Source organism: Peromyscus leucopus, chromosome 8b, assembly GCF_004664715.2.
Source record: "Peromyscus leucopus breed LL Stock chromosome 8b, UCI_PerLeu_2.1, whole genome shotgun sequence".
NCBI lineage: Eukaryota > Metazoa > Chordata > Mammalia > Rodentia > Cricetidae > Peromyscus > Peromyscus leucopus.
Genome location: NC_051086.1, coordinates 68,187,971 through 68,248,918, shown reverse-complemented (window position 1 = coordinate 68,248,918; position 60,948 = coordinate 68,187,971). Strand labels below are relative to the sequence as shown.

Here is a 60,948-nt window from a genome sequence, read left to right as displayed (position 1 = left end):
TCTATCCTTAAGATCAGGCAGTTGTACAAGCAGCGAATGGATTTATCATTAAAACAGTCAAGACAAAACAATTCCCATCCTTTGGGCTTTACAACGGACCTCCCCAGAGTAGGACCTGAGAACGTGGCAGCGGGCAGAGCGCGGAGGAATTGTCTTTACAGCAGCTCTGGTTCTCCGAAGACAGTCATACGGAAGGGCCTTTGGTCACTACCAGTACTTTGCCCAAGGGAGTCCCTAAGTTAATATTAACTCAAGAAGTTCCTCTGGTCAGAACGTACACATAGACTACTGTTCAATTTTGTCTCTATTTGTATCAACAAATTCGGCACGTATCCATCTTCTCGGAGATCTTGACGCAGTCCCCGGTAAGGCGGCCAGCTCCGGGTCAATCAGGGTAGCAGAGCCCGTTCTTCCAATCTTCCGTGGTCGTGGAAGTCCGGCTGTGTCAAATCCTGGAACCCGCGGCCAGATGTTCTCTTCCCACTGTCCGTTCTCATTGACCTCGACGGCCTCAGCTCCTCACCACTGACCTAAGTCCTCTCTGGGCCCGGCCCCACGCTGTCCGCCCACCCTCCGCCCTCGGGAGAACAGATCCTAGTTCGGCACGGACCGAGAGACCCAGGCTACCCCTGCTCAGCCTCCCTACTGGCTCTGTTTCACGCTCGTTTTGGTAAATCCGGGGCACCGCGCGTTTGCACGGGGAGTTCCCCCCCCCCACTCCGCCGCCACCACCACCACCACACGCAGATTTCGAAACTCGGGACCCGAGAGAGGGGGGGCAGCCGCGGTCTCGCGAGAAGAGGCAGGCCCCGCCCGGAGTTCGCGGCCCCTCCCAGCCCCACCCTCCCCACGTCCCCCGCCCTCCCTCCCACACTCCCCGTGGCGCGAGCGGCTGACTGAGCCTGGAGAGGAAACGGCATTCGCAGCCGCGCTCCCGCCCAGGCCGGCCCTGACGCGGGCCTCGTCAGCCGGTAACGGGGAGCAGAGGTGGGGGTCAGGGAGGCGTCCACGAAGTCCGTGAAGGTCGGAACCAAGAGCCCTCCTCCGACCCGGGTGAGGACCGGGTCCCCGCTCGCCCCCACCCCCGAACTCTGCAGAGCAGAGGCGGGATCGACCCCTCCCAGGGGCGGGGTGGCGCCGGGCAACTGCAGCCCGGGGTCCCGCCTGGGCGGGGCGCTCCGAGCGGGGAGAAGGGGGTCAGTGGCGGGGGGTGTGGGCATGGGTCGTGGAGCCCAGGCGGGGATGAGCTCCCGGAGCCCCGACTCCCGAGCTGGGCGGGGCCGTCCCGGGGCCAGCAGGTCCTTTTCCGCCTCTCCTTTGGACCCTGACTGGAGGCCGGCGGGCGGGCGGGCGGGCGGGTTGGGGGGGGGGGTCCGGTGGGTGGGGGAGGGCAGGCGGCGCGAGGGGGCGGGTCCCGGTGCTGCGGGGCACTGATTGGCTGAGCGCGTGTGGAATCGGGTGATGGGAAACGCAGCGCGGCTCTCCCGTCCTCTCTTGCTCCGCGGCCCCCCCTTCTCCCCCCCCGTGGCGAATGTGCTGCGAGGTGGCGGGTGCTTACGCTCGCGGGGTTTGGCTGTTGCAGGCAGGAGCTGGGAGGAGGCGGCAGCGGCAGGAGCGGCGGCGGCAGCAGCGGCAGCGGCAGCGGCAGCTGGGAGGAGGTGGTGACGGTGGCAACGGCAGCGTCGGGGACGATGGCGCGACTGGTGGCTGTGTGCAGGGACGGGGAGGAGGAGTTCCCCTTCGAGAGGAGGCAGATCCCCCTCTACATAGACGACACCCTCACGGTGAGCGGGCCGGGCCGGGTTGGGCCCGCTGCTCCCCTGGCAGCTGTTTCCCCTCCTTCCCCTCCCCCAGGCCGAGCGCTGCGCACTGGAGAAAGAGTGTGTTGCAACTCCTAGGCGAGGCCGCCTTCTCTCCCACAGGCCCCACGAACTCGCCTTTGCAGTGAACCCCTCGGTACCCTTGGCGGGCCCCGAGCCCAGAGCCCCGGACGCATTTTGAGGTCCCCTCCTCAGGTCCTTCCTCCCTTGCCGAGCCCCGGGCCTTCACCCCTGCCTTTGAGACGCTGCTTTGCCTAAGCACGCGCCTAGGAGAGGAAGGGTTGGAGGAGCTGGGGCGTTCACGTTTAGGGCCTACCCCCTACAGAAGCAGGCCACTTACCCTCCGGGAGGCCTAATTGTCTGGAAATGTCGCAGCTGCATTGCTACCTGTGTGTTTCCTATTTTAACACTCTAGCTGTCACTACACGCACGTAATTCCTGAGGGCAGGGTGACATTCTCTTGCACAGTGAGGATTCCACTAAAATACGTCTCGTATTGCCTAGTGTGTTATAATTCTGGAAATGATTGTGTTAAACCATGACTCTTCAAAATGGGCCTTCTTGGCGTTATTTAGTTTACAAGTATCCTTTTTTCAAAGACCAAATTATTGAATGTGTAAAGGTAGGATGACAAGCCGACTGCTCATTGTCAGTGTAAAGACACAAACGTGGGGAGATCGTTGTTTTAAGACTTGGTGTTGGTATACCATTGCCGACCCTCTACCCTGTGTTGCAGTACTATTTCCTTTAAAAGGAAATGGCAGAAATTTGAGTTGATTCTGAGCAGGAAATGAGTGCAGTTGCTTGCCACGGTTTAAAGAATGAAATGGACCCTTTCTGCACGAGTTTTGAAATCTGCATTTTGATGCTGACGCTCTTGGATCATCCACTCCCCCGGTTGTGATCTGATGCGCCCGTGGCTTCATCCTCTAAACCTTTGGCTTTTCTTGCCATTCAAGGGCAGAGCCCTTCTCTTCCTGAAAATTTTTTTGCAGGTATCAAGAAGGTTTTAACATTTTATATAAAATGCAAGTCATTGTAGAGCGGTCAGTCTGTGCCTTTCTTTTGGCCAGTCTCAGTTAAGAGCTGCAGTACTTTTAAAGGATTAGCTGAGCTATTGACTGCTTCACTTCGCTAGAACTTTGCAAGGGAAAGCGTGGTTTTTTTTTTTTTTTTTTTTTACAAGACATGGTAGAATGATTTGACTTGACATAAAGTAGAATTTATGTTGATTTAGAAATACTTGTATGTACTGGTTGTGGTTTCTTATTTTCTTGCATTATAATTATAATGGACTTGTATTTAAAATAGTTTAAAAAAAACACCAAACTAGAACACTGACCAATTAAATGATTTCTTTCTTAATGTGACAACGTTTGATCGTAGTTCATTTGTTATCCCCTTCTGTCCCCTTTCACCTACAACCCCCTTCAGTGTTCAGCCTTCTAAAACACTGATTGCCACCTTCTGTGTGGGCGCGCACTTTCCCCCCAATCCTCAGGATTGGATGGTACTGTTGAATATATAGTATGAAAACAGGGAACACCATTGTAAATACTGTGTTCTAGAAATTTTAAGGCAACTTACTTTCACATAACCACCTTCAGTTTGAATGCAGCACATTAATCAATACATACTTTATGAAGCACTTTCAAGTGACTAGTATGTGTTACATTCTTACCAATGATGTGAATTCCCAAGTTATTTCATAGATAAGCTTGCATTGCGGTTTAGTGTCACACTGCTTTTGCCGTGTACTGGGGATCTGAATTTTGCTTTTCTTGTATTATATAGACTTGTTACAAGACACAATTTAAGTTTATTTAAATATCTCAAAATAGTAGGTATAAATTTTCCTTGCTTAGGAATGGATTTTTGTCATTAAGAAATGAATTTTGTTAGTTTGTCTTGGAAAGTTGTACACCATCATTGAATGCTGTTAATGAATGAATGTTAGTGAAAATTCACTTAAAGCTATGCCATAGTTAGAGACTCGGGCTTCTTTCCAAGATCATTCTTATCAATCCCAGTTAAAGGGAGAATGCAGAACAAAACACCTGTTGGGAGGGAAGTGGGAAGAGGAAGCAGGGGTGTGTGTTCTGTATCGGTCCATTGATAGTGGATGACAGTGTGTGCCTGGAGCTAACTAGATTTGATCTTTGTTCCTAGGGACCCAAAGGGGAACCTTGTGATCTTTGAGTAAATGGTTTTGGAAATCTTGTTTGCAGATAGATGTTAGTCTAGTTACAATGTTTATAGTTTACAGCTTTATCATTTTAGCAGAGATAGTAAGAATTTTAGCCTTAGTTAAAATTTAAAACTGGTGATTTTTAACTTAGGTGAATAAAGTGAAATTAAGATATTTGTATGTGAAGAAGCCTTTCTTTCTTTCTTTCTCTCTCTCTTTCTTTCTCTCTTTCTTTCTCGTGTGTGTGTGTGTGTGTGTGTGTGTGTGTGTGTGTGTGTGTGTGTGTCTTTTTCCAGACAGGGTTTTTTGACAGCCCAGGTTGTCAGGCTGCTGCCCTGGAACTTGCTTTGTATACCAGGAGAACTCAGAGATCTGCCTGCCTCTGCTTTTTGAGTGCTGAGATTAAAGGCGTGAGTTGCCACAGCTCATCTTCGAAGCTTCTTTTGTTACATGTTGTATTCACATTTAAAGGGTCCCTATGGTACTTCAGTGGTTTTGAACACTTTAGTATATTACTATACAGGTATAGTTGAGATAAGTCCTAAGTAAATAAGTAAACTTATCAATTGATATACTATTTAGGAAAGTATCAGGTTGTGTAGCCATAGTATATTAGAAGTATAAAATAGCTGACAGGAAGAATACAGATTTTATTTTAGATATATTTTTGAAGAATTAGTTTCTTTCAGCAAGACTAAAAATATTTTTATTTGATGTATATGTGTGTGTGCCTGAGTGTATGGAGCCTTATGGGTAGGAGCCTGAGGAGGTCAGAAGAGGCATTGGATCCCTCAGGAACTGTGATCCTCTGCAAGAGCAGTGCATACTCTTAACCACTAAGCCATCTCTCCCTCCTCCAGGATTTAAAAAAAGAAAAGGAACAAACAATTAAAATATGTAGTCCTGCTAGGTGGTGACGGCAGCAGCGCAGGCGCACGCCTTTAATTCCAGCTCTCAGGAGGCAGAGGCAGGCAGATCTCTGTGAGTTCCAGGCCAGCCTGGTCTACAGAGCGAGTTCCAGGACAGCTAGGGATACACTGAGAAACCCTGTCTTGAAAAACAAACAAACAAATGAAAAAGTCCTTATTAAATCTTAACAAATAACCACAAAACCAATTATTCTAACTTTATGCCTCAGAGAGAAGCAGCGTTAGAGTTCTAGTTATCACTGCACACAGCCCAAGGTGAGCTACACTGGAACATTTTATACTTTGCTTTAAAAAACATGTATGCGTTTATTCATTGTGCATAGGTGTGTATGCCAAGGTACACATGTGGAAGTCAGAGGACAGTGTACAGGGTCACTTCTTCCACTGTAGGTTTGGGAATGGAAGACAGGTCGTCAGGCCTGACAGCAAGCACCTTTACCCACTAAGTCATTTTGATGGCCCTCTCATCTTTTTTAAGATGGGGTCTTAGCCAGGTGGTGGTGGCGCACACCTTTAATCCCAGCACTCAGGAGGCAGAGGAAGGTGGATCTCTCTGTGAGTTCGAGGCCAGCCTGGGCTACAGAGTTAGTTTCAGGAAAATGCAAAGCTACACAGAGAAACCCTGTCTCGAAAAACAAAAAACAAAAGAACAACAAAAAAAAGATGCCGTCTTGATGGTCTCAAATTCCTGGGCTTAAATGATCCTCCTATCTCAGCCTCTGGAATGCTAGGACTGAAGATGTGTACCACTCCTTTTGTCATTTTTAATGGTTATATAAACTGTATGATTCTCCATTATATCCTTCGTGAAGCCTGGCTTCTAATTTTTGCTATGAATAATATTGCAGGAATATGGACAATGCATTGAGCCGTTTATTTTCCCATTGAGCTTTTGGAAGTATACTTACTGAAGGATTAGAACATTTTATAAGTTTCTTGATTCGTGTTGTTGAATTACTATGTTTCTAGAAGACAACCCTTTTAATTCAAATTGATCCAAATGGACTAAACTGGGGTGACAGAATAGCTTAGTGGGTAAAGGTGGTTGCTGCCAAGTGTGATGTGAATTCCATCCTTGGGAAATAACATGGTAGAAGGGAAGAACTGACTCCTGCAAGTTGTCCTCTGACCTCTAAGCAAGTATCTCTGGCATGCATATGTCCCCCCCCCTTCCCATACAAAATAATAAGTGGACTAGAAGTTGATAGTTTTTAACCTTGGATGAGCCTAAAAGGAAAAAAATGGTAACATTGAGGGATTAGGAGTTTAGCATTTGCTACAAGTTTAATATTTAGAATTTTCTTTTAGCTCTTTAATATTTAACTTTCCTAGGGGTGATGCATGTTAAAAATAGTTTTGTGAATAATGACACAAAAGAATAAAACCAAAGTGACATTAATTTTGATAAATACAAACTTAATTGTGTTGGTTAGAGCTCATGAGAATGGTTTGCAACCAATTTTTTTTTGTGTGTGTGGTCAGGTAAAACTGGGACAGATGCTTAAGAGTGAAAGTCAGTAATGGATGCAATAAACTTTACAAAGCAGTAATTGCTGTGCAATGACTTGTTCTATTTTTGGATGGCTCTGGATAGGCATCCTCATCATGCAGCTGAACACTAATGATTCCTCTGTGAAACCACACCTCAAGTCCTTTACAGGGCTGTCTTCCTTTAGGTAACCTAGACTCTAAGATGAAGTCAAGGAAGTGGTTTGAAAGAATGGAGAAAATAGTGCTAGTGGCCTCTTTGCCTTCCCTTTTCTTACCGTTCTCTTAAAACATTAAGTGACATACAGTAGTTGACTAAAAAAATACAGTAAAAAGCTGTTATCCTAAATGTTTGAAAGGCAAGGATGAGGTAGTTATTTAGGGTCAAGTCTGTGGTTCAAACGGATGGATGGATGTTCAAGAGAAAGCAAAGCGTCCAGTTCAGGAAGGACTCTGTAATGGATTTGATTTCAACATTTATGTGAGAGTGTTGACACCTGTGTATTTGTTCTACTGTTCCTTTGTATGTGTAGCATATGTGTGTATATTTTACTGGTGTTTGAACCCAGTGTTTTCCATATGCTATGCAAATGCTCTACTACTGGAGTGAACATCCCCATCCCTTTAAAAAGGTTTTTATTTTTATGTGTGTGGTTATTTTGCCTACATGTTTGTCTGTGCACCATGTGTATGTCTGGTGCTCTTGTCAGCCGGAAGAGGGGGTCTGATCTCTTAGAACTAGAGTTACACATATTTGTGAGCCACTGTATTGGTGTTGGGAATCAAACTGGATCCTCTGCTGAGCTATCTCTCAATTGCCATCCTCCCACTCAACCGCCTTTAAATTTTGAGATGTGGTTTCAGTAGGATGGCTAGACTGTCCCTAAACCTGCATATATTTATTTGTACCTGTGTCTGTGTGTATGAGCATGTGTATCCCACCCCACTCCATATGTGTAGAGGTCAGAGGACAACTTGGGAGTTGTTTCTTCCCTAATGGGGTCCTAGGGATTGAACTTGTGTCATCAGGCTTGGCAACAAAAGTGCTTTATTTAACCTGCTGAGCCATCTTGCTCTCACTGGCCCTGGCTGAACTTTTGATCCTTTTTCTTCAGCCTCTTAAGCCACTCGATAATTGTAATTTTTCAAAGGTCGACTGATAGGTCTTAATGTTAGGTTCTCTTACTTCCACCTAATTTTATTTTCTTTTGTTGTACTCTGGAGCCTGAACCCAAGACCACTCACATTAGACAAGTGCTGTACTCCAGACTGTAAGTCTAGCTTGACATTCAAATTCCTTAGTCTTAAACCCTGTGAGGTGATTCCGAAAAACATGTGAGTTAATTGAACTGTTTTCAATGCTGGGGGCCAATCCTTGGGCCTTGTTCATGGTAGGCAAGAGCCACATCTCTAGCCTATTAACTATTTTTAGTTTTAGTTTTCAGGACCAGGATTTCTTAATGATGATGCTCATGAAGTAGGGGCATAAGGTAGGTTTTTCTGTGTAACCCAGGTTGGCCTCAAAGCCATGATTTTCCTGCTTCAGCCTCCTGTGTGCTGGGATTATAAGCATGTACCATCATGTCTAGCTTGGACCAAGGTTTCTAATACCAGGATTATTCTTTAAAATTTAAATAAGTTTGACTACAGTAAATACAATGGACAACACACATTATTAGATATTTTGTTTGTTAATTGAAGTGATTCTCAACAGATTATTTATGGCTACAGCATTAGATGAGTGACTTCAATTTTGCATCGTAGTGTTAGTAAAGTGATATCAGAGTGCTTAGAATATACCTAGTAAATATTGCAGCTGCAGTAAGTGTCATTACCACCAGGATTTGGGGAAAGTAAAGAGACAGCTGAAAAGAAAGTAGAAATAAGATACTGTGATTGATAAACCTGAAAATTGGGTAATTGAGCCTTGAAATTGTGAGATTTGGGCATTTTATATATACTTACAGAAGAAACTTTGCAAACAATAAAAACTATTGAAATGGAAATATGTGTTGAAAAGTGATAAAATTATTGTAGAATTAGAAGCAGGGAACACTGACTTCCTCTTGATAATAAGTAGTATTTGTGCATTATAATACACTTGGAAAAGAAAACCACACAGGGGCTTATGACTGTAATCTTGGAACGTGGGAGATAGAGGCAGAAGGATCAGGAATTCAAGGCCAGCTTTGGTTGCATGAGACCCTACCTTAACCAAAACAAATACATAAAAAAATACAGATTTGAGAAAAGATATGAACATGTAAGGAAAAACATTTGTTACACATACAGCAACTTTTTTTTCTGTAAGATAAGTTGTATACATGCAAAGTTATCTATGCGGTTTTGAATCTGTAAAACTGAACTCCTTTGGATGGTTAGTCTATCTAATACCCATTTCTCTTGTTTCACCTAACAGTATTCTTTTATCAAATTCAGAAGAAATAAAACAACTGCTTATTTTCTTTTGTCTATTGAGGACCCCCATGTATTGTGAAGAGAAGAAAATAATAGTCATCTCTGTTAAAGAAGCAGAGTCTCATGGTGCTAGTTGGAGGAGAGGGTTTTTTAGGCAATGTCTCAAGTAGCCTATCTCCATTGAGCTGAAGATGACCTTGAACTTCTGATCTTTCTGCCTTAGATTCTGGGATTAGAGGATTATGAACATGAGGATGTGTGCAGTGCTGGGGATTGAACCCAGGGCTTTGTACATGTTAAGCAAGCACATATCTACTTTATACCCTGAACCTGGGAAGGATCTTTTTAAGGCAATATTCAATGAAGTGGAGTTTGCTATTCTTGTTTTTGCTTCAAATGATTCTCTTTATCTGGACTCAACTTTTTTGGGTGTATAGGAATTTGAGGCCTTTGTTATCTAGAAATAGTTTGTCCTTGTATAGTATGTTTGATATCTTTTACATTGTTTCAGTTAAGACAGGCATGAAATATATATATAGTATATGAGTATTTTGCTCACATTATCTATGCACCATATGTGTGCCTGGTGCCTTCAGGTTAAAAGAGGGTGTTGGATCCCCTGAAATTGGAGTTAATAGACAGTTGTGAGCCATCATGTGAGTGCTGGAATGGAATTCAGGTCCTTTGTGAGAACAAGTTTCCTTGGTAATATATAACTTCATGGATTAAAAAAATATGTGTACATACTCACGCAGCACATGAGTATAGTACCATCATAATAGGCATTGGGTCACCTTGGAGCTGGAGTTGTAGGCTTTTGAGTTGCTTGATGTTGGTGCTGGGAATGTAAAGGTCCCCTGGAAGAACAGTTTGTGTTCCTAACCACTGAGCCATCTCTTCAGCCCTCCCTTCACTTAATGGATTTTAAAATTTGTAATGTTGCCGGGTGGTGGCGGCGGCGACGCACACCTTTAATCCCAGCACTCGGGAGGCAGAGGCAGGCGGATCTCTGTGAGTTCGAGGCCAGCCTGGTCTACAGAGTGAGTTCCAGGAAAGGCACAAAGCTACACAGGGAAACCCTGTCTCGAAAAAACCAAAAAAAAAAAAATCCAAAAAAAAAAAAAAAAAATTGTAATGTCATAGATCAGTGAAATTGCTAATTCCCATTCCTCCTAAATTCCTCTGGTAGTGGGTTTTTATAACTGAATAAATTCCTCAGTGCATCCTTTTTTATCATACGTAGCACATACCTTTACTAAATGCTCAGTACTGTGTTCTAAGTTACATAAATAGATTTTGTTTTGTGGAGTTGGGAATTAAACCTAGAGCCTTCAGTAGGTAGGTTCTGTTAGTACTAGCTAAGCTAGTGCTCTGCTGCTGAGCTGTATCTCAGCTTCAAACATGTATTAGTTTGGTATTTTTCCCACCAAATTTTTTTATTCACTTGAGAGGGTGGGGGATGGGGCAGATATGCCGCAGTGAACATGGAGAGGTTAGAAGACAATTTGTAGTTTATTCTCCTCCTTTCACCCTTTGAGTTCCAGGGCTCAAACTCAGATGATCAGGCTTGGTGGCAAGCACCTTTGCCCACTTGAGCCAGGGCACTAGCCCCAAATGTATTTTAACAGACATACTCTTATTGAGTCCGCAGTTACAGGGAACTAACTAAATTGGTTTATCTGACTAAATATTATTGGTCATTGCCACTTTAGAAATTATATCTTAATTCTTACAACTGCTGTGTTTAAGTAGATATTAGAAGTTATTACTAAATCTTATTTCACAGTTAAGGAAATAGGTTCACTAACTTGTCCAGAGTCTTGACATAGATACTAAGTGACAGCCTGGGTTCCAGCTGTGTATTTGACTTCAGTGCCTTTGTGTTCCTAATGGCTGCACTGTGTCTGGCTTTAGAAATTTGTATACTTTAGGCCAGCAAGGTAGCTAAATGGGTAAAGGTACTATCCAACAAGACTGGAAGATTGAATTTGATCCCTAAAGTTCATTTGGTAGAATTAAAGAGCTGACTCCTGCAATGTATCCTCTTACCTCCGAGTGCATGTGTGTGCATGTGTACACATATACTAAATTTAAAAATAGGAAAAATCGTATACTGATTATTAAAACCCCCTTTTGCAGGAGACAGTCTAGCTTTATAGATGTTTCTGATTGTTTATAAAGTATGCTGTAGAATGTGTCTGAAGGATCTTATGAGTGATTTCTGTTTTGTTTGCCTTTTAAGATGGTGATGGAATTTCCTGACAATGTTTTAAATCTCGATGGGCATCAAAATAACGGTGCACAACTAAAGCAATTTATTCAGGTAAAGTTTTAGAGTCACTGTTTTAGTCATGCATGTGTGTGTTTTAAACCTTGTAACATTTAGCTTTGACTTCTAATTTTTTTGTTATTTGTGATTTTGAGACCAGATCTCACTGTTTAGTGGAACTCGATGTACAATAGGCTGGGCTTGAACTCAGAAATCTGCTTGCTTCTGTCCCCCATGTACTAGGATTAAAGGCTTGTCCCAACACACAGTAGCTTCTAATTTTTTTTTTACCTAGGCTTCTCCCTAGGTATTAATAGTGCACTGAAGTTGATTTCATTTTTTACTGTTGTAGTAAATGTAGTTATCTATCTGATTTATAGATTAGTCATGTGAAAGAATTGGGTTTCATTCACATTTTATAGGTTCAAAAGTCTTTGATTTTAACAGGTCATCTTTCCTAGTTTTTACAAGATAGGGTTTGCAACATTTTATTAAAACGTGTTGGGGCCAGGGTTATCAGTTGGTGCCAGAATGTTTACCCAACATGTATAACGCCTGGGTTTGATCTCTACCCCCCCCCTCCACACACACATACTTGTTTCTTTTTTAAAAAGTTAATCCTGTAATATGAATTTTCTGATTTTTATTTTTTTGTTTAGAAATAAGATAATTTTCAAATACTCAAAAATAATATAACTAAGCCGAGCAGTGGTATTGCGCATCTTTAATCCCAGCACTTAGGAGGCAGAGGCAGGCAGATCTCTGTGAGTTGGAGGCCAGCCTGATCTACAAATGGAGTTCTAGGACAGCTAGAGCTGTTATACAGAAAAACCCTGTCCTGGGAGTGTTAATTGTAACTTAGCTGTTAACTTCCTGAAGTAGAAATTCCTTATCCGTGTTTTGCCCATTTCTCTACTGCTGGGGTTCCCATTCATTTTTCTTCCTGTTGTAACCAGCAGATTACATTCATGTACACTAGTATAGTTACACATTGAAGGCTTCTTCTGTATAGGTAAGGTAGGCCTTGTGTTTTTCCAAGGATGGAAACCAAACAATAGTAAAAAAGTAATTTTATGTCTTAAGAAGTATTCATTTTTCTTTTTCCCTTTCAGCGACATAGTATGCTTAAGCAACAAGATCTAAGTATTGCCATGGTGGTAACATCACGTGAAGTCCTGAGTGCACTTTCTCAGCTTGTCCCATGTGTTGGTTGTCGTCGCAGTGTGGAACGCCTCTTTTCTCAGCTTGTAGAGTCTGGAAATCCTGCCCTTGAACCCCTGACAGTAGGGCCCAAGGGAGTACTCTCTCTGACTCGAAGCTGCATGACTGATGCAAAGAAGCTTTATACATTATTTTATGTACATGGGTAAGTATAGTTAATTAAGAAACAACTGGTTAATAACATAGTTAATTTTAAACAGCTTGATAACAATGGAGTCTTCCCTCCTTATTTTGTCTAGTCAAAGATTGAATTCAGCAGTTTCATTGAGTAGCTTCTAGTTTCTGCTCTCGTGTGGAGAGAGGTATACAGTAAGGAAATAAATAGTTGATTGAGTATAAATTATGAAGAAAACAGTAAGATGGGCAACAGTAAGAGAGTGAGCGGATTAAATTACTATGAAGAGTGTCAGCTGGGAATGCCCTTCTAATAAACAGACGAATAAAGTAAGTGAGGGAGCCCTATGTCTGTCCTGATGAAGATACAAAAGGAACAGCAAGCATAAAGGGTCACAGGTTAGAACTTGACATATCTGAGGAACAGCAAGGAGACCATGTTGGCTGTTGCTGAAGCCAGATGAGTAAAGAGAACAGTAATAAAAGATGAGATCAGAAGAGTGATAAAAGTTCACTCGTGGTAGTGCCTTATAGGTCATGCTGAGATGGTTACTCTGAGTAGACTGGAAGCTTTGCAGAGTTTTAAGCAGATGAGCAACACAGTCTGACTTGAAATTTGGCCTACAGTGACCTTCGTATTGAGAATAAAGTGAAGAGAGTGCAAGGTAGGCATAAAAACAGAAACCGTTGTTTAATGATAAATGGGAAAAGTGACTTGGGTTACAGGTGATAAAGACACCAAGAAATGATGGCATCCTGAAATACTTTGAGAACTGAGTCAATAGGTTTCTTATATAGATTGATAAGGGGAGGGATGGCTTCAGTAATGATTCTTAGATTTGTGGTATAAAGTATAGGCAGACCAAGATACTTCTTGTCAAGACTAATGGCTTAGTGGGATCTCCAGGACCCTCATGGTTTAAGGAAAGAACCAACTTGCAAAAGTTGTCCTCTGACCTCCACATGTACTTGAACTCACATGTGTGCATGCAGACATACATGTATAAATGTAATTAAGACAAATTATTTTTTAAAGTGTAAAAAAAAGGTGATTGCCTTTTACTAAGATATGGGGCAAGATTAGGGAGCAGTTTTTCAGAGTTAAGTTAGAGATTTTAATTGGATATCATTTACTAAATATCAGTAGGAAAAGGAATTGAAAGACCAAACCCAAAGGCTCTTCTGTTTGGAGGTGGTGGTAGAGACTTTTATTTTTATTCATTTTTGAAGTTTGGCAGATTAATCCAGGACCTCATGTTTATTAGGCAAGTGCTCTCCACCTCTGAGCTATAGCTCTAGCAGGACTTTGGATTCTAACTGCTTGAAAAAAAAAAAAAAAAGCTTTGGAGGGTTTTGAACAAAGGAATAACATAATCTGATACGATATAAAAGGGTTAGTCTTGTTGCCAAGTGAAGTCTAGAATGTAACAGTGGCAGTGTGGAACCATTTGGGAAATTGAAATTGATTAACTAGAGATTGGTATGTTTGACAAGGGTGTAAGTGATAGGATTGTAGATATATATAAAAGTTAGTTGAGAAGCTTTGCTAATTGGTTGGATGTAGGATGTATGGAGTATTGTTACATATACATATTCTTTCTGTGTATACACATTCACTCTATATATTTTACATTTATTTATTTATGTGTGCTCACATGCAATAGCTCATTTGTGGAGGTCAGTGGACAACTTTAGGGAGTCAGTTCTACCTTGTGAGTCCCAAATCATCAGGTTTGGCAGCAAGTTCCTTTACCTATGAGCCATCTTGCCAGTCCAACATTGTGTATTCATATAAAATTTCTGTGTTGACCTCTCTAAGATAGTATATATTTATATATAACATTTGAGCAAAGGAAGATGAGTAAAAGTCGTAAGCAGTCTCTAAAATGTCAGAGTGTCAGACACATGGTAGGAACCAGGATAAGAGTTGTAGTCCAGGGAAAGAGGGCACTGAGTAAAGTAGGTTTCTTCTAGGTGGACTGGCTAGAAATGGAGAGGGAAAATTAGTGTAGACTGCTTTGCGTAAGAGTTTACTGAAGGCATATTCAGGATAGGTGTTGTCTCTGTAATACTGCTAAATATACTTCTCACATAAAGGCAGGCTGTAGGTGGTGACGCACTCCTTTAATCCCAGCACTTGGATCACGGTGGATCTCTGAGTTCGAGGCCAGCCTGGTCTACAAAGGGAGTTCCAGTCCAGGCTCTGAAGCTACACAGAGAAACCTTGTCTCGAACCCCCCCCCCCCAAAAAAAAAAAAAAAACCAAAAAGGCTGGTAATAGATATTTTTAAATTTTGAAAGAGAAACAACAAACTTTTAATGGTTTATTTTTTACTAGGTCCAAACTAAATGATATGATAGATGCTATTCCAAAAAGTAAGAAGAACAAGCGATGTCAGTTGCACTCCTTAGATACACACAAACCTAAACCTTTGGGGTAAGTAGAAGTGAATACTAAAATGCTTCATTGATACTAGGTATATATGTATAAATGTTGGTCTTATTTAGCAAAAAGGGTAACACATTGCTAGTTGTGTTAATTGGATTACATTCTGACATATGTCAAAATAAACATGTTCTTGGTTTCTATTGGTCTTTCTGCATTGAAACTGTAAGGTCACTGACTTTCAAGTTTTTCCTTAAATATGTTTCACCAGGAGATAAAATTTTTGAGAAATTTATGTCACTAATTTTAAAGTTTTCAAAGTAGTAATATTCTTTTATCTGTAACCATCATGTTTAAATTATTTTTGTCTTATTTATAGGTTTCCCTAATTTATTAAGGATTTAAAAAAATCTTAATCACTTATGGTGGTGTGTACTTGCGTAATTAATTTTCAGTTTTCTTCATTGGATGCACAGTGCTGGTTTGCCCCTAATAATTACTTGAGGAGGAGAGTCAGCATGATTTAAAGGGAGTTTTAAAAGAAATTTTTGTTTGGTGGAGAATAAGGTGATATAAAACTGTTCTAGGTTAACTTATAGCTGAATGTCATTGGAACCATTTTATAGACATTTTCCCTTTTTTAACATAAAGACACAGATATCCAGGTTTTCCTATGTCCAGGGAAAATATTTTTAAAATATTTTATCAGGGCCTGGTGTGTAGCACAACACTTAGAAAGAGAAGCAGGTGAATCCCCATGAGTTTGAGGCCAGCCTGGTCTACATAGCAAGTTCTAGGCTAGTTAGGGCTACATAGGGAGATATTGTCTCTCAAAAATAAACAAAACATCACGAAAGCTGTTAAATACAGAGAAGTAGAAAGGCCATGAAGTAGAGACTTACTATTTGAGATAGCATATCTCAGTATGTTGCCTAAGCTAGTCAGGATCAAGTAAGTGATCCATCAACCTCAGCCTCCTGAGCACAAATGGAGACTGCAGAGAGTCCTCCTCCCACTCTGTGTGTCGTACTCAGATTCAGTACTTACCAAACTTTGAAACATTTTCATTTTTCATTCATCTATCTGCCTTTTTCTTTGCTGAAGTATTTTAAAGGAAGTTCAGGGCATCCTGCTATTCTCCATTCACATGCATCTCTAAAGCAGATGAACATTTGCATGCCCACAATGGGTATTAACTACATTAACAATAGAGGTAACTATAATAACGTAATACCCAGTTGATACTCAGATTCCTTATTGTGCATATAGGTATCTTTTTGCATTGGCTTGTTGTGAGGTAGGATCTAAACAAGAGCTACATATTTCATAGTATCTAAGTACTGGGTACCGTGAAACCAACAAAGGTCTGTATAGCCTATGGTAGTTCCTAAGTTATTTTACACTCTTGTGGAATTTTGTTGCTGTTGTTGTTGCTTGGAGGCAGAGTCTCATGTAGCCCTGGCTGGCCTTGAACTTTCTGTATAGTTTGTATAGTGGAAGATTACCTTGCGCTCCTGACCCTGTCCGTACCTCCCTAGTGCTGAGACAGCAGGCATGGACTGGCTAGCTGTATCTTTTTTTTTTTTTTTTTTTTTTTTTATCTGTATCGTTCCTTAGAGGGCTCTTCTCTAAATAGTCATTTCAGTCTTAATTTTCCCATTAGAAAATGACCTGAGCAGTATGGCCTAGTAAAAAGGTCTGCCTTCTGGTTTTGTTTTCTTTTCCTCCTCTTCCTCCTCTTTCTCTTTGGTTTTGTTGTTGTTTGTTTTTATTTTGTGGTTCTGAGGATTGAACCCAGGGCCTCACTACTGAGTTCCACTTTGGCCTCTTTATGCTTGTACTTTATTGAGGACTAATAAAAAGCAGGAGATAGCCCAGCATCTTGCATATCTGTTCTCAGTGCTGTTTTCCTGGGAAGACCAGTTCTTCCTGTTTTGCTCCAGCTTCTAACTCTTGTTTGCAGTGACTTGCTTTGTCAGATATCTACGTCTATTGAATGGACAAGTAGCTACATCTTCCTATCATGTAGCTTACCAAAAAAAAATGTCCACAGCTTTCATGTTCCCTTTCAGGTACAGCTTCTCTACATGGAACGTCAAATGTGTTTTGAAGATTGTTTATTGAATATGAAATCAATATAAATGGAGGTAGTTGATCTTAAGTAGTGTTACTTAATAAAGGTGGCTGGTTGCTCCTTAGTGTATGTAGGTGGTAGTCAGTGATTATAGTCTGTGTAGTCAGAATGCCTGGAGTAAGTAGAGTACCTTCAAAGGCTTCCAGTTATTTGCTGTTGGAAACCCTCATTTTATGTTCTTCGCTGTTTCCCAGCCTCAGATTTTTGTTGGTAGGTTTTTTTTTTTTTCTTTTTCCTCGAGACTTGGTTTCTCTGTGTAGCTTTGGTGCCTGTCCTGGATCTCACTCTGTAGACCAGGCTGGCCTTGAACTCACAGAGATCCACCTGGCTCTGCCTCCCGAATGCTGGGATTAAAGGCGTGCGCCACCTTCGCCTGGCTTGTTGTAGTTTTTAACTAAACTTTTTTCTAAGGAAAGAACACTCACTGGGTTTCAACTTAATAAAGAGCAGTGCTTTGGTCACCTTTACTGAGAGTTCTTTTAGCTATGCATGTAAATTCTAGTTATTTTCTGTCTGGAAGTTTGGTATCTGAAAGAACTGGGCCAAACTTACAGGTCAGTAGTTAGTGATTAAGGGTAATATGAGAAAGCAGTATGTAAAATCATGTAGAGAGAAAGTAGATCAAGAGCAAAGAATGCTGGGAGATTCTGGTTAATGGTGCAAAAGAAGCCGCTGATCAGAAAATTGAGTGAGTATGGTCAGATGGGTAGGAGGAAGCTGAGGCTGTATTGAATGTTCCTGGGTCACTGAGGATCCCATCGTAGACGCTGGTTTAACAGCACTGATGATGAGCAGAGCTGGTGGTTGAGTGGAAGCAGATTGGAGTGAATAGAAAATGAGTACAAGTTTGTAGTAGGATAAGCCATCTGGAAAGTACAGGAGCAGAAGGAGGAAGTGACTTGGAAGGATTCTTCAGAAAGTATGTCTTGAGTCACTTGAGGCATAAGGCCTAGATCTGATTTGAGTGGTAGGTCACTTAAACTTAACTATCAAAGAGGAGTATGAGAATTGAGAGAGAGTTTTTAACATGCAAAAGATAGAGTAGGAGTTGGCATTTCGTTGTTAGAGTAGGTAGACTTGAACCTTGGTTTGGCCCTTCCCCCTTAGTGGGGTTAAAGTGCTGAATTGTATAATGACACGATGTTAAGCCAGGAGTTGAGAAATATTTAGCTATGAAAAAACTCGGGTTTTTCCATCTTAAGCAAGTATGACATTGAATTTCTAGGATTATAATGAGACCTGCAGAAGATCAGGCAGGATCCAGTTGTTCAGAATTAGCAAAAAAAAAAAAAAAAAAAAAAAAAAAAAATCTAGAAGAGTATCCTTGACTGGAATATAGATAGACATTTCTGTAGGAATGCACATCTGCCACACAGCAAAATGCATGACCAATGCCACACTGAAAATAGTTGGGGAGGAGGATCTGGGAAGTTCTCAGTAAAGTTTAAAGAAATTCTGTGTGTAGAATTCCTACTAATTTAGGCTGTATAGAGTGCATCTTAGTGTGCTAATTTCATTAAGTATAAGCTTACATATTTTGTTAGATTAATATATGACTTTCATGGCTACTTGGAAATGTGAAGGTAGATAAGTTTTGTTGCCATCAGCTAGCTATAAATAAGAGTGCCTTAAACAGTAATCATTTAATGATCACATTAAATAGAGAATTTTCAATTGGTTAAAGATTGATCCATGTTTAGTAGGTGAAAAGACTAACTTTTTAAATGCCATTTTGGCTTAGAACATTTCAAGTATATTTGCTTGTAAAATATTCAATATATAAACCAGTTTATATTTTATAACTGTAAATAATGTTTAATTGTATCAAGTAAACTTGATAGTCAAGTGTTTGATGTAAACATGTGAAACACATTAAATAACAATATATTAAGAGTAAATAATAATCGATTCACATTTGCAGACTTATCTTACTAACATTTTAATATGTTAAAGAATTCATGATGTTAACATAGACCGTAGCAGTTATTTCTCCAGGTTATCAGTGTCACTAAGCTTTGTACCGTACTGTACTGCAGTGAGGGGAGCAGTAGCAGTGTCAGTTCAGAGAAGTACAGTACAGATAAGAGGAGTAGTGAAGACCACAGGAAGGACAGCAAGTGTAGGATCATTTTCCATTACGGACCTTTCCAGGGAGCAGCCAGGTAAAACCCAGCAATCCTTTATTCTGCCCTTTTAAACCTGTGACCTCATGGATGCCTCCTTTTCACTAATGTTGATTCTTCTTACAGAGGATGTTGGATGGATGTATGGGAACTAATGTCCCAGGAATGCAGGGATGAAGTAGTTTTAATTGACTCCAGCTGTCTCTTAGAAACACTAGAAACGTATCTGCGAAAGCACAGGTAAGTAAGTGCAAAGGTCGCTATGATATAATGGGGAGGGTATCTTAGGTGTCCATCATTCAGAGTGGCCTATTACTGCCTTCCTTTGTGTAATAGTATTCTAGTATGCTTCCTGTTAATGTCTGGCACTAGGGGTCAGAGTAGGCAATTTCTTTATGAGGTGGCTTTGAATGTTAGCCTTCTTATCTCTTTCTTCTTTTTAAAGGTTTATTATTATAACTACTTATTTTTTTTTTTTGAGACAAGGTCTTTCTGTGTAGTCTTGGCTGTCCTGAAGTACTGGGACTACAGCCGTAGACCCTCATACCCAGTGTTTATTGTGTGTGTATATGCAGCTTGGAGAGTTATTGGGACCCCTAGAGCTAGAGCTGTAGGCAGTTGTGGGCTCCCTGACAGTTGCTGGGAATCAAAACCTAGTCTTGCAAGAGTAGTGTTTGTTCTTAACCCTGGAAACCATCTCTCCTGTTTTTGTTTGTTTGTTTGTTTGTTTGGGTTTTTTTTTGTAAATTTTTATTGCTTATTCCAGATTGGTCTTCCATGAAATATGGGTTGATTTAACCTGTTGAAGGTTATGGTTAATCACTTTAGAAAGAATAATATTACTGAGTTGGTGTTAAAATCATATTTGATACATTTTCAAAATTAAATTATCAGCTTTTTGGACTAGAATTGTGGTTCAGATGGTAAAGTACCTGCCTAGCATGTATGAGCTCTGGGTTTGATCCCCAACCCAGCATAAACTGGGAATGGTTAAACAAGATTGTAATCCCAGCACTTGGGAGGTAAAGGCAAGGGGGTCATGAGTTCAAGGCAGCCTGGGATACAAGAGACCCTCTTTCACCTAAAAAGCTTTTCATTTCCTAATTTGAAATACTTCTTCTGTAATCATTTTTTAGAACCTTTAAATAGAGTTAGAATATATTTGTTTCATGTAACCACAAATTTTTCCTTTTTGGGGGAGTATTACAAAGGAATTTCCTAAGTGCCATTAGCATTTGGAATCCCTTAGAAAAGGAGAGAAACTGGTAAAGGAACCATCTAGTGATGGCATTGTTATTGAGGTGGGTTCTGTTGTTGCAAATTTGCTACACTTGGCTTTGGAACAGATAATTACTTTGGATTCATTTTAAAAAACAATTATAGGAGCTGGAGAGATGGCTCAGAGGTTAAGAGCACTGTCTGTTCTTCCACAGGTCATGAGTTCAATTCCCAGCAACCACATGGTGGCTTACAACCATTTATAATGAGATCTGGTGCCCTCTTCTGGTGTGCAGGCAGAACACTGTATACGTAATAAATAAATACATGTTTAAAAAAATCTTAAAAAAAAAAAAAACAATTATAAAAACAGGTGTTAACAAAATTGGTGTTTAAATGGCAACAAACTAATGAACTACATACTCAGTTCTATTCCTTTTTTACTTATAAACCTTCTCATTTTTGTCTTTTTGTTCATTATCAAAAAGTAGACAATGTATTGATTATTTGGATTTGGGACAGGAGACTAACTAGATAGAAAAATGTTTGTCCTATCTCTTTAAGTATGAATCAGTTTACCCAGAAGGTGTCTTTGGGGTCATAAAATAAACTAGTGTTATGAAATTTCCTGTGTTTTGGTTTTATTTTAATAAGGAGATACAGAGTCTGTTTTATAAATATCTTAAGAGTAAGAAGAAATTTGGATTAGAAGAATAATTTTATATGTTAAAAGGAGAAATTGAAGTTGCATAGAATTTGTTCTATCCATTAAAATTTTGTGACAATTTTCTTTTGTATATATATATATACTAATTCTTTTGCATGGATGCACATGCCACAGCTTTTGTGTGGTGGTCAGGACTCACTTTTTTCCTTCCACCTTTACATGGGGTCTAGGGTCTGAACTCAGGTTACTAGGACTGCAGGGCAATCTTTACCCCTGAGTCATCTCAGGTTTCTTATTTTATGTGTGTTTATATGTATTTGAGTGTATATTTGTGTACCACGTGTGTAGGTGCTTATGGAAGCCAGAAGAGGGCATTGGATGCCCTGGATTGGAGTTACAAACAGCTGTTAGTCACCTGATGTAGGTGCTGAGAACCAAACCTGGGTCCTCTGTAAGAGCAACAAGTGTTCTTAACTCCTAAGTCATCTTCCCAGGCTCCCTGTGCCTCTGTTTTTAACAAAAATAATTACAGGATTAATACAGGGTTTGCTATGGGATGAGATTAAATTGTGAGGACTGACAGCATAGGGAAGTTTACTTAGGATGGTATTCGACAGTGTAGTAAGTGTCAGAGTATTTGCAGAGCCTTATCACTGCTCGGCTCTTCAGTTTCAGTTGGTTTCTAAATGGCCTTATTATATACTGTTTCCCTTCCTTTCCTGTCTCTCTCCTGTTCCTGTCTCAGTCTGTGCTTGTCATCAAGCCTGACAGCCCAGAACCTTCACAGGAGAGACCTGACTCTCGAAAGTTTTATTCTGACCTCTACAACGTATGCTCTGACACTTGCCCAGCCATCTTGCAGACCCTCTCCTCCCTCCTTCTTTCCCTTCCCTCCCCTCCCTCCCTCCCTCCCTTCCTCCCCCTCCCTCCATCCCTCCTCCTCCATCCATCCCTCCCTCCATCCATCCCTCCCTTCCTCCCTTCCTTCCTCCTCCCTTCCTCCCTTCCTCCCTTCCTTCCTCCCTCTCTTCCTTCCTCCTCCCTTCCTTCCTCCCTCCCTCCCTTCCCTCCCTTCCTTCCTCCCTCTCTTCCTTCCTCCCTCCCTTCCTTCCTCCCTTCCTCCCTCCCTTCCTCCTTCTCTCCCTTCTTTCCTCCCTTCCTCCCTTCCTCCCTCTCTCCCTTCTTTCCTCCCTTCCTCCCTCCCTTCCTCCTTCCTCCCTCTCTCCCTTCTTTCTCCTCCCTCCCTCCCTTCCTTCCTCCCTCCCTTCCTTCCTCCCTTCCTCCCTCCCTTCCTCCTTCTCTCCCTTCTTTCCTCCCTTCCTCCCTCCCTTCCTCCCTTCCTCCCTCTCTCCCTTCTTTCCTCCCTTCCTCCCTCCCTTCCTTCCTTCCTCCCTCCCTCCCATCTTCCCTCCTCCCTCCCTTCCTCCCTTCCCTCCCTTACTTCCTCCCTTCCCTCCCTCCCTCCCTTCCTTCCTCCCTTCTTCCATTCATTCCTTCCTCCCTCCCTCCCTTCTTTCCTTCTTCCCTCCCTCCCTCCCTCCCTTCCTTCCTTCCAATATGGTCTTGCCATATTGCTCAGGCTGGCATCAAGCTCCTAGGCCCAAGTGTTCCTCCTGTTTCAGTCTCTCAAGTAGTGAGGGTTGTAATCACATACCATCATATATACCCAGCTATCCTCCATCTTAAAGTTGAATAACGTCAAATATATATAGAACGCATTTCCTTTATTCATCCATTGATGAACCATCTAGATTATTTCCATATCTTGACTGTCTTGAATATTGCTATTGTGAATGTGGGCCTGCAAAGGAAGAAACCTAGAAGTGGGATTTCTCAGTCATACGGTAGTTTTTTTTTTTTTTTTTTTTTTTTAATTATTTTTCATTTATTTGTACTGGTGTGGTGTAGGCATGCACATACCATAGAGTGCATGCAGAGGTCAGAGGATAACTTCTAGAAGTTAGTTCCCTTCTACCATGTGGGTCCGAAAAGTTAAACTTGGGTCTCCAGGCTTGGAAGCAAGCACATTTACCCACTGAGCCGTCTCACCAGCCCTTGTAGTTTTTATTTTGAGGAACCTCCATCCTGGCTTCCATAGTGGTCTGTCTTTTTATTTATTTATTTATTTATTTATTTATTTATTTATTTATTTTTTAATTAAAAACAGACTTTTACTACATTTCCCTGACTGGCCTGGAAATCTCTCTGTAGACCAGACTGGCCTTGAACTCACAGAGATCTGCCTGCCTCTGCCTCCTGAGTGTTTAGGATTAAAGGCATGCACCACTGATCGAAGTGTGTTTTTTGATGTTCCTATCTACAGCATGTAGCAGTAGTTTCTTTACGTTCCTACGACCACTGGTTTTTCATCTGGGTTGTGTTTCCCTTTTGGTTTATTAATAGTGATTATCTTAGGAATGATGGCACTAATTGTGGTTTTGACTTTGCATTGGTGATGCTGAAGATCTTCTCATATGCTTACTGGCCATGTGTGTATCTCCTAACTCACTCTCAAATCTAATAGCACTTTTTCCCCACATTAAACTCTTCAATGACTTTCCAAAGCCCTTCTGATATAACTATAACTGCTTGGCATGTACTTTAATGATCCAGCCATAATCCAAATCCTTCACTTTCTCCTGACCACATACATTCTAACCAGTCTTCAGACGTATCATCTCTGAAAAAATGTAACCCTGAGGCCATGTGAGCTTCCACAGACCTGCTTGTTTAAATTGGGTTTCTTTGGGCCTGGCATGGTCTATAATCCCAGTGCTTGGGATACAGAAACAGAACTCTGTTCTGCATGTTTGACCCCATCTTGCTTTCTAAATAGTGAGTCCCAGGCTAGCCGGGGCTACGTAGTGATATCCTGTCTCAAATGTTGGGGAGGGTGGGTAATTCTTTTTTTTTTTGTTTTGTTTTGGTTTTGAGATCGGGTGTCACTATGTAGCTCTGGCTGTTCTGGAACTCACAGAGATCTGCCTGCCTCTGCCTCCCAAGTGCTGGGACTAAAGGTGTGTGCCACTGTGTATGGCTAAGAGGTAAGATTCTTTTGAGGATTTTTTTTTTTTTTTTCCCCCTGAGGATCAAACCCAGGGCCTTGTGCTTGCTAGACAAGTGCTCTACCACTGAGCTAAATCCCCAACACTGAGAATTTTTTTAAACCATTAGTGTAGCCTGTTTGGCATAGAACTTGAATTGTAGACTAGGCTGGCCTTGAACTTGGAATAATCCTTCTGCTTCTGACTCCTGAGTATACTAGGATTTTAGGCATGCACCTACTATGCCTGGCTTAAGAAACATACTTGGCTGTATATAAGTAAGAGTGTGTGTGTGTGTGTGTGTGTGTGTGTGTGTGTGTGTGTGTGTGTTGATACAACATTTGTGTAGGCTAGACTTGGTTTCCTCTGTGTTGGGATTACAGGTGTAGGTCACCATATTTAGCTTATTGGAATTATTTATATTCTGGATATTAATCCCTATCCAGATATATTCCCTGATTCTGTGGTTGCTTGTCCACTGTTGGCTCTTTTTCTTTCTTTGGTTTTTAGAAACAGGGTTTCTCTGTGTAGCTCTGGCTGTCTTGAAACTCATTCTATAGACCAGACTGGTCTCAGACTCAGATATCTGCCTGCCTCGGTCTCCCCAGTGATGGGATTAAAGGTGTGTGCCACTACCTCCTGGCTTCCTCTTTTTTCTTAATATTTATTTATTTTAGTAGTGTGTGCACATTACGTGTATGCAGGAGTCTCATGGAGGTTAGAAGAGGCATCAGATTGCTGGAATTGGGAGTTAGAGACAGTTATGAGTTACTTTGTGGGTGCTGGGAACTGAACTCCAGTCCTCTGGGAGCAGCAAGTACTCTGAATTGCTGAGCCATCTCCAGCTTTTTCTTTTTTTAAAAAATGATTTATTTTTATTTTACGTGCATTGATGTTTTGCTTGCATTTATGTCTGTGTGAGTGTGTTGAATCCCCTGGAACTGAAGTTACAGTCAGTTGTGAGTGGCCATGTGGGTTGGGGGGGGAATTGAACTCAGATCCTCTGGAAGAACAACCAGTGCTCTTAACTGCTGAGCCATCTCTAGACCAGCTTAGAAGTTTTTAAGTTTAATGTCCTGTTGTATATTTTGCTTTTGTTGTGCTTTGATAACATATCCAAGAAATTGTTGCCTAGTCCAATGCTGTAATATATTCCTTCTATATTGTAAGAGATTTGTAGATTTAGGTTTTAATATCTGTATCTTCAATCCATTTTGAGTTAATTTTTAAATTTCTGTATGTCCATTTTCAAAGCATTCGTGAAGTTAGAGTGAATTAATGTGACTTGTTGGTCTTACGGCCTGCTAACCTTGTGAGCTTAAAAATCCTCTAACGTGTTTTCTTAAAGAAACATAATCATCTTCTATTGGGCCAGGAAAGCCTGAATGCAGTAAAAATAATACATGATAGTTGCAAGGATAAATAAAATAGAAGTGTAAGACAGAAATAATAGGACATAGGCAGGTTAGTGTGTGCCTGTAGTCACTACTATTTCCATCTTCTAGGGAGGCAGAGGCAGGAAGATTGTACAAGCACAAGAATTCAAGACTAGCCTAAGCAATGTAATGAGCCTCCTTCACCTGTAGTGTGTGTGCATGGGATGTGCATGTGTGTACAGATGTACTTACTCATGAGAACATGTATAGAGCCTAGAGGTTGAAACCAAATTTCTTCCTCTGTTGCCCCAACCCCTTTCTTTTGTGAAGCAGGTCTCTCACTGAACCTGAACCTGGAGCTTGCCAATTTTGCTAGACTGACTAGCAAGTATGCCTCTGAGATCCACCTCTCATGCCCTTTGGCTCTGGGGTTATATGTGCAGGATACCAAAGCCATCTTTTTATGTGGGTACTGGGGATCCAGACTCAGGTCCTCATGGTTACATAGCAAGCACTTGACTGATGGATTCATTTCCTAGTTACCCCTTGCTCTTTTTTAAAGATTTATTTTGTTTTTAGGTATGTGTATATATAGGTATGTGCATATGAATGCAGGTGCTTACAAAGGCCGGAAGAGAACATTGGATCTCCTAGAGCTGGAGTTACAGCCATTTGTAAGATACCCAATGTGGGTGCTGGGTCTGAATTCAAGTCCTCTAAAAGATCAAGAAGCACTTTGAACCCTAGAGCCATCTTTTATCTTAAAATGTTTCTTCTCTCTTCTATACCATACTCATAAAATAATATTAATGATAATAATAATAATAATAATAATAATAATAATAATTCAGGCAACTTAAACCAGGGGAAAGGACACTGAAATGAAAGGACCTACAAAAGATAGTGGAATGCTTTTTAGCACTATCAGCTACAATAGTTGGTTTCATATTTAATAGAGGGAACTAGGAAGAAGTTGGAATTAACTGAGGTTGAGCCTAGGTGACTCTCTGAATGATGATGTTGTTAACCCGGATTAGAGAGGACATAGTTTGCCTAGGAACACTGAGTTTACGGGATTGTCGACTAGGAGTTGCCAGCATCTCACTCTTTTACATTATGGATGTAGCCCTCAGGCAAGAAGGATAGAATCGGGCTAGAGAGATGGCTCAGAGATTAAGAGCACTGGCTGCTCTTCTAGAGGTCCTGAGTTCAATTCCCAGCACCCACATGGTGGCTCACAACCATCTATAACGAGATCTTGGTGCTCTCTTCTGGCCGGCAGGCATACATGCAGACAGAACACTGTGTACATAATAAATAAACAAATCTTAAAAAAAAAAAAAAAAAAAAAAAAAAAGAATAGAATCTTGAGCAGAGATCTTGGTCATGAATCATCTTCATGTGTGCACATGGGTGCAGATGATTACAGAATTCATTTGAGAAATGAATTTAAGTCAGAGAGAGTCAAAATTTTCTTGTTCCATCACATTGGCTTTCTTCTGAGATCCTATTCTGGCTCTTGTTTCAGGATTCAAAACTAGAGAAACCAGGTTCTGTGGGTCATGCTGATGTGTACTTGTTTTTGAGCACTCAGGAGTCTTGAGGCAGGAGGATCACATGAATTTTATGAAACAAGTGTCTATATCTGCCTTACTCATAGCCCGTGTCCTTCTGTAATTTAAAATCATTGCCAGTTGGCAAAGCTGCATTCCATGTAATCCTTAAATTTGCATTTAACATGTATGTTTTTATTTTTATTATTATTTTTGAGACTTTATAGCTCTTGCCTGGCCTTGAACTCACAAAAGATCCACATGCCTTTGCCTCTGGCGTCATACCCATTCTTAATTTTGAAGTTTTTTTGTTTTTGTTTTTAACAGGTTTTGCACTGATTGCAAAAATAAAGTTCTCCGAGCATACAATATCCTCATTGGTGAACTTGACTGCAGCAAAGAGAAGGGGTACTGTGCTGCACTTTATGAAGGCTTGCGGTGCTGTCCACATGAGCGACACATCCACGTTTGCTGTGAAACAGACTTCATTGCACATCTCTTGGGTCGTGCTGAGCCAGAGTTCGCAGGAGGGTATGAGTATGTAGTTTGCTAGAATGGGCTATCTAGCGCTTTGCTTCATTTTATTACTCAAAGTTTATTTCTGTCACCTCTGCCTCACTACATAAGATGATGTATGTACAAATTAAGGTGTGCTGTAAAGATTATGCTTTCTTAATTGAATGAAACTATGGGAAAAGTATTTTGGTGTTTGGTTTAATCCTCTACTCCTTATTTCTGGAGAAGAGGTAGACTTTCATTATAGATTATCATTTTTACTTGAAAATGATTGAAATGAATATTCATGCATTCTGATTTATCATGTTTAGATTTTATTCACAATGATGGTTTTTGCATAGAAGTTAGGTTTTTGCAGCAGGGAGTTAAGAAATACTTTATTGAATGTAATTCATGGACTGTATATTATGTAATTATTAAATGATAGAAGAGCCTAAATTAATATCTCTGGCTTTGTAATGAGAATGAAATTAGAATTTATTCATAGACTACATCAAACCCATTTTCCTTTTGGGTTTAATGTCGGTTTTCTTTTGAGTGCTAGTTTCAGCTAGGAGTTTGTGGGGGTTTTTTTGTTTTTGTTGTTGTTTTTTTTGGTTTTTTTTTTTTTTTTTGGTTTTTCGAGACAGGGTTTCCCTGTGTAGCTTTGGAGCCTTTCCTGAAACTCACTTTGGAGACCAGGCTGGCCTCCAACTCACAGAGATCCGCCTGCCTCTGCCTCCCGAGTGCTGGGATTAAAGGCATGTGCCGCCACCAACGCCCGGCAAGCTAGGTGTTTTTAAATCCAGAAACTCACTATAGTACTGTGAATACTTCTGCTAGACTGGCACTAGAAGGCCCTGCCTGTGATTGAATCACTTTGGAATTGCCTTTTCTTATTCTTTCTCAAACCAACTTAACCAATCGACCAGAAAATGTTTGGCATTTTGCTATAACTGGAACCTACCATGTCTACTATAAGGTACACACTTCCATGACTTCTCTAGGCCTTAAGACCCATTTCCTTATAGCCAGTTCCTGAATTATCTTACTTTTACCAGTATTAGAATTCAATTGTACTTGCATGTATATTTCTCATGCCTCTGTGTGTGTGTGTGTGTGTGTGTGTGTGTGTGTGTGATTGATTGTCAGATAAACTGGCTGTGTTAAAAATCTGAGTTTTCAGATTTTACTGTTTCAGTTGAGGCATTAGGAATTCATGCTGGATTATCCTCAATAGGCGAAGAGAAAGGCATGCTAAGACAATAGATATAGCTCAAGAAGAAGTTCTGACCTGCTTGGGAATTCATCTTTATGAACGACTGCATCGGATCTGGCAAAAACTACGGGCCGAAGAGCAGACGTGGCAGATGCTCTTCTATCTTGGTGTTGATGCTTTACGTAAGAGCTTTGAGGTAAGAGCAGGGGACCATGGGTCTAATCTTTGGGTTGGTTTTGTTTTTTAATGGTTTTTCATGTCAGGGTTTCTCCGTGTATCCCTGGTTGTCTTGGAACTCACTCTGTAGATGAGGCTGGTCTTGAACTCACAGAGATCCACCTACCTCCACCTCCCTAGTGCTGGGATTAAAGGTGTACGCCACCGCCTGGCATTTTTTTTTAAGAGGGTCTTTTGTGTGGTCTTGCCCTGGCCTCATACCTGCTGTGATGCTCCTGTCTCTGCTCTTTGAGTGCTTGAATTCTAGGCATGAGCTGCCATATCTGGTTAAAAGCTTGGACTGGAGCCACTGCCTCAGAAAGCTGCAGTTCACTGACCCATGTGACTTCGACTGAGGGAAGGGGGATTTAGAAGTTAGTGGGGGGGTTGTAGCTGAAAGTTTTCCTGTGTCCCGCCTGGCCCATGGTCAGGACAAATCTCTCTCACCTGCTGGGCCCCAAAAAGACACACACAGGCTAATAATATTTTTAAACCACGGCCATAGCAGGCTTCTTGTTATCTAGTTCTTATATCTTAAATTAACCCATTTCTATAAATCTATACTTTGCCATGTGGCTTGTGGTTTACCGGTATCTTTACATCTTGCTTCTTATGGCGGCGCCGGCTGGCAGCATGTCCTCCATTCTGCTTTTCTTCTTCCTCCTCTCTAGTTAGAATGTCCTGCCTAACCCTATTCTGCCTCACCATTGGCCAAACAGCTTTATTTATCAACCAATCAGAGCAACCCATATTCACAGCATATGGAATGATATCCCCCATCAGGTTTCCTTCCGTTTTTGAGTCCTGTTACTCTTGTACTGTTGGTTTTCAGTGGGAAACTGAAGTTCTAAAGATACAAAGGTGTTGCTAAGTGGCAGGGGAGCTGGCTCAGCAGGTCAGGACAATTGCTGCCGAGACTGACAACAACCTGGGTTTGATGTCTGAAGCTCATGGTGGAAGGAGAGACTCGCTTCCCACAAATTGAGAATTACGAATTCAAGGCTGGTCTCAGTTATATAGTGAGACTCTGCCTAGGGGAAAAAAACAAAGAAAAATGCTGCTGTTTTGAAGTAAAGCTCATGGAAAGACAGCCAAGCAACAGTTAGAAAACTTTCACAAGTCTCAGTTTGTCTGATGACGAACAAATATCAAGCAAATATAACATACATGACATGGTAGTAAAAACTACTTTTAGGGCAGTGTTTCTCAACCTTCCAAATGCTGTGACCCTTTAATACAGTTCTTCATGTTGTGGTGACTCCCAACCATAAAATTATTTTAGTTGATACTTCAAAACTGTAATTTTGCTACTGTTGTGAATTGTAATGTAAATATCTGTGTTTTCTGATGGTCTTAAGTGACCTTTGTGAAAGGCTGTTTGACCCCCAGGTTGAGAACTGCTGTTTTAGGGGCTCATGACATGGCTCAGTGTTAGAATGTTTTCCTAGTGTTCGGGAGGACCTGGGTTCAGTTCCTGGCACAAAACAACAACAAAAAGCACATTGGAGGCTTGTATTTCTAATGCTGCTATTATTATTGTGATTCAGTCACATTTTTTTCAGATATATTCATAGAACATGTGTATTTGGTTAATGACTGTTTCGTGTATTAGATATATAAAGCCATGGTTGTAACCCTTTAATTGGGCTACTTGTCCTTTTGAAAATGGAATGAAACCGTTTACAGAAACTCATCTATAAACTAAGTACTCTGAAGAGTCTGGGAAAATTTATACTGACTTTTGGTAAACAGATGTTTTTAATGTTTGTATCATTGAGATCAGATAATCTAGTTTGGTTATATAGTCTTTTAATTAAGAATAAATAGGAAAAAAAAGAATAAATAGGAAAGCAGGGTATGGTGGTGCACACCTTGAATCTCAGCACTGTGAGTTCAAGGATAGCCTGGTCTACATAAGAAGTTCATTGATTTTTTTTTTTTTTAATTTATTTATTTATGTATACAGTGTTCTGCTTGCATGTGTCCCTTCAGGCCAGAAGAGGGCACCAGACCTCATTACAGATGGTTGTGAGCCACCATGTGGTTGCTGGGAATTGAACTCAGGACCTCTGGAAGAACAGCCAGTGCTCTTAACCTCTGAGCCATCTCTCCAGCCCCAGAAGTTCATTGATTTTAAGGATTACATAGACTGTTTCCAAATAATGATGATAATAATAAAAAAAGTAAAATAAATATATAATAAATGAAGTATCGAGAAATGGATCAGTAGTTAAGAGCACTTGCTGCTCTTCCAAAGGAGCTGGTTCAATTCCTAGTATCCATATGGACCCTAGGCTCACAGATGAAGGCTCACAACCTTCTGTAACTCCAGTGTCCCAGGAGATCTGATGCTCTGTTGTGGAGATCATGGGACCAGGCATGTGTATGTATGGTACACAGACATACATGCAGACAAAACACCCATATACATACAGTTTTAAAAAGAAAATGAAGGAATGGGGCTTGAGAGATGGTAGGCAGTTAAAAGAGCTTACTATTTCAGAGGACCCAGGTTCTAGTACCCATGTGGTGACTCAACAGACACCTGTAACTACAGTTCCAGCGATCTGTTCTCTCTTCTGGCCTCTGGGGGTTATGTAAGCCTACACGTAATACACTTTTTTTTTTTTTTTTTTAAGGCTAGAGATGTATCTTAGTGTTCCTGGGTTCAATCCTCAGTAATGTAAGGGAATGGGGTATGTATATGTAATAGGTGACTTGAATAGCAGTGTGTTATTTTTTTCTTATAGGTACTAGTTGTACATTAACTTCTTGAATCCATTTTTAAGACATTGTCATTTAAAATACTAAAGCACCTGGAAGTCTCTCAGTTTGATCTTCAGCACTGCAAAAAAATTAAAATTTGTTTTTGTTGGACATGGTAGCTCATGTAATTCCAGCACTTAAAAACTGTTGCAGAGGGCTGGAGAGATGGCTTAGAGGTTAAGAGCACTGGTTGCCCTTCCAGAGGCCCTGAGTTCAATTCCCAGCAACCACATGGTGGCTCACAACCATCTGTAATGAGATCTGGTGCCCTCTTCTGGCCTGCAGGCATACATGCAGGCAGAACACTGTATACATAATAAATAAAAATCTTTAAAAAAAAAAAAAACAAAAAACCTGTTGCAGAGTGCTGCATATTTGAAGCCAGCTTGAGTTGTAGAGTGAGTCTGCCTCAGAAAATAAGCAAAGCCTTAAGATTTTTATGGAGACTGTCTGATGAAATTGCTGCATAACATACTAGTTGTGTGTGTGATATTTAAATTTTTTAAAATGAGACTTCCCTTGGAAAAATAAAGGAAATTATGACCAATGTTCACATTCAACTTTGTTTTTACAATAGATGACTGTGGAAAAAGTACAGGGTATTAGCCGCTTGGAACAACTTTGTGAGGAATTTTCAGAGGAAGAACGAGTTAGAGAACTCAAGCAAGAAAAGAAACGCCAAAAACGGAAGAACCGACGAAAAAATAAGTGTGTGTGTGATATTCCTGCTTCCTTACACACAGCAGATGAAAAGGCAGTAAGCCAAGAGAAGGTGCGTGTGCTGCTTCGGGTAGAAGGAAGACTGGGCAGATTTGGGCATTTTACCCTGCTTTTCTAGATACGAGTTCCTATAGTTTATGTTTCGGTTTTCCCCCCCAAATCATGTGTAAGCCACAATATTTAATGCATGCGTTTGTTTTATGAAGGCAGTGTGTTGGATAGTTATCTTTCTGTAACAAAGTCAAAATATGGAATATTATCTTTGTGAATGGCCTAGACCAGTTCTCAACTTTAGAATCCCCTTTTTCTTCAAGTACACAGACTTTTTGTGGGTTATACTTAATCACTATTTACTGTAATAAATATTAAACTGGAGAAATCGTAGACCATTTAAGTCGTAAGCCCACTCTATATTAATCAAATAAGATTTAAGAAATACCATGTCAACATAGTGAGACCTCATCTCAGAAAAAAGTAAGTCTTTGACATTCTGGCTATTGTTTCAAAATGTAAGAGTTTTGTTTTTGTTTTTGTTTTTTTAAGTGACAAATTGACTTTATTCATTTTTGAGGAAGTGCCTGCTAAATACCCAAGTTTGAATAAACATAGTTTGTCTCAGTCATTCTTTGAAGTGAAATGATTGTTCTTAGTTCAGCTTGCAGCTCAATAGTCGCCAGAGTTAGATTTCCTTGAGAGAGTTCTTGTACCTTGAATATGTGACAGAAGATTTTGTTTAATGTTTAACAAGAGAAGGACCAGTGACTTCAGTACATTTCAGTTGTGCTGCTCCATAAAGAAACTGTTTCTCAGAACTTGGAGTGGTCCTCCTGTCTCTCCTGCTGGGATCACAGACAGGAGCCTCTAGCTAGTCACCATGATTTTTTTTTCCATACGGATACTCTTCATTTTTAACCTTATAACTGCTATTTAATTAATTAGAAATTAAAATGTAGCCATTATGGAAGCAAATCTTTTTATTGTCTTTGAATGTCTGTCCTCAAAGGAAACAGACTTCATTGAAAATAGCTGCAAAGCCTGTGGCAGCACTGAAGACGGGAACAGTTGTGTAGAAGTAATTGTTACCAACGACAATACATCATGTACCTGTCCTAGCAGTGGCAATCTTCTGGGGTCCCCTAAAATAAAGAAAGGTGAGTAAATCTTTTTAAAAAAATAACTCTTGCTGGACCTTGTATGGGTCTGAGCTAGGTTCTCTGCATATACGTTATGGTTGTGTAGGTTGGTATTCTTGTGGGACCCCCAACAGCAGGAATGGAGGATGTCTCTGACTCACTTCACTTTGGGACACTTTTCCACCTAGTGGGTCGCCTCATCCAGCCTTGGTAGGAGGGTGTGTGCCTAGTCTTATTGTAATTTGTTGTGCTGTGTTCTCTTGACATCCTTGCTAAGCCTGCTCTTTTTTTTTTTTTTAAGGGAAACGGAGGAGGAGTGGATCTAGGGGAGGTGGGGTGGGTGTGGACTGGGAGATATGGATGGAGGTAAGGGAAATGTGGTCAGGATGTAGTGTATGTAAAGAATAAAAATTGAAAGAAAAAAATTCAAAAGGGAAAAAAAAACTTGTGCTGGGCATGGTGGCACACACTTTTAATCCCAGCACTCAGGAGGCCATATCACAAAAACAAAGCTGTTTTTTTAATGATTTATTTATTTTTATTTTGTGTGCATTGGTGTTTGCCTGCATGTATGTCTGTGTGAGGGTGTCAGACCCCCTGGAACTGGAGATAGTTTTGAGCTGCCATGTGGATGCTGGGAATAGAACCCAAGTCCTCTGGAAGAGCAGCCATTGCTCCTAACCACTGAACCATCTTTCCAGCATCCTCCCCCCCCCCTCCCATAAAACAAACAAAAAAATGAACTCTTTGTCTGTTTTTCTTTTAAATATAAGTGCTTTTAAGAGATTTTTTGGAATTAGAATTTGGTTTTGTTTTGTTTTTTGAGACAGAGTTTCTTAGTAGCCCTGGCTGTCCCGGAACTTGCTACGTAGACTAGGCTGGCCTCCAACTCAGAGCTCCATCTATCTCTGCCTGCCAAGTGCTGGGATTAAATGTATGCGCTGCCACCACCTTGTTGGAATTAGAATTTTAAAATTGCTTTATCACCTCAAAACTATCATGCGATTTAGTCAGATACTTAATATTTCTTTTCTTACAAGAAACAAAATGTGTAAATATTAATCATACTTTCACTACTTATTTTCTCTAAGCAATAAAATTTGATATTTTTCCCTGGACCCTGAATTAATTTTTATTTTCTCCTGCTGTATTTTCAGGTGTCTCTCCACACTGTAATGGTAGTGACTGTGGGTATTCATCTAGCATGGAGGGAAGTGAAACAGGTTCCCGAGAAGGTTCAGATGTCGCCTGCACCGAGGGGATTTGTAACCATGATGAACATGGTATGCTCAGGTTAAGCTTCCTAGTTAATATCTACTATATGGCTGATATAACATTATAAATAGGAAGGGTTATTAATTTTTGTAGGTGAAGATTCCTGTGTTCATCACTGTGAAGACAAAGAAGATGATGGTGATAGTTGTGTTGAATGTTGGGCAAATTCTGAAGAAAATAATACAAAAGGAAAAAATAAAAAGAAGAAAAAGAAAAGCAAGATGTTGAAATGTGATGAACATGTAAGTGATGATTTGCAATTAATAATTTTTATAGTTGAAAACAACCTATTTTCCTTGAATTGATGGTGGTGCAGGCCTTTAATCCCAGCAGAAGCAGGCAGATTTCTGAGTTTAAGGCCAGCTTGGTCCATAGAGTTGAGTTCCAGGACATCCAGGGCTACACAGAGAAACACTGTCTCAAAAAAAAAAAATGAAAAAGAGTATTTTATATAGTTGCATTGCTTGTTCATCTTGTGGGTATGGATATGAGGGAGGAAGTGTTCATTTGTCCAGAAGTCCAAGTGAGTTATAAATCTCTTTAGTACTTTTTACTTTACTTTGTAATTTATAAAAAAATTTCCTTTAGATCTATTTCTTTTACATGTATGAATGTTTTACCTTCATGTATGTCTGTGTACCACATGCCTGCAGAGGATAGAAGAGGATGCAGGGTTCCTTGGGAACTGGAGTTAGGATGACACTGTCACCATGTGGGTGCTGGGAATCAAACCCAGATCCTTTGTAGGTGCTCTAAGCTGCTGAGCTATCTCTCAAGAATCTTATCATTTTATTTAACTATATAATCTTGAAAAACTGTTTATTAGTTTTTCTGTTTGAAAAATGAGGATAATAGGCTGTGTTTTAGGTTCTATAAAGATGAAGTAAGATTAAACAGGTTAGCATACCATCTGGAATGGGGTAAGTGTCTTGTAAATTAGCTGCTGCTGTTTTTTAGTATCACTTCTCAAGACTTAAAACTTCCCTGCAGATTTTTTGTTTTGTTTTGTTGTTGACTGTCTTGTCTGTAGGCTAACCTTGGAACTCACTAGTCACCTGGAAATTTTTGTTTGTTTTTCTTTGAATAATAATGGCTACTGTTTTTGCCCCCTTTTTTTTCCTTGGGAAATCTCTTTCCCTGGTTTCAGATCCAAAAACTTGGAAGCTGTATTACAGATCCAAGTAATCGAGAGACCTCAGGAAGCACCATGCATACAGTGTTTCACCGTGACAAGACCAAAGATGCACATCCTGAGAGTTGTTGCAGCGCTGAGAAGAGTGGGCAGCCATTGCCTTGGTTTGAGCATAGGAAAAACGTACCACAGTTCACAGAACCTACAGAAATGTCATTTGGTCCTGACTCTGGAAAAGGTGCCAAGAGCTTAGTTGAACTTCTTGTAAGTAGTTCATGCTATCTTTCTTGTGAGTTGGGGAAGATATTTGAAGGTTTCAGGTAGGGAACAGAGAGGTTAAGAAATGAAAGGTATTCATCCCATCATTCTTTGGTGACTTTCATGTTTCACTCATGACTTTTGTAAATGTTCTGGAGCACATTGTCTTGTTCTTGTTTGTCTCAAAGTTAGAACAGTTGGGAGAGTAAGAAGTAGCAGTATAGAGCCGGGCGGTGGTGGCGCACGCCTTTAATCCCAGCACTCGGGAGGCAGACGCAGGCGGATCTCTGTGAGTTCGAGGCCAGCCTGGGCTACCAAGTGAGTTCCAGGAAAGGCGCAAAGCTACACAGAGAAACCCTGTCTCGAAAAACCAAAAAAAAAAAAAAAAAAAAAAAAAAAAAAAGAAGTAGCAGTATAGTACCCACCCACTTTTCTAGACCTCGAAAGAATGTCTGAATGAGTATAATCTCAGCACCCCAAAGGAGGAAGAGGCAGAAGGATCAGGAGTTTGACTCATGTTAGACACATAGGGAGTTTGAAGCCATCCTGGGATGAGATCCTGTTTTAAGTCCTTAAGTTCTTAAAATAATGAAAAAGAACCTGAACTAAAACTTGCATTCCAAATTAATTCCTTCAGGTGGTATATAGGGAAAAAGTATGATTGGCCTTGGGAGAGCTGTAAAATTGGTATCACCTCCTGAGACTTGAGTTGAACAATACTGGATGTCAGTGTCCCAATATGTAGTGTGTGCTGATGCATGGAAAGAAAAGAAAGAAGATTTCTATCCCTTCCATTATTTAAGTCCTAGTGGAAATGTCATTTGGAATATTAAGGATTTTATTGTTGCTTGTTTCGTTTTTATATATGTTGTAAAGTTTAGTCGTGATTCTATATAACATACTTTTTAAGTAAAAAAAAAATTATCTTTTACTTAAATCTGTAGAGATAAAAATCATGTTCTTAATTTGTAGAGATAAAAGTTTCAACATAAGACCAGTCAGAGATAAGTCTGGGTATTTAAATATTGGTTAAATTAGTTGCATCCATCTCTATCTGGTCGTTTTTAAAGGCAGAAGGTATGGTGATATTCAGACTCATAGGTATATAGGAGGTAATTGTAGATACAATGTTTCAAACCAAGCTGAGTTAGATTTTATCCTCACTAGTTTGTAAGATGGGATACCATGATGCTTGTTCTGTAAGCATTCCAATTAGAGATGATGTGACTGGATTGAAATGAAAAGCTAGCCTGCTTTGATTTGTAGTTGCCCCACCATGCACAGCATTCTGCATTCTTTGTCGTGGTCTTAACTACTGCTTTAATTTGCAGGATGAGTCTGAATGTACTTCAGATGAGGAAATCTTTATCTCACAAGATGAAATACAGTCATTTATGGCTAATAACCAGTCTTTCTACAGCAATAGAGAACAGTACCGACAGCACCTGAAGGAGAAATTTAATAAATACTGCCGCTTAAATGACCACAAGAGGCCCATTTGTAGTGGCTGGTTGACAACGGCTGGAGCAAATTAAATAAATAAAATAGCTCTGTCTTTCAATGAAACACTCAAGATGACTACTGCGCCTTCTCTTTTAAAAACTCCTAATTTAGTGACTTCTGGCAAAATTTTATCTTAAATCAATGTGATTCCTTGTTTTGGGAGACGGTGGAGGTAACCTCATTCGTTTGTTCTTTCTTCAGGCTTGTGTCTTTAGTTGCGTGGCTGCACAGGCCTGCTTATGATTTAAGCCATCTCTTCATTAAACGTTTCTCTTCCTGTGAGACTTACTAAAGCAACTTAGTGGCAAAAGTAATGTTGTACTTACACCTCTGTACAGAAATGACAGTGAGCTGGATATATGGTTTACAGTAGACATCCACTTGCAAAGTGTCTGGACGCAATGTTAAAGGCAATGTGCAAAATTTAAAATAAAGAGTATTTATTAATACGCATAGTAGAATGTGGTGTACATGTTTCTACTCAGTGTGGTGGTACTTTAGTATTTGCCACTGGTGAACTTTGTACTTGGCCATTGTTGATGGCGAAAGCATTAAGGGCAAATGAACATAGAGATTCTGACTTGAAGACAGAAATCTTCCTTTGATGAGACTTGACAACTGAAAAAAGCAGTTTCTAGTCTTGTTCTTAAAGAATAAATGGCTTTAAATACTGACTAGCATTTTCCTTTCTCATGAGACTTGAATTGCCACACTAGAAGTTTCCATCGAGGTAACAGAAACACCTTAAATTCAGAGGCTCATATTGACCTAAAAGAATGAAAACAAAATGTTGGTAATTACTCAGCCTGTAAGACTGGGACCAGGGAAGGATGCATGAGAGCTGACCACATTGTGGTTTATGTCAGTGTGTACTCAGCTTTATTTGTTTTCCTTCATGTACTCGGTGTGACTTTACAGTTCACTACTGTCGCAAGCAAGCTGAGTACTAAAGGGGAATGACTCCCAGGGGTAGCATTATGCTGCTGTTTGATAGGTCAGATTAGTGATGGAGAGATGATGGTAAGATGCTTGTAAGTTCCAGAGGGGAAGTGGCAGCATGCTTTTAATCCCATGTCTCAAAATAAAATTAAAAAGGAAAATGAACTGAGTTCTATCTCTAGAACACACACAAAGAGGAGAGGCTGTGTAAGGGATGAGACTGGGTAATGAGTAAAAAGAAAAGGACTGGGGCTGGAGAGATGGCTCAGTGGTTAAGGGCACTGACTGCTCTTCCAGAGGACCTGGATTCAGATCCCAGCACCCGCCTTGCTCCTTACACCCATCTGTAACTCAATTTCTGGGGACCCGACACCAATGCATGTACAATAATAAGTATAATAAAAACTTACATAATATTTTTTTTAAAAAAGAAAAAGGACTAAATTCATATACTGTATGAAATTTGTCAAAGAATAAAAAGTAAATTGGATTAAAAAAAAAAAAAAAACCCAGTGCTGGGCGTCAGAGATAGATCCCTGAGACTTACTGGCTTGCGGGTGTACTGGGCTCGTGCTCCAGATCAAAGAGAGTCCTTGTCTCAAAGAAGGTGGGGTCACTAAGGTGATGAAGTGGAGAGAAGGTGTTTGCCACCAGGCCTCACAACCTGAGTCTGATTCCTGGGGCCCACATGGAGAGAACTGACCCCCACAAGTTGTCCCCTCTGACCACACGTGGTATGCATGTACCCCACCAATAAGTATGTAAATGTACTGGTTTCGTTTTGAGACTTGCCATGTAGACCAGGTAGGTCTTGAACTCAGAGAGATCTGCCTGCCTCTGTCTTCCAAGTTCTGGGATTAAAACTGTGTGCCACCACACTTGTCATAAACGTACTTCTTAAAAAGGAGGATGGTGTTACTGAGGAACCATACCAGTTTCCTCTGGCCTATACATGCTTGGCACTTGCATACAAATGCACTCGGCACACAACACAAAAAAGATTAGGTTGAATAGCACCACAAATGCATAGTTAGGGCTTTGTGCCTGTGTGTTGATAATACATGGTGGCCCCCAGACAAAAGTAGTAGGACATCATGTCTGAATAGTGGGGCTGGAGTGAATTGAAGGGGCTTCCTACCATTTAGTTAGATTTCAAGTGTGTAACAGTGATGCTTGCGTCCAGTTTTCATCATTGGCATCTTTTGTTTGGGCCTCACAATGCAGCTCAGACTGGCTTTGAACTTGGAGATGGTTCTCTTACCTCAGCCTCTGTCATGGTGTATCCCAGGTAGTTGATGGCATTTCTTTGGTTAGCCTTCTGAGTTGTCTTTATTTGGTTGTGTATCACTGAGCAACATAGCCAAATAGCTCTGGGCAATACTCTTATCTAGGCAATTTTCTTTACTAGACATCACTGGGAACTGGGCTATACCCCGGCTACGTGAAATTCCCGAAAGCAATATTTTTTAAAAAATAATATTTTAATTATGTATACAGCGTTCTGCTTCCATGTATGCCTGCAAGCCCGAAGAGGGCACCAGATCTCGTAGATGGTTGTGAGCCACCGTGTGGGTGCTGGAAATTGAACTCAAGACCTCTGGAGGAGCAGTCAGTGCTCTTAACCTCTGAGCCATCTCTCCAGCCCCGTAATAGTTTTGTTTTTAATTATTGCCTTTGTGGCCATATGGAGGATAGCCAAGTGGGTGCTTGTTACGTGAAATTTTTTTAATTTTTAAAGAAAAATTTTCATGTGTATAGGTATTTTTGTATGTATGTTTGTGTAAAGATGTCAGAGCCTCTGGAACTGGAGTTACAGTTGTGAGCTGCCATGTGGATGCTGGGAACTGAACCAGCGCTTTCCTGAGCTATTTCTCTAGCCCGAGTGAATTTTCTTTTTTTAGTCAGGGTCTCACTAGCCCAGAATGTGGTTTATAATCAAGCCTCAGCCTCCTGGTGCTGGATTACAGGATTGCAAAGGCATGGCTTTTGTGACTGTGGTATGCGGGTGCCATATCTCTGAACTCTATGTCCAGCTCCAGCAACCATCAAGGATGGCTATATGAAGAAGGCAGACATCAGTTTTGGGTTTTTCTTCTTTCTTCCTCCCTTCCTTCCTCTCTCCCTTCTTTCCTCCCTCCCTCCCTCCCTCCCTTCCTTCCTTCCTTCCTTCCTTCCTTCCTTCCTCCCTCCCTCCCTCCCTCCTTCCCTCCTTCTTTCTTTCTTTCTTTCTTTCTTTCTTTCTTTCTTTCTTTCTTTCTTTCTTTCTTTCTTTCTTTCTTTCTTTCTCTCTTTCTTTCTCTCTTTCTCTCTTTCTTTCTCTCTTTCTTTCTCTCTTTCTTTCTCTCTCTCTCTCTCTCTCTCTCTCTCTCTCTCTCTCTCTTCCTTCTCTCTCTCTCTCTCTCTCTTCCTTCTCTCTCTCTTCCTTCTCTTTCTTTCTTTTTCTAGACAGGGTTTCTCTGGGTGTTACTCTGGGTGTTACCCTGGCTGTCCCGGAACTTACTCTGTAGATTAGGCTGGCCTTGAACTTGGAAATCTACCTGCTTCTGCCTCCAGGTACAGGGATTAAAGGCATAAAGGTGAGCACCACCACCATTCAGGGCGGCAAAATCAGGCAGTTTTAAACTGAATGGCCAGAGTGAGCCCTACTCTGAACAAAATTGATAATCCAATAATGGAGAATGAAGTAACGACAGTTGGGCACATTCCTGCCCTAGGACTGAGATGCAGGTCACACTGTCACACCTATTTATGTGCCAGTATAGTCATTGTTTTGCTTTTTGTGAAAAGGTCTCGTGTTCCACCCGTCCTGAAACTGTAGTAAAGAATGGCCTGGAACTGATTCACCTGCCTTTTAACTCTCATAGTGCTGTGACTGACGTGTGCCACCAGGCCTTGTGGTAGAGCTGGTGCTCAAAATGTGTGAGGCCGTGTTAAGTCGCCTACACGAGAAAAAAAAAAGTAACAAAACCCTATCTCACAGCGTGTATTGTGCATGTTGTTTAAAATGTGTAAATATGCCTGTTACTCAGTGTTCAAATTGTCAGCTCTTGCCAGTGATCCTCAAAGTACGTTGCATTTCCGCCCATGTAGGACCGGGAAGGGTGCTGTCCAGGGCAGTTGGAGACCATGGGGCCATTTAGAAGTAGAACTCAACGATACTTGGGTATTTTAACCATTTAGTTCTTGGCTAATAAGACCAAAGGATCGGGTACTGTGCATAAGAACCCTTCCTCATGTCTCCTGGTCTTAAGGGCGGAGACACGAGCTTTTCTGGACTGAGTCCCTGCTATCAATCACCTGTGGTTTGGGAGGGCACTGGAGTAACCTTTAGGTCCTCAGGCCTCTGGAAGTGGGGCTGACTGAATAAAGGCGGCCTCGAGTGCATGCGTCCTCTTCCTCTTCCACGACAACGGGAGGCGCTCACCAAGAAAGCAAGACCGCAGGCTGTCGGGCCCCTTCTCGCGCCGGTGGGCCCCCGCCCGAATCGCTGCGGTTTCCGTCCCCCGCGGGAGGGACGGGCTCGCGCGGGGGCGTGGCCGGAAGGGGCGGCCCCGCGGCCGCTCAAGGGACAGGGCGGCCAAGCCGCGGCGGTCCTCGGGCTCGATGTGGCCCAGTGCCGAGGTCCCGAGGGCGGAGCCCGGGCCGGAGGCTCGCCCGCACGGGGGTGGGTCTAGGCACTGCTCCGACGCCTGCAAGTTGTCCGCGCTCGCCCCAGCAGTGACCAGGGAGCGGCCAAGCGTCTCTCACCCCGGCCGAAGCTCCGCGGTAATCGTGCCTGGCTGGCTGAACGAGGTGGGCGGACGGCTCGGGACCATGGCCAGAGCCGGCATGGAGCGGTGGCGTGACCGGCTGGCACTGGTGACGGGAGCCTCGGGGGGCATAGGCGCGGCCGTGGCCCGGGCATTAGTCCAGCAGGGACTGAAGGTGGTGGGTTGTGCCCGCACCGTTGGCAACATCGAGGTAAGGCCCCGCTGAGCAGCGGGGACGCTCTCTGGGGGACGTCGTTTCCGCGGGCTAGGGCTCCGAGTGGGGGAGGGGGAGTGACCGGAGCCAGGCTGGGACCCTGCTCTCACCAGCCTGCTACCCCAGGGCCATTTGCAACGGCCTTGAGGGCAGGAGTGATGGGTGTCTAGTAGCGGGAGGACCTACTTTCTCCCTTAGTCCTGTTTTTATAACGAGCCATTCGCTGCTGGCAGCCTGTGCCTGCAGTGTACTAAATCCCTGACCCCTGTCGTCCGCCCCTATACTGACAGGTGGAAAGGGGAAGCCAGAGGTCAGGGCCTAGCGAGACAGCCAGGAGAAGGAAAGAAAGCTGGCTCGCTTTAGTGGCTAGGTTAGTTTCCTCTTGTCCTCAGACCTCACACAGCCACACCAGGTAAAGGGCTAGCCAACCAATGAGCAAGAACCTAGAGGACTTGACTTGAGAATTTGACCCGCGAGCGAGGGTGGGAGCTAGTGCTCCTTTCAAGTTCATATCTCAGGCTCCACTCCTATGCCATGAGCCTAAGTGGTGGCTGGAATATCTACTTATAGATTCTTTTTTTCTGGTTCACTCTCCTCGGTGGGACTGAATAGGTGAAGTAGGGCACTGAGTATGAAAATCTTAATGGATCCAGAACTCCCTAGTTTTTCTCTTAACATGCTTTTGGGGGTTCCCAGACTTATGAGCAGCACCAACTCTGAAAAGGCTAGGAGGAGATGGCCATTTGGGGGAAGACAAGAGAAATTCCCATTATTTGCCCTGGCAGGACCACCCTCTGGTGTGTGGGTTAGCCCTTCCCTGCAGGGCTCTGTCCTCAGCATGGTTCAAAGTCCGCTGGTAAAAAGGGGTAGTAAGGAGGCCTTGGGTGGAGGCAGAGGGAGAAGGTGTGCAGGAAGGACTGTCTGATCCCCTGCTAGTGACTAAAGGTACACTTTATAGCCTCCCAGATAATCCCAAGGTCACCTGGCTCCACCATTGCCCCACTTTGCCCCTCCCTTTCCCTGGAAAAGCATAGGGTCCAACCCCAGCTTTGAAGCCTAGGGGATTAAGACCAAGGATTGGACAACTGGATTCCCCTAGGTTTTTTTGTTTTTGTTTTGTTTTTAGGTGTTTTTTTTTTCTTTTCAATTTATTTATTTTTATTTTATGTGTATGCATTGGTGTTTTGCCTGTATATATGTCTGTGCGAGGGTGTTGGATCCCCTGGAACTGGAGTTAGACAGTGATGAGCTGCATATGGGTGCTGGGAATTGAACCTGGGTCCTCTGGAAGAGCAGCCAGTGCTTTTAACCACTGAGCCAACTCTCCAGCCCCCTGTTTTTAGTTTTGATTCCCTAATTCTGAAGCCACTCTTGCCTTCTCTTCCACTTCTCTACCCTAAGTTACCCGGGAAAGGGAGGCCCCGAATCCCAAGGGAATCTCCAGGCAGATTATTCAGCCTTAGGATGACTTCATGTCATTAAGGGAGAACCTCTTTGCTGTGTGGGACTGTCCTGATTTCAGGTCATTTTGGAGAGTAGATGGCGATGGCAGAGATGAAGCATGGCATGGCAGGGATGGGGAGAAAAATCTCTCTCTCTCTCTCTCTCTCTCTCTCTCTCTCTCTCTCACACACACACACACACACACACACACACACAGCTTTTTTGTTGGGGACTTTGAGTTCTGGGGGGGGATTCCTGGGTTTCTTGCTCTCTATCTGTTTTTATTGATTGATTAATTCGATGATATTAAAACTAAGTTTGGGTTCTGTAGAATTGCTGGGAGAAATCCTACTCCCTGAGGTGGTTATGAACAGTAAAATCAGGTGTAAGGGGGCTTCTGAGTCCCAGAGGGATACAACTTTTGAACTCACAGAAGGTTAAAGCAGGAAGAATCTGACCGAGCACCAGGGAGGTAGAGGCAGGAGGATCTCTGTGAGTTCAAGGCCACCCTGGTCTACAAAGCAAGTTCCAGGACAGCCAGGGCTACACAAAGAAACCCTGTCTCAAAAAACAAAACCCAAAACAAACAAACAAAAAGGCAGGAAAGAATATATTTGGTCACCTGATCAAGCCTTTTATTCCTAGCTTCACTTGGAAGGAGGAAGGGGCCCAGGCCAGGGCAGTCGACCAAATTGGCCTTCCTCTAGGCCAGCCTGCACACTGCCCCGCCCCACCCCCTCGCCACACTTACACAGTCACCTTCACAAGGCTCAAGTGCCCAGTCACTCCCTGGCCTCCCACAGCCTGCTTTCTTCCAACTTCTAAATGTCAGCTCCTGCCACACTCGGGCCCTGCCTTTTCAGGGCCCTGCAGTGCACTGAGGGACTTGGACACGCCCAGGGAGTGTCTAGTGGCAGGTGACCGACTAAGTAGGTGGGGAAAACTTGGGGTTGAGGGGATACTAGAGGTTAGAGAGCCTGACTACTCATAGGGAGCAAGAGAGACTTGATTGAGTTCCGTTGAAGGGTGTGCACAGGACTCACCTTTAAGTTGTGTATAACTTGGGAAGGGAAGTGACAGTTCAGAGCTGAGCCCTTCTGGGAGGGACTGGCTGACACTAAAGAGAAGAAGAGAATTGGGGCTCTGGGGTAACCAGCTCAGGGCCTCTTGGCCCTACTGGAAGAATGATATGGGACCAAGGGTATATAGAGATCTACTTCCAGGTACTGGGGAAAGCGTAGAAGTCTCCCTCCGTTCTCAGGACCCCTGACTTCTCTCTCTCCTTAGCACTGAAGACTTTATTGTGTGAGATCCTCCGTGATCTGTTCTACGGTTGCTCTGTTGCTCTCCTCCCCCCGGGGAGTGTCCCCAACCCCTTAGACTTTGACCAAACAGACCAAGCTTTGGGATGGGCAGACCCAGCCGTTCTCATAAGGCCCAAAGGTGGCTGCCACTAGAGAGTTCTGAGCAGTGACCTGGGGGGGGGAGGGCCGACCCTGGGTGAGGAGGTGTGGGAGTGAGCAGCTCACCCCAGTTAGACCCCTGTTGGGTTTCATAGGAGCTGGCTGCTGAATGTAAGAGTGCAGGCTACCCCGGGACTTTGATCCCCTACAGATGTGACCTGTCAAATGAGGAGGACATCCTCTCCATGTTCTCAGCTGTCCGCTCTCAGCACAGTGGCGTGGACATCTGTATCAACAATGCTGGCATGGCCCGGCCCGACACCCTCCTCTCGGGCAGCACCAGCGGCTGGAAGGACATGTTCAATGTAAGGGTTCCAGAACTGGGCCGGGAGGCTGGGTGAGGAGAGGGGGGTGGGCACCAGGGGCCTAGTAGGCAGAGGGCTCCTGGGGACAGGACTCCAGGAAGAGGGAGCTTCAGTTTCCCGCTGGGGCGTTTTGATTTTTCCACTCACTACTGGTATCACTAGGAGAGTGAGTGGATAAACAGCTTTTCGGCCCCTGATAGTTCTTAAACTCTGGCCTGGTTGTGGTGGGAGGAAGACTGCAGAGGAGAGAATCGTAATTTATTGGATGTGCCTGCTTGTGCTGGGTACCTGGGATCAAGGTCTTAGGGGAAGAAAAGCAGCAGAAATAAGACGTTATGTTTGCACCTGGTCCTGTGTGACTCAGGCAAGCTCCCGACAGCCTCTGAGCCTCTTAGCTGGGATGAACACACCTAAATCATCCATATCACAAGCCCCACGGACCTCAAGTATAGTCTACAGAGTGTGGGAGAACACAGAACACGTGGCCTTGTAGAGGGGTGGCCCTTGCTCAAATCCAGGCTAGTTGCCCACTGCAGTATGGGCAGAGCTTTGATTTCTTTTAGAGAAATGGGGAGCCCTGTGTTACGCTTTGGAGAGTGTGCAGGCCAGGGCTGGTGAAATGGCCCAGTGAGTAAAGGTGCTCACCATTAAGACCCAAGGCCCATATGGTGAGAGAAGACAGTCAACTCCTATAAGTTGTCCTTTGACCTCCACGTTAGCACTGCGGCATGCATACACACACGCGCACACCAAAAAAAAAAAAAAAAGTTAATAAACACATGTAATAAGAGCATGTACAGGCCAAACACAGCCTCAAGGACACGTGTTTCCAACTTCTGCACAGCATTGTGGGTGGCACTAGGGTGTGAAAGTATTTGAGAGGCTGAAAGCAATGCCAGAGCCCTCTCTACATCTGGTGTAGTAGGCTAGTATTAATGGGTACTTGGAAGTGGAACAAGGAGAATGAAGCCTGGCCTCAGTCTTCTGGATCGGAATCATAGCCCTCGTGGGCAGAGACACTGTCTAATCCTGGACCTCAGCTTGCCCATCTGTAAAATGAGGGACTCCTAAGTCCCTAAGGCCCCTTTGTCTTGAATATTACCTAAATCCATTAGTCCCATCCTAGTAGCCCTAGACCCAGGAGGCTCCACCATGCTCCTGGGGATTCATTTATCCTCCATATGCCCTACAACCCCACCCTGTTGAGAGGACCAGAAACAGGCTGAGCCCTTCTGCAGCCCAATACCCAAGTGTTGCTGCTACCCCAAGCGCTGAGGCAGGTCTTCACTGAGGGCATTCTGTCCTGATGCCTGGGTGGCACTTGATAAAGCAAATCAGCTAATCTGCCAGCTGTCCCTCTCCTCTGGAGAAGAGAGAGGCAGGAGGGCCCGACGAAAGCTTTATCTCTGCTGGCCTCTCTGGCAAGGCTAATGGGTGGAGCAGACAGCAGACAGGTGCTTCAGAGCAGATAGCTCCTTAGACCTCTGCACCGTGAAGGGTGGGGACTTAAGATCACCGCTGCCAGGAATGGCAAGTGACCCCACCCACTGAAGAGTCCCCACACCTGGGCCTGTTGCTGGGGTATAGGTTAAAGGCCTGGGAACCTCCTCCACCCATGATTGGTGGGGATTACCAGGGAACAGGGTGGCTGAGGAGGGCTGGGGGGGAGGGGATGGACTCTGTGTGTGAGGAGAAAGATTTAGGCCGTTTCAGGAAGGTTTTCGATCTGTTTAGGAGGGAGCGGGTCTAGACGCTGTCCCTGAGAAGGATGGCAGGTTTCCTGAAGCAGAGGTCTGACTACGGCAGAGATGGCTGGCAGGGTGTCCTGGGCTTGGGTGGGAGGCTTATTCACAGGGACTCAGCCAGGAAAAGAGCTGCCTCTGCCCTCATCTGGGGATGGTAGTTGTGAAGGGTGGGGCCCCCCACAGAGAAGGCATACCACTCCCTCCCCCTGGTGCTCCACGGCTCTATCACCTGTTGAGTTGGGCCCAAGCTGGAGCCACTCCATCGCCCTCCCTGGCCCACAGGTGAATGTACTGGCCCTCAGCATCTGCACTCGGGAGGCTTATCAGTCCATGAAGGAGCGGAATGTGGACGACGGGCATATTATTAACATCAACAGGTGAGGCCGGGCAGCCGAGGCTTAGAGCTCGGGTCACTGAAGTGAGCCACCTGTCACAGCTCCCTTAAGCTCTGGATGGCATTTTCTTCGATAGTAAGATAGGTATTTAATATCTAAGTGGCATGATTCGGACAAAGGGAAGTAAGTGCCTTTGTCTAGAGCGGGCAGCTCAGCCCCTGCCCTCCATAGCCAATGCCTGGGAACTCTCCAGGGACTCAGACCCAGGGATGCATCTGCATGGTGGTCCAAAGAGACTGCCCAGGCTCTAGCTTAGGAGGGCCCATTGCCTGCTGGGGACATGGTCTGGACAACTCCAGAGATCTCCCAGGAGAGCCCTGTCGGTGAGCATGCAGACACCGTGGTGAGGCTCCCGTCAACCTGTCTGGCCACAGAAGTGAGTACGCAGTAGGCCGAAGGGCGGCTTCAAGACAAAGCAGGTTTCAGGAGCTGCGTAGACAAGAGACTAGATTTATCCAGTGGACTGTAGGGACAGCCATCCGCGGTCCCCCCACCAAGGCTCCCTGTCAGCCTCTGGGTAACGAAGCTGAGCCGGAAGACAGGAGCACTGCCAGTGGCTGTGGAACTTTACCCTCTCCTCTCTCCCCTTCCCCTTCTCCCACCCAGCATGTGTGGCCACCGAGTCCCACCCGAGTCTGTGATCCATTTCTATTGTGCGACCAAGTATGCCGTCACAGCCTTGACGGAGGGACTAAGACAAGAGCTTCTGGAGGCCCAGACCCATATCCGGGCCACGGTGAGGCTGTGGACTAGCCCTGGTGGGAATGGTGTGGGCCGAGCCCTCCCGCCTGCACATGTCCAGGAAGGCCTGCTGAGAGGCCCTGGGTTCAACGAGTGCACAAGTCCTGGGCGCTGCTGCTCCTTACGAGGAGGACAGTCACCTCGCTCCACTCACCCCAGAGCCAATGGTCAGACTCACACTTGGAGTGGGAGGGGCCCACGCGAAGGGACCGTGGAGTGAGACTAAGAGAAATCACACACAGTGACTGGAGACCAGCACTCTGGGCTCTTCCCTAGAAGACCACATGACTTTGGGTAAATCACTGAACCTCACTAAGCTTCAGTCTTCACATGTGTGAGATGCAATGATAATGACGACACTTACCTGGTTATGAGGCTTTAAAAGCACTGCTTTGGAAAGCATTAGCCAAACCTATAGGAACCGCTCCATATGTATGTAGTACAGGGTATTGTGAGAGGTGCCCGTGGGAGCTCTCAGCGGTGACTTTGGAAGGAGGAGGACAGTTGAGGACATGAGGCGGCTGCCATTGTGAACCGGGAGCCCTGTGGCCTCTAGCCTTTCCCCTCAGCCTCCTCCAAGGCCTGAGAAAGCTCAGGCTGAGCAGTGTATCTCTGTTGGCCCAGTGTATCTCTCCAGGCTTGGTGGAGACGCAGTTTGCCTTCAAACTCCATGACAAGGACCCCGAGAGGGCAGCTGCCACCTATGAAGACATAAAGGTGGGCGCCTTCCGGGCCTAGTAAAGCCGCTCAGTCCTCAGGACCCCCAGACTGCTCCTCTGCAGCCTGTCACTCCTGGAGGGTCGGGTGGGGATGTGGAGGTTCGAGTCCCTCTGAGGGGGGAGGAGCCTGGTCACGTCGGCCCTGTCTCAACGCTCTCCCCTGCTGCTCAGTGTCTCAAACCCGAGGATGTGGCCGAAGCCGTCATCTACGTCCTCAGCACCCCGCCACATGTTCAGGTGAGTCTGCCCTTAGCTGCTTACCCACGGGAAGCCCAACTATGCCCAGAAGTGGGCCGGCCGCAGGGAGTCCTTGAGGGGGCAGCTGCCTCACGCCTTCTGCCTTCCACAGGTTGGAGACATCCAGATGAGGCCCACAGAGCAGGTGACCTAGTGTTCTGTGGGGAGCTCCTGCCCTCCCCACCCTCGTGGCTTGCCTCCTGCCTCTGGATTTTAGCTGTTGATTTCTGGACCCTGGATCTTACTTTCGGTATCCACTCCACTAGGGATAGAAAAATTCTCAAATTATTCCCAATATACATGTGAAAAAATGGGCCGGGGAGAGAAGGCGTGGTCATGACTGTTTTATCTGCTGACTTCTTCTGGGTCCCCCTTTGGGTTCCTTGGCCTTTGCTCTCCTCAGCCTCTTCCTTTTGACCTAGCAAGGGGATGTGGCCAAAAGGGGCACTGTTTATCTTGCACCCTCCCCTCTGTCCCTTAGGGTTGGGGTGGCAGAGACAGGGCCTCATCTTTCACCTGTATGGTTACCCAGGGCTCCAGGCTCCCTGCCCCGCTCCCCACCTCTCCAGCCCAATCCTGGCTACTATCCTGGGGTCATCACTGCACTCTGACCACAGCTACAGAATACCAGGGCCTGTCTCCCAGCTTCCATTTCACTGTAACAATTAAAGAGAAAGATCGAAACCTACTCTGGCTTTAGAAGTGTCTTTCATTTTTCTCTTCCTCCTTGGTGATCATTGTGGCTGTGTCTCAATTTCTTCCAGGTAAGTGGGAAGATGGGTAGATTTGGAGCATCACTTCTGGAGTGGGAGCAGGAGATGGTTAGTGCCAGGGCCAGCCAAAGATACATGTGTCTCCAAAATATAAGTAAGTAAATAAGTAAATAAATAAGAGGGTGGGGAGATGGTTCAGCAGTTAAGAACATTGGCTGCCCTTCTGGAGGTTCCAAGTTTGCTTCCCAGAACCCACATGGTGACTCCAGTCCCAGGGAATCTACAAGTTCTTCTGGTCTCCTGGGGCACCAGGCATGCATGTGGTGCACAGCCATACACACAGATAATACACCTCCATGCATAAACAATGAAAGACTTTAAAAATAAGATAAACTGGACCCAGGCATGCATAGTGATGCACACCTTTAATACCAACACTTGAGAAGCAGAAGCAGGGGGGTTGCCATGAATTTGTGGCCAAACTGGTCTACATAAGGAATTTTAGGCCATTCATGGGGATAACTTGGTGAGACATTGCCTTAAAAAAAGTTTAGCTGGGGCTGGAGAGATGGCTCAGAGGTTAAGAACACTGACTGCTCTTCCAGAGGTACTGAGTTCAATTCTTGGCAACCACATACATGGTGGCTCACAACCATCTGTAGTGAAGTCTAGTGCCCTCTTCTGGCCTGCAGGCATACATGCAGGCAGAACACTGTATACATAATATAAAAAAAATTAAAAAAGAATAAAGAAATATTAAAAAAGAAAAAAAGTTTAGCTGGGCAGTGGTGGCTCACACCTTTACTCCCAGCACTCAGGAGGTAGAGGCAGGTGGAGCTCTGTGAGTTTGAGGCCAGCCTGGATTACAGATCGAGTTCCAGGACAGGCTCTAAAGCTACACAGAGAAAACCTGTCTCCAAAAACCAAAGCAAAACAAGCTTAAAAAGGAAAAAAAAAAAAAAAAAAAAAAAGCAAAAAGACAGGCTGAAAAGAATTAGTAGAGGGGTCTGAGCAGTCAGCAAAGGAGTCCCAGCGTTACCATGGGCCAAGAGCATCAGTTGCTTCTCAACAGAGACATGATAGTCTTCACCGCAGTGGTCCGGAGATGGGAAATATCGTTGGGTTTCTGCCGGCTGATGCTGAGGGTCTGACAGGATAAGGTTCTGGGAACAATTCCCAGAAGTGACGCTGTGCCTGAATGTGAGGAGGAAGGCACCAAGACTGACCTGATTCAACAGGGTGGCCAAACCATCGTCTTAAATTGGTCTTTGCAAGGTGAATAAGTGAATTCGGCTAGCCCAGCTTCCTGACACCTCCCGTCACCGGGAGCAGGGCGAGGTAGGGTCAGCTCAGCATCAGCACCACAGCCTCTGAGCTCGCCCACGGCACTGGAGGTAGTGCGAGCCATTCCTGTAGGGGGTGCTTTGGAGCCATAGTTGCGGCAGAAGCACGCGTATGCGTCATCGGACGGGGGGCCGGGCCTCCGGAACCCGGAAGCTGGGGACCCACGTGGGAGTCTGGGAGGCGACTATCTTGGCTTGGGTGTCAGGTTGTGGGCAATCTTTGAGCGGGGACTCGGGACAGTTTGTCCTACGTGAGGGGTCGTGGTGGGGGAGGCCAACGGGTCCTCTGCAGCCGTCTGTTAGTGGAGTCCCAGGCGCCGCTGGAGCTATGCGACTGCTCCGGACGGTCGGGTGCTTCGGTTGCCTGGTTGTCCGTCATTTCTCCCGGGTGGCGCGGCCTGGCGGGGAGGAGCTGAGCCGCCTGCTTCTGGATGACCTGGCGCCGACCCAGCGGCTGGAACGTCTGTTCGGCCTGTCCCCGTGCCTCCTGGCCCTGCGGGCCGCCCGCCGGCGCGTGGCCCGGCTCCTGCTCCAGGCCGGAAAGGCTGGACTGCAGGGGGAGCGGGCCGAGCTGCTCCGGGTGGCCGAGGAGCGGGGCATCCCTGTCCTGAGGCCCAGGCGGCAGAAACTGGACGCCTTGTGCGGCTACCAGGTGCACCAGGGCGTCTGCATGGAGGTGAGCCCGCTGCGGCCCCGGCCTTGCGATGAGGTGGCAGAGACGAGCCCAGGCGACGACCCTCAGCAGTTGTGGCTTGTCCTTGAGGGGCTCCAGGATCCCCGGAATCTTGGGGCTGTGCTGCGCTCCGCTCACTTCCTCGGAGTAGACAGAGTCATCACCAGCCGGAGAAACAGGCACGGACGTCCCTTAGTTCCTTCTGCGCCCAATCTGGAGGCAGAGCCAAGTACCTACAGCACCTTGGGGGGAGCCCGAGGGTGTGGAGGGCGCGGGGTTTGAGATTGCCGGGTTTAACGCGGATGGTGGGCAACCTTTGCAGCTGCCCGCTCACTCCAGTAGTCAGCAAGGCCAGCGCTGGGGCTATGGAGGTGATGGACGTGTTCGCCACTCCTGACCTGGCCGGTTTTTTGAAGGTAATTTGGGACAAGAGGGGAAGGAGAGGCGTTGAGTCTACCTCGGACTCTAAAGCTACTTCCAGCTGGCGGTGGATGGGGGTCGGGGTGGAGAGGAGAAGGGAACGTGGTGGCATTGATTCCTTCGGCCTTCTAAGTCCCACTGGGAAGGATCCCGGGTCTTTAAAAATCACAAATGGAGGAGCATCGTCTGAAGTTAGGGATTTCCTCGCCTCATTTCCTTTACTGCCTTGGCCATCTGCGTCTGCAAGTCAGTGTCTGACACTTTTGGGTCTTCAGCAAGACTCTGGGGACCTGGTGGACAGGAGGTGTGGGTATCTGGAATAGAAGCTCAACTTTGAACAAGCAATTTTGAACAAGGCTTTGCTAGGGGCAAGCTTTAGCGTTCTTCAGCTGTGTTTTCCTAGCTAGACACTAGAGGGCAACATTGCCTCGTATTTGGCATCCCCTCTGACTTCTGTCCATCCCCGTCCCCCGCCCACCCCACGGTAAGACAATAACCTTGAAAGGAGGGGGAAGAAAGCTGCCTAATAAACTTACATTCAAGCCACGTGTCTAATTTCAGATTTTCTAGTAACCACGCTGAAAAGTAAAAAGAACCAGATATCTGTAATTTGAGCCTTTAGCAAGTGGAGGCAGGGAGACCATTCCTTTCAAGGCCAGCCTAGGCTACATGAAACCCAATCTCAAAAAACAGAACAATAACATCATCAAAAAACAAACAAACAAAAAACCCAGAAAAGTAAAAAGAAACATAATTTATGTTCAATATGCCCCAAATATCATTAAAACATACACTTTATTATTAAAGAAAAAAAATTGAGACAGGATCTTGTTGTGTAGCCAAGGCTAGCCTCATATCCACAGAAATTCTCCTGTCTGGGCCTCTTTATAGGTGTATGCCACCATGTCCAGATTAAATACCATTTTTAAATGTTTATACATAATACATCTCAATTTGGACTAGCCATATTTAATCCTTAATAGTCAGATGTACTAGGACTGGAGAGATAGCTTAACAGTTAAGAACACTGGCTGCTCTCCCAGAGGACCCAGGTTTGATTCCCAGCACCCACATGGTGGCTCCTTTTCCAGGGCATCTGATGTCCTCTTCTGGCCTCCATGGGTATCAGGCACATGTGGTACACACACATACATGCAGATAAACCCTCAGACACATAAGAAAATCTCAAAATCTTTAGGAAGTAGTCAGGTGTGCCCAGTGGTTCTCATATTGAACAGCTCATGTCTAGAAGCATTTTCTGTCATCATCTGATAGACAGTCCCCCTTCTGAGGAACTCTGGCTGAGCTTGGTAGGAAACAGGATTCACCCTTTGTTTTTGTTGTTGTTTGTTTCCCAAGACAGGGTAGCTCTGGCTATCATGGAACTCACTGTGTAGACTAGGCTGGCCTCGAACTCAGATCCGCTTGCCTCTGCCTCCCTGAGTGCTGGGATTAAAGGCGTGCGCCACCACTGCCGGGCTTAAACTCCCATTTTGATTTGACTGCCTCCCAAATGGATGCTCTACCTTGGATCTCACGCCCCACCTCAACTCCAGACTTATTACATCTGCTACAACTCTTCCCCTCCGCTCCCACAGGGCTGACCATCTGTTCTTCTAGGGCCTACCCAGCTCAGTTGTTCAGGCCAGAGATCACCTTTGACTTCTTGTCCTCACAGCTACGTCCCACGTGTCCCCAGATCCTTTTGCCTTTTTTCTTGGAGTTATTGCTACACCATCCCCATCTCTCGCCCTTTCTTCTGAGGCCCTAGTCCGAGTCCCCATCTCCTCGGTGCTTGGGTCGCAGTGTGATGTGCACAGTGATTCAGTGATTCTCACACCCCAGTCAGACTGGGTCACTTCTTTGCTCAAAATGTTTCAAAGCGCCAGGTCCCGTGGCACATACTTATAGTCCCAGTACTTGAGGGACTAAGACCGGGAAATTACCATGGGTTCAAGGCCAGCCTGGGGTTCATAGTGAGTTCAAAACAAAATGAAGCCTTTCGAAGATTTGGTATCAGTATAAAAGCCCAGTGCTTCCGGTGGCCCCTGAGACCTTACTCTGTGTGGCCAGTGCTCTGCCTCATTGACAGCGTTCCCTCTGGCTAGCTTACCGTGCCTCAGATATGACAAGTGAGCAGGGCCTTTGTGTCTCCATACTTGCAGGTCTCCCTTCTTGGAACCTTCCCCCACTGCCTACAAGATACTCACTCATTAGTTATCTTCCGATCTGCTCTCTCCCGTCACTCCAAAGACTTCCACAGCCACGCTGCCACACGGCTGGGATTTTCGTCCAGTGTGTTGTTGGCCCCATCCTCAGATGCTGGCCAGCTAGAGGATCTGACTGACCCTAAGTTGAAGGCACTTCTCAGTGAATGTGTGTGTACAAGGCTGGGCTCCTTGGCCATGGCTCTGATGACTATTCGGTGAGCCAGGACATGGTGTTTTCTTTCCTCTTTCAGGCCAAGGCCCAGCAGGGCTGGCTCGTGGTGGGCACAGTGGGCTGCCCAGGTCCTGAGATCTCCCAGTCCTCCAAGGTCCCTGTCACTAGCTGCCTAGAGTTCCTCTGGGACCGGCCTACTCTCCTCGTGCTGGGTAAGTAGGCTATATCTGCTTTGAGTTTTTTTTTTTTTTTTTAAATATATATTTTATTTTTATTTTTTTTTAAGATTTATTTATTTATTATGTATACAGCATATGTGACTGCAGGCCAGAAGAGGGCACTAGACCTCATTACAGATGGTTGTGAGCCACCATGTGGTTGCTGGGAATTGAACTCAGGACCTCTGGAAGAGCAGTCAGTGCTCTTAACCTCTGAGCCATCTCTCCAGCCCCCCTGCTTTGAGTTTTTAATGTCTATTTTCTAAGCGTGTGGACTTCAGGCTGGGCTTCCCTAATACTGTCCCATGTCCTGCAGGCAATGAGGGCTCTGGTCTGTCCCAGGAGGTTCTTGCCTGCTGCCAGATGCTCCTTACTATTCTACCCGGGCGTCACCTGCCTCCTGGTCTTGAGTCTTTGAATGTGTCTGTGGCCACAGGTGAGTCTATCCCTCCCCTTACCCCCAGCCACATGGGGGTGGCTTCTGTCCCCTCTCATTTTCTGACTGAATTTATCTTGAACAGGCTGATACACTCTTGCCTTACAAGAGTGTGCCCTGTGTGTGTCCTGATCCTTTCCATCTCCCCCTTGCCTTTAGGAATTCTTCTGCACTCCATTTGCAGCCAGAAGAAGAGTTCCCCTATACAGACGGAGAAGGGACAACTTCTCCAAGATACTTGAGAACCCTTAGCTACGCCCGAAGGACTCAGAGAGGCCCAGTACCCAGGACTGCTGCCATTGTGGTCAGAAAAACCAGCCAAATGTGGGCTTCCACAGACTGTCTGAGATGAACGTGCGTAGGAACCGGAACGAGTCACACACCGATCCTCGGGCTTGGGTGTGCTGGGCTCTCTGCCTGTGAGAGCCTGTTTACTGGCTACAGTCAGGAGACATTTGCAGTGGAGACCAAGGAGGGTTTCATTTCCAGTTGGAAATGGTAGTTTGCCAATTTCTAGGATGGGTTAAGACAGACGGTATCTGTCCTGGATCCTGCCCAGGAGTCAAAAGGCTGTTTTAGAATGAGAAAGAATCAGACAGTCCAGTGCAGGGTGTGTAGAGTGTGAGAGTGAGGATGTTGAGGGAAGCACATCCCTACCCGTCCCGGTGATGAGGATGAAATTAATGAGAGGTACCATCCAGTGAGTGCCTTACAGCTGAACTGTCATCCCCTATTTGACCACTAGGTGGCAGTCTTGCTCTTTACACCATAGTTTTGCCAAAGCTTGCAGGGAGACCCCTCTTTGTAGCCCCATTAGAGACAGGGAAAATAGCAACACCTCTCTCTCTCTCTCTCTCTCTCTCTCTCTCTCTCTCTCTCTCTCTCTCTCTCTCTCTCTCTCTCACACACACACACACACACACACACACACACACACACACACACACACACACTGTCCAGCCCAGTGGAAGGAACCTATGACCCAAAGCCCTTGCCTTTGAGTCTGAGAGGTTGTGAAGTCAGGGTCACTGTTGTACAGCCCCAATAGGCTTGGTCCCCTCCTCCAGGGTCCCACAGTGGAGCAGAAGTAATGTTGCCGAACGGTGGTCTCACTCCGGGCTGCACGTTGGAACACCCAATGAGCGTTCAAGAAACAAGCCAAATACAGCAGCCACCGTGTGGTGCTGAGATCGTTGGGTACACCCTGGGCAGTAGGATTTTTTTTCTTTTTCTTTTTGAGACAGGGTTTCATATACTATGTACCTGGGGTGTCCTAAAACTTGCCATTTAGCCGAAGATTACATTGAACTTTTGATCCTCTTACCCCTAACCCCCAAGTGCAAGAATTCAAGACATACCCCACTATACCAATTTATATGTTGCCGGGGATAGATGCAGGGCTGTGTGCAAGCTAGGCAAGTACTCTACCCACTGAGCTACATCTGAGCCCTCGGCTGGATAATCCTTTGCTGTAGGAACTGTCCTGAGCATGGTGAGATGTGCCCACTGGACTCCGGGAGCTCTGGTTATGAAACCAAAACTGTCTCCACAAATGGCCATATGACCTCTGACTGGCATCGCTGAGTGTGGGATGGGGGACAGCAGCCCCTGAATTGTGATCCTGGTTGCTGGGAGACTTGGGAAAAGTTACCTTCACACTTCCTTTATATCCTTGGAGGGTGTAAAGAACAGTGGAAACTTGGTACCTTGTATGTAGTAGGTGCTCAATAAATAGTACAGCTATAGTGCCAACCCTCTTACTTTTTTTACTTTTGAAACAGGCCCCGAAGCCGGGCGGTGGTGGCGCACGCCTTTAATCCCAGCATTTGGGAGGCAGAGGCAGGTGGATCTCTGTGAGTTCGAGGCCAGCCTGGACTACCAAGTGAGTTCCAGGAAAGGCGCAAAGCTACACAGAGAAACCCTGTCTCGAAAAACCAAAAAAAAAAAAAAAAAAAAAAAAAAAAAAAAAAAAGAATAAAGAGAAAAAGAAAAGGTTTAATTTTTGCCATGTTGCCATGTATGGTAGGTAGCACATACCTTTAACCCCAACACTCTGGAGGCAGATACAGGCAGATCTCTGTGAGTTTGAGGCCAGTCGAGTTACCAAATTAAATTCCAGAACAGCTAGGGCTGTTACATAGAGAAACCCTATATGAAACAAACAACCCCCATAATGTTTTTATGTGTATGTTTTTGTGGCTCTGTGTGTGTGCCGTGTCCAATGGATCAGACTTTCTTTTTTTTTTTTTTTTTTTTTTTTTTTGGGACAGGATTTCTCTGTGTAGTTTTGGTGCCTTTCCTGGATCTCACTCTGTAGACTAGGCTGGCCTTGAACTCACAGAAATCCACCTGGCTCTGCCTCCTGAGTGCTGGGATTAAAGGTGTACGCCACTGCCGTCCATCTGGATCAGTATTTCTTAAAGGTTCCCAGATGGTGTCATGCCTTTGGGTTCAGGATCACTGGCTTGCTAGGCATGGTGGTACATGCCTGTAATCCCAACACTCAGGAGGCTGAGGCAGAGGAGTGTTAATGAGTTTGAGACTAGCCTGTTTGTATAGCAGGTATCAGACTAGCCAGGGCTAGATAGCAATACCCTGTTTAAAAAAAAAATGTTTATCCCCTCGTCCTGGGTGGTGCTCAGTGGCTGTCAGAATCATCTAGTGTTTGACATACCATTACAGGCTTACCTTCAGGACAGCCTCTAACGAAATTAAGCTGTCCTGCACCCCTGGTAATAGGCCTGTTTACACTAAGAAGGTTGGGAAAGCACCAACACCCCTAGGTTCTGTGTGCCCAGGCAGACTCCAAGGAATTCCTGCTGTGAGAACTAATGTCCTTTGAGACTGTTTAAAACTACTGGTTAGTTTTTGTTAACTTGACACTAACTAAAGTGATCTGGAAGAGGAACCTCAATTGAGAAAATGCCTCCATCAGACTGGCCTGTAGGCAGGTCCGTGGGCATTTCCTTGGTGAATAATTGATATGGGAGGATCCGGCCCATTAGTGGGTGGTGCCACCTCTGGGCAGGAGGTCCGAGGGGGTGTATGAAAGCAAACTGGGCTGGAGAAATAGTTCATCAGCTAAGCACACTGGCAGCTCTTCCAGGTTCGATTCCCAGGACCGATGTGGCAGCCATAACCATCTGTAACTCCGGATCTGGCACCAGGCACCCACATGGTGCATAGACACACATGTATGCAAAACACTTGAACACATAAAAATAAAAGTAAATATTAAAATATCCCTGACCTCAGTTTTCATCGTCTATAAGATGCAGAGGCAAGAGCAGATAAGGAAAGGCCACCACCCACATCTGGAGGACACTTGCTGTTTCCTAGTGTACCTGAAGATCAGTCTGGAGGTCAGAGCACTGGGATGTGCTTCTCTTTCATACTGGCCTCAGTTTCCCCAGAGGTTCTAGGCTCCCCTTCAGCTGCAACACGATGATCTTCCCTGGGATACTGGGAGGAGTTGGGGAAAGCTGGAGTTGAAAGAACATTTACAGCCGGGCGCACCGTGCGGTGGTGGCGGCGGCGGCGGCGGCGGCGCACCCCTTTAATCCCAGCACTCGGGAGGCAGAGCCAGGTGGATCTCTGTGAGTTTGAGGCCAGCCTGGTCTCCAAAGCGAGTTCCAGGAAAGGCGCAAAGCTACACAGAGAAACCCTGTCTCGAAAAACAAAAAACAAAAAACAAAAAAAAAAAAAAAGAAAAGAAAGAAAGAACATTTACAGAATTCTCTTTTGGCCAGCTCCTTCCCATTTTCCCTTCATCCTGGACTGGAATATGTGTGTGTGTGTGTGTGTGTGTGTGTGTGTGTGTGTGTGTGTGTGTGTGTGTGTGTGTGTGTATGCATGTATATGTGTGTATGTGTGTATATATATATACATATATATGTATATACATATATATATATATACACACACACACATATATATATATACATATATAACACAAGAGGCTACATTGTCAAACCATCCCCAAGCCTGGGGCCCTGAAGTAGATCCCTCTCCTTGCTCCTGCAGGGCCAGGCACCAGGGATCCCCACAGTTTGTAAATGTAATCAACCTTGAGGTCTCTCACTTCCACAGGTACAATTAGCATGCCCATCTGCTAATCCCTGATTAATGATGTTTACAAACAGGGACTCTGCTCAGAGCACCTCGGCCCCTTCTTCCCCCAGCTGGGAGGTGGGAGTCTTCTCAGCATTCCCCCCTCCCTTCTGCAGGCCTCCCTATCCTCTCCCTCCTTCTCCAGGCAGTGGGCAGAGCTGTACCCTAACACCCATGCTCACTTGCACACCTGGGAAGGAGAGACAGATAGGAAGTCTTAATGGTGGGGCTGGAATCCTGCCCACCCTTCATTCTTCCCCCTCTGGAACTTCAAGGACACACGATATCCATGCTGCCTTTATCTCCCACTCCAGCCCTGCCTCCCTGTGTGGCGTCCTTGGTAGGTACATGCCAGGTGCACTGTACCAAATAGCACAGGGAACAAATACTTTTTAATTTGAATTTCATTAATTTTATTTAGGCAAGATTTCATGAAGCCTCAAACCTGTGTAGTCAAGGCTGGCCGTGAACTCCTGGATTCTTCAGCCTCCATCTCTGAAGTGCTTAGATATCATAGGTTTATTTGATGCTGGAGAGCCAACTCAGAGCCTAGTGCATCTTGGACAAACACGGTACTATCCGAGCTATATCTTCAGCACTGGCCTCGAACTCACGGTCTCCCTGTCGCGGCCTCCTGAGTGCTGGTATTATAGGCGTGTGCCACCATGCACCACCCTGTGAATACAGATTCCAGACAGTCTCATGTTGTTGGTCCTGATGTTGGTTTTGCTTTAGCTAAGTTTCGCCTTCTGTAAAATAGAGGCAGGATGGTCCTCGTTATATAGGTTTTAACTATATAGGTTGGAGGGGAGGATTTATAATGAGATATATGAAAGAGACTCAGCACTGTGTAGAGGAAATGGTAGGTGCCCAATGACTGAGCTTTGTACTGCAATGAAAATATAGAGGATGATGAAAGGGGGCTTCTGAAGCCAGAAGTTCCCCGAGGACCCCTCCTTCTCGCCCCATCTCTGGGGAGAAGGGCAGGTCCCAGCTCATTACTGATGGGGGCTGGGGTGGAGGTGTCAGATTAGAATC

General features: G+C 44.3%; 3 protein-coding genes across 12 annotated transcripts; all 3 read left to right on the top strand.

Annotated features, from left to right (window-relative positions):
- The first annotated feature begins 875 nt into the window (after positions 1-875).
- Positions 876-38,120, top strand: Ggnbp2 (gametogenetin binding protein 2). Of its 8 annotated transcripts, none has more exons than XM_037201372.1 (15): positions 876-1,023; positions 1,583-1,784; positions 11,086-11,166; positions 12,225-12,478; positions 14,786-14,884; positions 19,004-19,129; positions 19,217-19,330; positions 27,276-27,479; positions 28,684-28,858; positions 32,222-32,416; positions 33,368-33,515; positions 34,655-34,780; positions 34,866-35,014; positions 35,920-36,168; positions 37,494-38,120. In XM_037201372.1, exons 2-15 carry the CDS (start codon positions 1,692-1,694, stop codon positions 37,695-37,697), a joined length of 2,217 nt encoding a protein of 738 aa, XP_037057267.1. In that variant the 5' UTR covers positions 876-1,023; positions 1,583-1,691; the 3' UTR covers positions 37,698-38,120. The 8 variants fall into 8 exon arrangements, with proteins under 8 accessions (XP_037057267.1, XP_037057265.1, XP_028746391.1 ...); XM_037201370.1 differs by having other exon boundaries at positions 27,276-27,485; XM_037201371.1 differs by having other exon boundaries at positions 904-1,053.
- Positions 38,121-42,146: 4,026 nt separating this feature from the next.
- Positions 42,147-50,303, top strand: Dhrs11 (dehydrogenase/reductase 11). Of its 3 annotated transcripts, XM_028890537.2 has the most exons (7): positions 42,156-42,564; positions 45,569-45,778; positions 47,806-47,900; positions 48,525-48,654; positions 49,284-49,376; positions 49,550-49,615; positions 49,728-50,303. In XM_028890537.2, exons 1-7 carry the CDS (start codon positions 42,208-42,210, stop codon positions 49,767-49,769), a joined length of 993 nt encoding a protein of 330 aa, XP_028746370.1. In that variant the 5' UTR covers positions 42,156-42,207; the 3' UTR covers positions 49,770-50,303. The 3 variants fall into 3 exon arrangements, with proteins under 3 accessions (XP_037056609.1, XP_037056610.1, XP_028746370.1); XM_037200715.1 differs by lacking the exon at positions 49,284-49,376 and having other exon boundaries at positions 42,152-42,564; XM_037200714.1 differs by lacking the exons at positions 47,806-47,900; positions 49,284-49,376 and having other exon boundaries at positions 42,147-42,564.
- A 1,008-nt stretch (positions 50,304-51,311) lies between these two features.
- Positions 51,312-57,552, top strand: Mrm1 (mitochondrial rRNA methyltransferase 1). Its single transcript, XM_028890550.2, has 5 exons — positions 51,312-52,523; positions 52,667-52,760; positions 55,226-55,358; positions 55,681-55,800; positions 55,960-57,552. Exons 1-5 carry the CDS (start codon positions 51,784-51,786, stop codon positions 56,040-56,042), a joined length of 1,170 nt encoding a protein of 389 aa, XP_028746383.1. The 5' UTR covers positions 51,312-51,783; the 3' UTR covers positions 56,043-57,552.
- The last annotated feature ends 3,396 nt before the right edge of the window (positions 57,553-60,948 follow it).

Excerpts from the sequence above, each read along its gene's own strand:
- Ggnbp2 (XM_037201370.1), top strand. The coding sequence starts at position 1,692 with ATGGCGCGACTGGTGGCTGTGTGCAGGGACGGGGAGGAGGAGTTCCCC. Across the intron at positions 19,331-27,275 it reads ACGTATCTGCGAAAGCACAG|GTTTTGCACTGATTGCAAAA; the intron begins GTAAGTAAGTGC and ends TGTTTTTAACAG. Across the intron at positions 32,417-33,367 it reads AGGCAGTAAGCCAAGAGAAG|GAAACAGACTTCATTGAAAA; the intron begins GTGCGTGTGCTG and ends CTGTCCTCAAAG.
- Dhrs11 (XM_028890537.2), top strand. The coding sequence starts at position 42,208 with ATGTGGCCCAGTGCCGAGGTCCCGAGGGCGGAGCCCGGGCCGGAGGCT. Across the intron at positions 42,565-45,568 it reads GCACCGTTGGCAACATCGAG|GAGCTGGCTGCTGAATGTAA; the intron begins GTAAGGCCCCGC and ends TGGGTTTCATAG. Across the intron at positions 48,655-49,283 it reads AGACCCATATCCGGGCCACG|TGTATCTCTCCAGGCTTGGT; the intron begins GTGAGGCTGTGG and ends CTGTTGGCCCAG.
- Mrm1 (XM_028890550.2), top strand. The coding sequence starts at position 51,784 with ATGCGTCATCGGACGGGGGGCCGGGCCTCCGGAACCCGGAAGCTGGGG. Across the intron at positions 52,524-52,666 it reads ATCACCAGCCGGAGAAACAG|CTGCCCGCTCACTCCAGTAG; the intron begins GCACGGACGTCC and ends CAACCTTTGCAG. Across the intron at positions 52,761-55,225 it reads ACCTGGCCGGTTTTTTGAAG|GCCAAGGCCCAGCAGGGCTG; the intron begins GTAATTTGGGAC and ends TTCCTCTTTCAG.